The 72,089-nt window shown below is 42.7% G+C and overlaps 2 protein-coding genes across 6 annotated transcripts in view; one reads left to right on the top strand and one right to left on the bottom strand.

Annotated features, from left to right (window-relative positions):
• Window positions 1-833, top strand: part of LOC135544592 (toll-like receptor 8) — a 15,593-nt gene extending 14,760 nt beyond the window's left edge. The window contains exon 2 of the mRNA XM_064972327.1: window positions 1-833. This exon is cut by the window's left edge and continues 2,765 nt beyond it. Coding sequence (XP_064828399.1) covers window positions 1-329 — 329 coding nt within the window. The 3' untranslated portion in view covers window positions 330-833.
• Window positions 834-11,592: 10,759 nt separating this feature from the next.
• LOC135544591 (multiple C2 and transmembrane domain-containing protein 1-like) lies at window positions 11,593-67,594 on the bottom strand. Of its 5 annotated transcripts, none has more exons than XM_064972322.1 (21): window positions 66,910-67,594; window positions 31,615-31,726; window positions 31,288-31,430; window positions 31,119-31,198; window positions 28,870-28,996; window positions 25,580-25,618; window positions 22,927-23,091; window positions 22,728-22,858; window positions 22,225-22,411; window positions 21,819-21,912; window positions 21,616-21,718; window positions 17,263-17,365; window positions 16,995-17,096; window positions 16,813-16,887; window positions 16,622-16,741; window positions 16,423-16,533; window positions 13,209-13,262; window positions 12,953-13,062; window positions 12,735-12,844; window positions 12,450-12,547; window positions 11,593-12,080 (listed from the first exon to the last, which is right to left on the bottom strand). In XM_064972322.1, exons 1-21 carry the CDS (start codon window positions 67,426-67,428, stop codon window positions 12,009-12,011), a joined length of 2,655 nt encoding a protein of 884 aa, XP_064828394.1. In that variant the 5' UTR covers window positions 67,429-67,594; the 3' UTR covers window positions 11,593-12,008. The 5 variants fall into 5 exon arrangements, with proteins under 5 accessions (XP_064828394.1, XP_064828395.1, XP_064828398.1 ...); XM_064972323.1 differs by having other exon boundaries at window positions 22,927-23,088; XM_064972326.1 differs by lacking the exon at window positions 66,910-67,594 and adding an exon at window positions 31,964-32,091.
• Between the last annotated feature and the right edge of the window lie 4,495 nt (window positions 67,595-72,089).

Here is a 72,089-nt window from a genome sequence, read left to right as displayed (position 1 = left end):
TGCGACAGAGCAGGAAAACGGTGTTTGTGCTGACAGAGGGCTTCCTGTCGCGTGGTGTGGTTAAAATGGCCGCCCTGCTGGTGCAGCAGCGGCTGGTGGAGGAGGGTGTGGATGCCATGGTGTTGCTGCTGCTGCAGCCCCAGGTTCTGCGACGCTCACGCATCCTCCACCTGCGCAGACGGCTCTGCAGGCGCAGTGTTCTGGAGTGGCCAGCAACTGCCTGTCCGGCTGCCCAGCGCTGGTTCTGGCACAACCTGAAGAAAGCCATACGGAAAGATCAGCGAGCCACACACGCATCACTACACGGCACATACTTCACTGGGCGGTGAACTCAAGGACATGAAAGCTACTGACCAAAAACAGGAAACTGATCAAAAACATGGCTGAGTTTACTTACCCTCAGCTTAAAGGTCTCCAATTCCAACTCTGCAGTGTTCTAGAATCAGTTCCTAGAGACATGACTGTGTAGTTCCCCTTCACACACACACACGCGCACACACACACGCACACACGCACACACCCACACAATATAGCCTATTGTAGCGGCTGCATGGTTTTCCGTACAATCCATAATATAATATTAGGCCTTGATTTCTGTTTTTCTTGTGAAGGATTATAATTATCAATGGTCACATTAGCTTCTCTGTGAAAATGCCTGCCTCATCTACAGTACAATATAGTAAATCATGTGACTCTGTTTACTGTTGATGTACGTGACCTCATCTATACCTGGTAAGAAAACAGTATTATGATCCTATTTTGGCTACATTCAGATGTTTTTGACAGGTGTAAACCAGTCTACCGATACGTTAATAAACTTAGTTACAATGGTTTCCTATGTGAGGACAATCTTACTGATCTCAACCACTGGGTGGCAGAGTAACTCCCGATTCATGTGTTCAGGACTGGCATGATGTACACACCACTAGTTCCATATCAGTGGCTTCTCCTACAGTATCACCTGACTATGGAAGGCAGTGTTCTCCATCCCTGGTCCTAGAGACCCACAGGGTGTGCAGGCTTGAGCGACTCATACTTTGCAAAGTATATCAATATCAGAATGATTTATTATCACCAAAAGAAAAGACCTGTGCCATTCACTTTGAACTGGACTGTGTTTACAATCGCGGTACTGAGTAGATCCGCTTGTTTTGAGAGCTGTATGTAGCCACGGGTGCTCATATGTTCATATCCTTTGCTAGATAGTGAGTTATTAAGCCAGTTATAGATCATTTGTTGTCAGCAATGGGGGAGGGATTATTTCCTACAAGATCACAAAACGTGTACATTTCTAGACATAAAGACAGGCTTGAATAAGCTAAGTAGCCAATAGGCAGAGGATAGCATCATTTGTCTGATTCTCTGTGATAATGACATGGGAATAATAACGCCATTTATTTTTTAAAGTGGTTTCTTGCATCAAACAACACAACAACATTTTCTGAACAACTCCTTGTATGAAGGATTTAAAAAACAAAACGTGTCTGGACCAAAGAAACAGAAGTTCTACAAGACGACTCACTGCTCTCTGTACGTTAAAACAAACCTGCAGAAATGCAGACTAGGGCCAAGATGGCGCCGACAGACATTTCAGCTCTGCTTCTAACTCCTAAGCAACTTTGCAATAATGTTTGTATTTTCTTTGTGTGTTATACAAGCATTTTGCTACACCCGCAATAACATCTGCTATATGTGTATGTGACCAATATTTTGGGGATTTGATTTGACAAGCATACACAGTACACACGTATATGATCTTTGATATAAATACATACTCTTTGTTATACACATACAGAAGACACATACATTTGTATATATCTCTGTAGAAATCTTTATTTAAAAACCTTGTTATTATAACTGGCAACATAGTCCTGGAGGCTAGTGTGTGTCCCTGTGCTGATCTTGTACAGGTGTCCAGGTATCCAGGTATCTAGTCGGAGGAAAGAACACACGTCTCCAGAAGGGAATCTTTCTATTTTAACAATCCAGACCCTGTTATGTTATACCATCACCTACTATAGGTCTATGGCCACTGACAGTGCCTTGTGTCAATTTACAATGGTTGACTAAATCAGCCAGTGGTTCCCAATTCTCTCCTCAGCTGTTCCAGAGGTAATTCACTTGATTTATTTGCCAATCAACAAAATAACACTGTGGAATTTTAACAATATAATATGACTGACAAGAATAAATAAAAAAACCTGAGAAATGTTCTTTATAGAACCATTCTCTGAAAAGGTTATATAAAGATCCATAAAAAAGTACTATATAACCCCAAAAAAGGTTGAACCATAGCGGAACCCTTTTTGGTGCTGTATAGAACCTTTTTAAATGGTTCTTTATACAATAGAACCTTAGGAAAGGTTTCTTTATAGCACCATACAGGTTCCGTTTAGAACCTTATGAGCATGGTTCTTTATTGAACCTTAAAAAAGGGTTCTATATAGCACCAAAATGGGTTCCGCTGTGTTTACAACCCAAGAACCCCTATCTGGTACTATTTAGAACACATTTTTGTTGTGTGTATAACTAGGTTTCCATTCAATTGGCAACATATTTTCATGTGAATATAAAAAAAGACACGAGATCTTCAGTTTCTTGGCAATTTCTCGCATTTCAGAACAAGAGAAGACTGAAAAGACTTTCAGAAGAAAGTTCTTTGTTTCTGGCCATTTTGAGCCTGTAATCGAACCCACAAATGCTGATGCTCCAGATACACAACTCTAAAGAAGACCAGCTTTTAAGAACAACAGTTTTCAGCTGTGCGAACATAATTGCAGAAATGTTTTCTAATGATCAATTATCCTTTTAAAATGCTAAACTTGGATTAGCGAACACAACGTGCCATTGGAAAACAGTACTGATGGTTGCTTATAATGGGCCTCTGTACGCCTATGTAGATATTCCATAAAAAATCTGCCATTTCCGGCTACAATAGTCATTTACAACATTAACAAGGACATTTCTAAGTGACCCCAAACTTTTGAATGATAGTGTACATATGAGATGAATAATGTAGTATATGCAAACATTATTAAAGTGGCATTATTTAAAGTGACTAGTGATCCATTTATTAAAGTAGCCAATGATTTGAGTCAGTGTGTTTGCAGCAGCCTTTTTGAGTTAGTGATTGCTTTTTAACAGTCTGATGGCCTTGAGATAGAAGCTGTTTTTCAGTTTCTCTGTCCCAGCATTGATGCACCTGTACTGACCTCACCTTCTGGATGGTAGCCAGGTGAACAGGCAGTGGCTCGGGTGGTTGTTGTCTTTGATGATATTAGTTTGCCCCTGGTGATATGTTGTGCAGACCGCACCACCCTCGGGAGAGCCTTGCGTTTGAGGGCAGTGCAGTTGCCGTACCAGGCAGTGATACAGCCCGACAGGATGCTCTCAATTGTGCATCTGCAAAAGTTTGTCAGGGTTTTAGGTGACAAGCCACATTTCTTCAGCCACCTGAGGTTGAAGAGGCGCTGCTGCGCCTTCTTCACTACACTGTCTGAGTGGGTGAACTATTTCAGTTTCTCTGTGATGTGTATGCTGAGAAACTTTCCACCTTCTCCCCTACTGTCCCGTCGATGTGGATAGGGGGGTGCTCCCTCTACTGTTTACTGCAGTCCACGATCATCTCCTTTGTTTTGTTGACATTGGGTGAGAGGTTGTTTTCCTGACACCACACTCCAAGTGCTCTCACCTCCTCCCTGTAGGCCGTCTCGTTGTTATTGGTAATCAAGCACACTACTGTTGTGTCTTCTGAAAACTTAATGATTTTAATTTTATTTTTAATTTTATTTTACTAGGCAAGTCAGTTAAGAACAAATTCTTATTTTCAATGACGGCCTAGGAACAGTGGGTTAATAACTGCCTGTTCAGGGGCAGAATGACAGATTCGTACCTTGTCAGCTCGGGGATTCGAACTTGCAACCTTTCGGTTACTAGTCCAACGCTCTAACCACTAGGCTACCCTGCCGCCTCTGAACAGGCAGTTGGAGGCGTGCATGGCCACACAGTCATGGGTGAACAGGGAGTACAGTGGGGCCCCAGTGTTGAGGATCAGCGACGTGGAGATGTTGTTTCCTACATTCACCACCTGGGGGGCGGCCCATCAGGAAGTTCAGGACCCAGTTGCACAGGGCGGGGTTGAGACCCAGGGCCTCAAGCTTAATGATGAGCTTGGAGGGTACTATGATGTTGAATGCTGAGCTGTAGTCAATGAACAGCATTCTTACATAGGTATTCCTCTTGTCCAGATAGGATAGAGCAGTGTGCAGTGTAATGGAGATTGCATCGTCTGTGGACCTGTTGGGACGGTATGCAAACTGAAGTGGGTCTAGGGTGGCAGGTAAGGTGGAGGTCATATGATCCTTTTCTCAAAGCACTTCATGATGACAGAAGTGAATGCTACGGGGAGATAGTCATTTAGTTCAGTTATCTTTTCCTTCTTGGGTACAGGAACAATGGTGGCCATCTTGAAGCATGTAGGGACGGCAGACTGGAATAGAGAGCGAATGAATATATCCGTAAAGACACCAGCTGGTCTGCGCATGCTCTGAGGACGCGGCTAGGGATGCTGTCTGGACCAGTAGCCTTGTGAGGGTTAACACGTTTAAATGTGTTACTCACGTCGGCCACGGAAAAGGTGAGGGGGGCCCGTAGTCATTGGTAGCGGGCCACGTCAGTGACACTGTATTATCCTCAAAGTGGGCAAATAAGGTGTTTAGTTTGTCTGGAAGCAAGACGTCGGTGTCTGTGACTTGGCTGGTTGTCTTTTGTAATCCATAATTGCCTGTTGACCCTGCCACATAGGTCTTATGTCTGAGCCGTTGAATTGCGACTCCACTTTGTCCCTATACCGACATTTTGCTTGTTTGATTGCCTTGCGGAGGAAATAACTACACTGTTTATATTCGGCCATATTCCCAGTCATCTTTCCGTGGTTAAATGCGGGGGTTCGCGCTTTCAGTTTTGCGCGAATGTCGCCATCTATCCACAGTTTCTGGTTAGGGAAGGTTTTAATAGTCACAGTGGGTACAACATCTCCAATGCACTTCCTTATAAACTCACTCACCGAGTTTGCGTATACATCAATGTTATTCTCTGAGGCTGCCGTAACATTTCCCAGTCCACGTGATCAAAACAATCTTGAAGCGCAGATTCCGATTGGTCAGACCAGCGTTGAATGGTTCTAGTCTTGGGTACATCCCGTTTGAGTTTCTGCCTATAGGATGGTAGGAGCAAAATGGAGTCGTGATCAGATTTGCCGAAGGGAGGGCAGGAAAGGGCCTTGTATGCATTGCGGAAGTTAGAGTAGCAGTGATCCAGTGTATTGCCTGCGCAAGTCCTGCAATTAATATGCTGATAAAATTGTTTTGTTCTCAAATTTGCTTTGTTAAAATCCCCAGCTACAAAAAAATGAAGCCTCAGGATATTGAATTTATTATGGATTTATTATGGATAAATGAATAAACAATATCCCCATTTTAAATAGAATTGTATCGAGGTAAACTTATACTTACACTGTTTTATAAGTGATTGACAATATGAGTTCATAAGAAGGGATTGTGTGACAGGACAAGGAGTAATAAAAAGTTAATGAACACCATTCCAACTAGGCAGAAACAAATGGGTTGGGGACTGTGTAAACACATAAGGTCGTTAGCCTATGGTTGACCCAACTGAAACTTAGCTCTGGGGTTTTTAGATAAGGCAGTGAGTGCATTCCTAGGTTTGCTGTTAATTATAACTGTCAGTTCAGTGGTGATCGATAATGTTGAGGGGTCAAAAGTTATCTGGGAGTGTGTTAGTAAGTTAGAATGAACTTTTCACCTTACTTTGTCCCGGTCGAGAGGAGGGGATTCTGTTAAAGCAGTGAAATGACGTCATGATCTGTATATAAACTGCTGCGCGTGATTAAGTGGCAGCGCGCTCCGAGAATAAATTCTATTACCTATTATTGAAAGACTGGTCTGCGTCTATTTTATGCAAACAAGAAATCTTACAAATTCTCATAAAATAGATTAAGGGCTTTCAATTGATGAAAGCACATTGGCATAATTAAATTATACTAACAGATATATGGTTTCCAGTTTACATAGAGTCCAGTGAAGTTCCTTGAGGGCCGTTGTGGTATCTGCTTGCGGGGGGATATACACAGCTGTGACAAACACTGACGAGAATTATTTTGGGAGAAAATATGGTCTGCATTTGATTGTAAGGAATTCTAGGTCAGGTGAACAGAAGGACTTGAGTTCTGTATGTTGTTATGATTACACCATGAGTCGTTAATCACGAAGCATACACCCCCATCCCTCTTCTTCCCAGAGAGGTGTATTTATGTCGGCGTGAAGCATGAAGAAACCTGGTGGCTGTACCAACTCTGACAACATATCCTGAGAGAGCCATACGTCCATGAAACAGAGAATGCTACAATCTCTGATGTCTCTCTGGAAGGCAACCCTTGCCCTAATTTCGTCCACCTTGTTGTCTAGAGACTGGACATTGGCGAGTAATATTAATATACTCGTAAGCGGTGGGTGGTGTGCACACCTTCGAAGCCTGACCAGGAGGCCGCTCCGTCTACCTCTTCTGCGGCAACGTTTTTTGGGTCGGCCTCTGGGATTATATCCAATGTCCTGGGTGGTGGTCAGAACAAAGGATCGGCTTCGGGAAAGTTGTATTTCTGGTCGTATGTTGGTAAGTTGACGTCGCTCTGATATCCAATAGCTCCTTCTGGCTGTATGTAATAACACTTAACATTTTCTGGGCTAACAATGTAAGAAATGATACATAAAAAACTAAATACTGCAGTTTCCTAAGGACTCGTAGCGAGGCGACCATCTCTGTCGGTTGCCATCTTTCAATATTTGCGCATAAAAGGCGTTTCCATCGCCATTTCTTCAATAATTAACTTTACCCAACCCAAAAAGATCCCACCATGTCGAAAGAACACATGATCTCTCTGCATTTATAAAATTGTACCGAAACAACCTGTTTCCATCACAGCTGTTGTGATTTTTTTTTTTATACGATATGACTTTACTCACATAAAAACTGTAGATGTAAACGTGGTTTATGAAGCAGAGAGAACAGCACACACAGAGCCATATATTTAGATTACGTAGCGCCACCCCATTAGCAGGAAATCTTCCCACGATCCTTCCGCCTCTGAGCACACCCACAGTAAGACTCTCTATACAAATGATTTTTGCTCCAGTTACATGGTCTTTATATACTGTTTCAGGCAGACCATACAGAATTCCTTCAGCATCAGGCATTAACAGTCATAGCGGTACAACAATAATGTATGAACATGGTCTATGCAGACAGAGACAGAACATTAAACATTACAAATGTATTTCACATTCACCAACATTATCAGAGGATGATCTCATGATTTTGGCTTCAGCCAACCGAGCTCATGTTGTAAACCTGCTATAGCTCTAATGATTCTTTATTAAAACAAAGCATATACTTTTCCAGGTGTAAGTCTCTGTCCTCTTCATTTCATCAGGTACTTTTTGTGGACACCACCAACGTGTGCAGTGACCTCAGTCTATGGTAAACCTGTGGTCATAAACCTTTCACGGACGTGTTCTCCAATAAGAGCACACTGTCCGTTCACATTCAACCCATGATCAGCCAATGAATGTTTATAAACACACACATCACAGGTTAAACTCCTGATCAGGTAAAATCACATGAGAACCAGGACGAAACCTTTGATGGAGTTGATGTTAAAGAAAAAGACTATTCTTGGGATAAATGCAAATACATTGTCAACAAGCCTTTGTACTGACTTCGGGATGCGACACACACTCATGCAACACACACAATGACTATGCACTCCACATATCACATACATAAATGCCCTTTCTCACAGGTTCAGATTCATGCGAGACACTGACATTGTAAAATAACCTTTAGCATTCTAAGTTAGAATGCATTGACTCCCTAGATGATTCTGCTAGCAGTCCAAGTTCAGTCAAATCAAATCAAATTTTATTTGTCACATGCGCCGAATACAAGTGTAGACTTTACCGTGAAATGCTTACTTACAAGCCCTTAACCAACAGTGCAGTTCAAGAAGAAAATATTTACCAAGTAGACTAAAGTAAAAAGTAATAATAAAAGTAACACAATAACAAAAGCGAGTATATACAGGGGTCACCAGTACTGAGTCAGTGTCACGCCCTGGTCGAAGTATATTGTGTTTGTCTGCATTTATTTGGTCAGGCCAGGGTGTGACATGGGTTTTTGTGGTGTGTTTTGTCTTGGGGGTGTATAGCATAGTCTATGGCTGCCTGAGGCGGTTCTCAATCAGTCAGGTGATTATCGTTGTCTCTGATTGGGAACCATATTTAGGCAGCCATATTCTTTGAGTATTTCGTGGGTGATTGTTCCTGTCTCTGTGTTTGTTGTCACCAGATAGGCTGTATAGGTTTTCACGTTCCGTTTGTTGTTTTTTTGTATTGTTCGTTTTCATCTTCATTAAACATGTCTCAAGAATACCACGCTGCATTTTGGTCCGCTTCTCTTCCACCAGACGAAAGCCGTTACAGTCAGTGTGCAGGGGCTATTTGAGGTAATCTGTACATGTAGGTGGGGGGGAAGTGGCTATGGTCCTAGATTTGGTGCTCAAGTACTGCTTATCGTGCAGTAGCAGAGAAAACAAGTCTATAACTTGGGTGGCTGGAATCTGGGTGGGAAAGGTTTTGTCGTGCCCTCTTCACAACTGTCTTGGTATGGTTGGACTATGATAGTTTGCTGGTGATGTGGACACCAAGGAACTTGGGGCTGTAGTGGAGCCGTTCGAGAGTTCCAAGGATGTTAATGTGGGCCTGTTCGGCCCGCCTTTTCCTGTGGTCCACGATCAGCTCCTTGGTCTTGCTCACATTGAGGGAGACGTTGTTGTCCTGGCACCACACTGACAGTTCTCTGACCTCCTCCCTATATGCTGTCTCACCGTTGTCGGTGATCAGACCTACCACTGTTGTGTCGTCAGCAAACTTAATGATAGTGTTGGAGTCGTGTTTGGCCGCGCAGTCGTGGGAGAACAGGGAAAACAGGAGGGGACTAAGTACACACCCCTGAGGGGCTCCAGTGTTAAAGATCAGTGTGGTAGACGTGTTGTTGCCTACTCTTACCACCTGGGGGCGGCCTGTCAGCAAGTCCAGGATCCAGTTGCAGAGAGAGGTGTTTAGTCCTAGAGTCCTTAGCTTAGTGAAGAGCTTCGTGGGCACTATGGGTCTATGGTGTCCGGGAGGATGCTGTTGATGTGAGCTATGACCAGCCTTTCAAAGCACTTCATAGCTACCGACGTGCCACGGGGTGATAATTATTTAGGCAGTTTACTTTTGCTTCCTTGGGCACAGGGACTATGGTGGTCTGCTTGAATCATGTAGGTATTACAGATCGGTCAGGGAGAGGTTGAAAATGTCAGTGAAGACACTTGACAGTTGGTCCGCGCATGCTTTGAGTACACGTCCTGGTAATCCGTCTGGCCCAGCGGATTTGTGAATGTTGACCTGTTTAAAGGTTTTGTTCACATCGGCTACTGAACAGCTGGTGCTCTCGTGCATGATTCAGTGTTGCTTGCCTTGAGGCAAGCATAAAAGGTATTTAGCTCATCTAGTAGGCTCACCGGGCAGCTCGCATCTGGGTTTCTCTTTGTCGTCCGTAATAGTTTTCAAGCCCTGCCACACCTGACGAGCGTCTGAGCCGGTGTAGTAGGATTCAATCTTAATCCTGTATTGATGCTTTCCTTGTTTGATGGTTTGTCTTGAGGGCATAGCAGGATTTCTTATAAGTATCCAGATTAGTCTCCCGCTCCTTGAAAGCGGCAGCTCTAGCCTTTAGCTCGATTTTTTAAATGTACATATTTTTTTAAACCTTTGTTTAGCTAGGTAGTTCAGTTAAGACAAAGTTCTCATTTTCAATGACGACCTAGGAACAGTGGGTTAACTGCCTTGTTCTGGTGCAGAACGACAGATTTGTATCTTGTCAGCTTGGGGATTGGATCTTGCAACCTTTCGGTTACTAGTCCAACGCTCTAACCACTAGGCTACGCTGCCGCCTGATGCGGATGTTGCCTGTAATCCATGGCTACTGGTTGGGATATGTACATGCAGTCATCGATGCACTTATTGATGAAGCCGATGACTGAGGTGGTGTATTCCTCAATGCCATTGGATGATTCCTAGAACATATTCCAGTCTGTGCAAGCAAAACAGTCCTGTAGTGTAGCATCTGCGTCATCTGATCACTCCGTATTGAGCGAGTCACTAGTACTTCCTGCTTTAGTTTTTGTTTGTAAGCAGGAATCAGGAGGATATAATTATGGTTAGATTTGCCAAATGGAGGCCGGGGGAGAGCTTTGTATGCATCTCTATGTGTGGAGTAAAGGCGGTTTAGGATTGCACATGTGACATGCTGATAAAAATTGGGTAAAACTGATTTAAGTTTGCCTGCATTAAAGGCCCCGGCAACAAGAGGCGCCGCTTCTGGACAAGCATTTTCTTCTTTGCTTATGGCCTTAAAGAGTTGGTTGAGAGCGGTCTTAGTTCCAGGTTCATTTTGTGGTGGTAAATAGACGGCAACGAATAATACAGATGAGAACTCTCTTGGTAGATAGTGTGGTCTACAGCTTATTACAAGGTACTCTACCTCAGGCGAGCAATACCTCAAGACTTTAATATTAGACATTGCGCACCAGCTGTTATTGACAAAAAGACACACACCCCCACCCCTCGTTTTACCAGAGGTAGCGTCAATGTTCTGCCGGTGCATGGAAAATCCTGCTAGCTCTATATTGTCTGTATCTTCGTTCAGCCACATCTCTGTGAAACATAAGATGTTACAGTTTTTAATGTCCCGTTGGTAGGATAATCTTTATCGTAGGTCGCCAATTTTACTGTCAATTGATTGCACGTTAGCAAGAAGAATGGAAGGCAGTGGGAGTTTACTCGTTCGCCTCCGGGTTCTCAGAAGGATCCCCGATCTACGTCCCCTTTTCCGGCGTCTTTTCTTCAAGCAAAAGGCATGGATCTGGGCCTGTTCCAGTGAAAGCAGGATATCCTTCTCGTCGGACCTGTTAAAGGAAAAAGTTTCTTCCAGACTGAGGTGAGCAATCGCTTTTCTGATGTCCAGAAGTTATTTTCGGTCATAAGAGACGGTAGCAGTAACATGTACACAATAAGTTTAAAAAATAAGTTACAAAAAAATTACAAAATAGCACAATTGGTTGGGAGAATGTAAAACGTCAGCCATGTTCTTCGGGGTATTCAATGGCAGATGCTCATATAAAAAATGTGTCTGGACCAAAGAAACAGAAGAGCTTTACAAGAAGACTCACTGTTCTCTGTACGTTAAAAACAAACCTGCAGAAATTCAGACTAGGGCCAAGATGGCGCCAATAGCAACTTTGAAGTATTTCTTTCTGTTATACAAGCAGTTTGATACTCGCAAAAACATCTGCTAAATATGTGTATGTGATCAATATTTTTTTTGATTTGATTTGACAAACATACACAGTACATACGAATATGCTCTTTGATATAAATACATAATCTTCGTTATACACATACATATATTTGTATATATCTCTGTAGAAATCTTTATTAAAAACTATGTTTTTATAACTGGCAACATAGTCCTGGAGGCTAGTGTGTCCCTGTGCTGATCTTGTACAGGTGTCCAGGTATCCAGGTATCTAGTCGGAGGAAAGAACACGACTCCAGAAGGGAGTCTTTCCATTTTAAAAATTCAGTGTTTGGACCCGTTGTATAAAATGATATTGTGACCAAACAAAGAAAATGAGTAATAACACAATAACTAAAACATACAAAATAAAACTAGTACTAGTCTTAATCGTAATGATATAAAAAAATTCTATACTATTTGTTTTACAATGTTTACAGTTGCATACCCTATTTACAAAGTATGGGGGAGTTGAAAATCCCTCAGAGACAGAGTCCAGTGTGTGTGTGTGTGTGTGTGTGTGTGTGTGTTTGTGTCTAGCCAGGGTTGGTCTTCTTTCGTTTGCTGGGGCTCTGTCCTGGATCAAACTTCAGCTCCCGATACTGCATCTGTCAAATACACAGCCGGAGTTAAACACGCACACACACACACACACACACACAACTAACCTTGTGGGGATACACAATTCAAAATTGTATTTTCCCTAACCCTAAAACATAACCGTAACTCTAACCCTAGCTCCTAACTTTAAAACTAACCCTAATTCTAATCCTAGCCCTAACACTAACACTAATTCTAACCTTAACCCTAAACCTCCTAGAAATAGCATTTGACCTTGTGGGGACAAACAAAATGTCCCTAGTTTGTCAAATTGTTATTCGTTTACTATTCTTTTGGGGACTTCTGGTCCCTGTGTCCACACACACACACACACACACACACACACACACACACACACACACACACAGAGCACCTACCACTTGTACGTCTGAGGGGACTCTAGAGAGGAAGTCTAGCACCTCATTGTTTTCGATCAGGTACGGATTCCTGAGCTTCTTAGTAAACTTATTCACACCTGAGAAGAGTGGAGGGGAAGAAACCGGTCAGAAACAGGTTAGAGACGATGATAGGTATGTAATGGTCAGAACCCCAGGAGCTGACTAGCTACACGCCTCCTTGAGGCTAGCCTGCATCTTCAGTGTGGGGTCTCTAGACAGGAGACACACAAGGAGCATGGGACACACACACACACACAGACTCACCCCAGGCGAGCACAAGGTATCGCAGAGGGATGAGGTAGAGGAGGACTGTAGCCACACACAGAACAGATATGGCCAGCCAACTCAGGAAAGGCACTGTCCAGTTAAATGTACTGTAGAGAGAGAGAGAGAGAGACAGATGTTAGTGAAGACACACACACAAACTGTAGCTGTCGAAAGGCGATACACAAACACACACGCACACACACAGATTCACTCACTTCTTTATCCTCTCTCCATAGGAGGCCACGTCATCCAAGGCACTCTGTACACTGACACACACGTCCTGGAGGGCATACAGCTTATCCATGAAGCCCTTACGCTCCGAATCCTGACAGGATACGCACACGCATACAAATGTTACAGGGAAAGAAAAGGTTGCTCCTAACAACAAAATACAAAATCATGTAATTCATTTTTTACAATAATGTTTTTCCACCAGTTGCACACAAGGTTGAAGAGAAGGTCAAATGTTACCTTGTCATCTTTCTCTTCTTCCTCTTCCTCCCACTCGAACGTGGCTTCCCCTGCCTGTTGTAGGCCACATTGCCAGGACAGGGAGGAGAGAGACATTATACATACAGTGCCTTCGGAAAGAATTCAGACCCCTTGACTTTTTCCACATTTTCTTACGTTACATCCTTATTCTAAATTTGATTAAAAAACATTTTTCTCATCAATCTACACACAATACCCCATAATGACAAAGCAAAAACAGATTAGATTTTTTTGCAATTTATAAAAAATAAATAACATACAGTGCCTTGCGAAAGTATTCGGCCCCCTTGAACTTTGCGACCTTTACCCACATTTCAGGCTTCAAACATAAAGATATACAACTGTATTTTTTTGTGAAGAATCAACAACAAGTGGGACACAATCATGAAGTGGAACGACATTTATTGGATATTTCAAACTTTTTTAACAAATCAAAAACTGAAAAATTGGGCGTGCAAAATTATTCAGCCCCCTTAAGTTAATACTTTGTAGCGCCACCTTTTGCTGCGATTACAGCTGTAAGTCGCTTGGGGTATGTCTCTATCAGTTTTGCACATCGAGAGACAGAAATTTTTTCCCATTCTTCCTTGCAAAACAGCTCGAGCTCTGTGAGGTTGGATGGAGAGCATTTGTGAACAGCAGTTTTCAGTTCATTCCACAGATTCTCGATTGGATTCAGCTCTGGACTTTGACTTGGCCATTCTAACACCTGGATATGTTTATTTTTGAACCATTCCATTGTAGATTTTGCTTTATGTTTTGGATCATTGTCTTGTTGGAAGACAAATCTCCGTCCCAGTCTCAGGTCTTTTGCAGACTCCATCAGATTTTCTTCCAGAATGGTCCTGTATTTTGCTCCATCCATCTTCCCATCAATTTTAACCATCTTCCCTGTCCCTGCTGAAGAAAAGCAGGCCCAAACCATGATGCTGCCACCACCATGTTTGACAGTGGGTATGATGTGTTCAGGGTGATGAGCTGTGTTGCTTTTACGCCAAACATAACGTTTTGCATTGTTGCCAAAAAAGTTCAATTTTGGTTTCATCTGACCAGAGCACCTTCTTCCACATGTTTGGTGTGTCTCCTAGGTGGCTTGTGGCAAACTTTAAACAACACTTTTTATGGATATCTTTAAGAAATGGCTTTCTTCTTGACACTCTTCCATAAAGACCAGATTTGTGCAATATACGACTGATTGTTGTCCTATGGACAGAGTCTCCCACCTCAGCTGTAGATCTCTGCAGTTCATCCAGAGTGATCATGGGCCTCTTGGCTGCATCTCTGATCAGTCTTCTCCTTGTATGAGCTGAAAGTTTAGAGGGACGGCCAGGTCTTGGTAGATTTGCAGTGGTCTGATACTCCTTCCATTTCAATATTATCGCTTGCACAGTACTCCTTGGGATGTTTAAAGCTTGGGAAATCTTTTTGTATCCAAATCCGGCTTTAAACTTCTTCACAACAGTATCTCGGACCTGCCTGGTGTGTTCCTTGTTCTTCATGATGCTCTCTGCGCTTTTAACGGACCTCTGAGACTATCACAGTGCAGGTGCATTTATACGGAGACTTGATTACACACAGGTGGATTGTATTTATCATCATTAGTCATTTAGGTCAACATTGGATCATTCAGAGATCCTCACTGAACTTCTGGAGAGAGTTTGCTGCACTGAAAGTAAAGGGGCTGAATAATTTTGCACTTTTTCAGTTTTTGATTTGTTAAAAAAGTTTGAAATATCCAATAAATGTCGTTCCACTTCATGATTGTGTCCCACTTGTTGATTCTTCACAAAAAATAAAGATATAAAACTGTATGTTTGAAGCCTGAAATGTGGCAAAAGGTCGCAAAGTTCAAGGGGGCCGAATACTTTCGCAAGGCACTGTATCACAGTATTCAGACCCTTTACTAAGTACTTTGTTGAAACACCTTTGTCAGCGATTACATCATTGAGTCTTCTTGGGTATGACGCTACAAGCTTGGCACACCTGTATTTGGGGAGTTTCTCAAATTCTTCTCTGCAGATTCTTTCAAGGTCTGTCATGTTGGATTGGGAGCATTGTTGCCCAGCCTTTTTTCAAGTCTCACCAGAGATGTTCGTTCGGGTTTAAGTCCGGGCTCTGGCTGCGCCACTCAATGACATTTAGAGACTTGACACCTACGTTGTATTGGCTGTGTGCTTAGGTTTGTTGTCCTGTTGGAAGGTGAACCTTCGTCCCAGTCTGAGGTCCTGAGTGCTCAGGAGCAGGTTTTCATCAAGGATCTCTCTGTACTTTGCTCTGTTCATCTTTTTCTCAATCCTGACTAGTCTCCCAGTCCCTGCCACTGAAAAACATGCCCACAGCCTGATGCTGCCCCCACCATGCTTCACAGTAGGGATGGTGCCAGGTTTCCTCCAGACGTGACGCTTAGAATTCAGGCAAAAGAGTTCAATCTTGGTTTCATCAGAGAATTTTGTTTCTCATGGTCCGTGAGTCTTTAAGTGCCTTTTGGCAAACTCCAAGCGGGCTGTCATTTGCCTTTTACTGAGGAGTGGCTTCCATCTGGCCACTCTACCATAAAGGCCTAATTGGTGGATTGCGGCAGAGATGGTTGTCCTTCTGGAAGGTTCTCCCATCTCCACAGAGGAACTCTGGAGCTCTGTTAGAGTGACCATCGGGTTCTTGGTCACCTCCCTGGTTCTAAACTTCCTCCATTTAAGAATGATGGAGGCCACTGTGTTCTTGGGAACATTCAATGCTGCAGAAATTCCTTCCTTGGTTTTTGCTCTGACATGCACTGTCAGCTGTGGGACCTTATATAGACAGGTGTGTGCCGTTCCAAATAATGTCCAAACAATTGAATTTACCACAGGTGGACTCCAATCAAGTTGTAGAAACATCTCAAGGATGATCAATGGAAACAGGATGCACCTGAGCTCAATTTCGAGTCTCACATCAAAGGGTCTGAAAACATATGTAAATAAGGTATCTGTTTTTCATTTGCAAACATTTCTAAAAACCTGTTTTCGCTTTGTCATTATGGAATATTGTGTGTAGATTGAAGAGGATTTAATATATATATATATATATATAATCCATTTAATAAAAAGGCTGTAACGTAACAAAATGTGGAAAAAGTCAAGGGGTCTGAGTACTTTCTGAAGGCACTGTTGAGATAACATTATAGAAACACACTACACAGAACCACAGCACTCACCGTGTCTCCTGACTCCCTGCCTGCAGTGATGAAGTAATTCCACGTCAACAGCAGCAGCAGAGCTCCAGGCACCATATAGAGCTCAAAGTTCCACACTACTACCACAAAGAACTGAGAGAGAAAGGGAGAGATGATTACTTTAATTGGACGAGGCCCGTAGACCTTAATATCAAAGTGTGTGTGTGTGTGTGTTTCCTACCAGGAAGGCACTGATGCTCCTCTGAGGTGACTCCCACTCAAAGCAGCTGTTAATGAAGGTTCCAATGTTTATCACGAACAAGATGCACCTCTTCACTCGGTTAAAGTTCTGCTGGAGCAACTAGAACGAAAAACACACAGGGTCATCATCATCATCATCACCGGCTGTAAAACACACACTCGCACACTTACATGTTTAGACACTTTGGGTTCTTCCTCAATGTACTTCTGCTCTGGTGGAACTATCGTCCTCAAGCCTGCCTTCACCTGAGGACGACAGGAATCACAACCCCCAAAGGGAGTGGAAGAAACATGTCAGGTGAGAGGAAGCAAAGGATGGTTCAGGAAAGAGAAGGTGAATAGAGTAAACTCACAGTGCTGTAGATGACGTCAGACTCTAGGTAGATGAGTCCTTTAGTTGGTCCGGTCATCTCCTTATTCTTCAATACATAACCCTTCTGTTCTCCATTCTGGATCTGTGCGAGAGAGGAAGGGAGGGAGAGTGAAAGAGGGTAAGAGCAGGCTATGTGTCTTTCTTTGCATTCCTAAGAAGGATGTGTGCTGGAGTTGCGCAGCACTCACTCACTCACTCACTCACTCACTCACTCACTCACTCACTCACTCACTCACTCACTCACTCACATGTAACAGTGGGATGGCCACTTTGCCCAAGAAGTCAGCGCTCCTGTCTCGGTCTTCATCAAACACTGTCACCTCCAACACAGAGTGGATGTCCTTCACATTACTGAGAGGGAGGAGGTGGATTAGAGGAAGAGGAGGATGGGGAAGGAAGGAGGGAACAGAGTAGTGGGAAGGAGAGGGATAGGAAGGCAGGGAGGGAGGGAAACAGAAAGGAGGCTGTTACAGATAAAGGTCTTTATTGGGTTGGAGACTGAGGGGCAAAGTTGAAAGGAATAGAGAAAGGGATACAAAGAGGGTGGATATAAATTGATGAAAGAGAGGAGAGGCAGGTATTTAAAGATGGAAAGAAAGAGGAAGAGAGAGATGGATAGACTAAATATATAGAAGGAAAAAGGAGAGAGAGGGATATACTGTAAATAGATAGAAGGAAAAATGGAGAGAGAGGGATATACTATAAATAGATAGAGGGATATACTATAAATAGATAGAGGGATAGACTGTAAATAGAGACAGGGATATACTGTAAATAGATAGAGGGATAGACTGTAAATAGAGACAGGGATATACTGTAAATAGATAGAGGGATAGACTGTAAATAGAGAGAGGGATAGACTGTAAATAGATAGAGGGATATACTGTAAATAGATAGAGGGATATACTGTAAATAGATGGAGGGATAGACTGTAAATAGATGGAAGGAAAAAGGGAGAGATAGAGGGATATATTGTAAATAGATAGAGGGATAGACTGTAAATAGATAGAGGGATATACTGTAAATAGATAGAGGGATATACTGTAAATAGAGAGAGGGATATACTGTAAATAGATAGAGGGATAGACTGTAAATAGATGGAGGGATAGACTGTAAATAGATGGAGGGATATACTGTAAATAGATAGAGGGATATACTGTAAATAGATGGAGGGATAGACTGTAAATAGAGACAGGGATATACTGTAAATAGAGAGAGGGATATACTGTAAATAGAGAGAGGGATAGACTGTAAATAGATAGAGGGATATACTGTAAATAGATAGAGGGATATACTGTAAATAGATGGAGGGATAGACTGTAAATAGATGGAGGGATATACTGTAAATAGATGGAGGGATAGACTGTAAATAGAGAGAGGGATATACTGTAAATAGATGGAGGGATATACTGTAAATAGATAGAGGGATATACTGTAAATAGATGGAGGGATATACTGTAAATAGATAGAGGGATAGACTGTAAATAGAGAGAGGGATATACTGTAAATAGATGGAGGGATATACTGTAAATAGAGAGAGGGATATACTGTAAATAGATGGAGGGATAGACTGTAAATAGATGGAGGGATATACTGTAAATAGATGGAGGGATAGACTGTAAATAGATGGAGGGATATACTGTAAATAGATAGAGGGATATACTGTAAATAGATGGAGGGATATACTGTAAATAGATAGAGGGATAGACTGTAAATAGATAGAGGGATATACTGTAAATAGATGGAGGGATATACTGTAAATAGATGGAGGGATAGACTGTAAATAGATAGAGGGATAGACTGTAAATAGATAGAGGGATATACTGTAAATAGATAGAGGGATATACTGTAAATAGATGGAGGGATAGACTGTAAATAGATGGAGGGATATACTGTAAATAGATGGAGGGATATACTGTAAATAGATGGAGGGATATACTGTAAATAGATGGAGGGATAGACTGTAAATAGATAGAGGGATATACTGTAAATAGATGGAGGGATATACTGTAAATAGATGGAGGGATAGACTGTAAATAGATGGAGGGATATACTGTAAATAGATGGAGGGATAGACTGTAAATAGATAGAGGGATAGACTGTAAATAGATAGAGGGATATACTGTAAATAGATGGAGGGATATACTGTAAATAGATGGAGGGATAGACTGTAAATAGATGGAGGGATATACTGTAAATAGATGGAGGGATAGACTGTAAATAGATAGAGGGATAGACTGTAAATAGAGACAGGGATATACTGTAAATAGAGAGAGGGATATACTGTAAATAGAGAGAGGGATAGACTGTAAATAGATAGAGGGATATACTGTAAATAGATAGAGGGATATACTGTAAATAGATGGAGGGATAGACTGTAAATAGATGGAAGGAAAAAGGGAGAGATAGAGGGATATATTGTAAATAGATAGAGGGATAGACTGTAAATAGAGAGAGGGATATACTGTAAATAGATAGAGGGATAGACTGTAAATAGATGGAGGGATATACTGTAAATAGATGGAGGGATAGACTGTAAATAGATGGAGGGATAGACTGTAAATAGATGGAGGGATATATTGTAAATAGAGAGAGGGATAGACTGTAAATAGATGGAGGGATATACTGTAAATAGATGGAGGGATAGACTGTAAATAGATGGAGGGATATACTGTAAATAGATGGAGGGATAGACTGTAAATAGATAGAGGGATAGACTGTAAATAGATGGAGGGATATACTGTAAATAGATGGAGGGATAGACTGTAAATAGATGGAGGGATATACTGTAAATAGATGGAGGGATAGACTGTAAATAGATGGAGGGATAGACTGTAAATAGATGGAGGGATATACTGTAAATAGATAGAGGGATATACTGTAAATAGATAGAGGGATATACTGTAAATAGATAGAGGGATATATTGTAAATAGATGGAAGGAAAAAGGGAGAGATAGAGGGATATATTGTAAATAGATAGAGGGATATACTGTAAATAGATAGAGGGATATACTGTAAATAGAGAGAGGGATATACTGTAAATAGATAGAAGGAAAAAGGGAGAGATAGAAGGATATATTGTAAATAGATAGAGGGATATACTGTAAATAGATAGAGGGATATACTGTAAATAGATGGAGGGATAGACTGTAAATAGATGGAGGGATATACTGTAAATAGATAGAGGGATATACTGTAAATAGATAGAGGGATATACTGTAAATAGATAGAGGGATATACTGTAAATAGATAGAGGGATATATTGTAAATAGATAGAGGGATATACTGTAAATAGATGGAGGGATATACTGTAAATAGATAGAGGGATATACTGTAAATAGAGAGAGGGATATACTGTAAATAGATGGAGGGATATACTGTAAATAGATGGAGGGATAGACTGTAAATAGAGAGAGGGATATACTGTAAATAGATGGAGGGATATACTGTAAATAGATAGAGGGATATACTGTAAATAGATGGAGGGATATACTGTAAATAGATGGAGGGATAGACTGTAAATAGAGAGAGGGATATACTGTAAATAGATAGAGGGATATACTGTAAATAGATAGAGGGATATACTGTAAATAGATGGAGGGATAGACTGTAAATAGAGAGATATACTGTAAATAGATGGAGGGATATACTGTAAATAGATAGAGGGATATACTGTAAATAGATGGAGGGATATACTGTAAATAGATGGAGGGATAGACTGTAAATAGAGAGAGGGATATACTGTAAATAGATAGAGGGATATACTGTAAATAGATAGAGGGATATACTGTAAATAGATGGAGGGATATACTGTAAATAGAGAGAGGGATATACTGTAAATAGATGGAGGGATATACTGTAAATAGATGGAGGGATAGACTGTAAATAGATGGAGGGATATACTGTAAATAGATGGAGGGATATACTGTAAATAGAGAGAGGGATATACTGTAAATAGATGGAGGGATATACTGTAAATAGATGGAGGGATAGACTGTAAATAGAGAGAGGGATATACTGTAAATAGATAGAGGGATATACTGTAAATAGATAGAGGGATATACTGTAAATAGAGAGAGGGATATACTGTAAATAGAGAGAGGGATATACTGTAAATAGATGGAGGGATATACTGTAAATAGATGGAGGGATAGACTGTAAATAGAGAGAGGGATATACTGTAAATAGATAGAGGGATAGACTGTAAATAGATGGAGGGATATACTGTAAATAGATAGAGGGATAGACTGTAAATAGATAGAGGGATATACTGTAAATAGATAGAGGGATATACTGTAAATAGATGGAAGGAAAAAGGGAGAGATAGAGGGATATATTGTAAATAGATAGAGGGATAGACTGTAAATAGATAGAGGGATAGACTGTAAATAGATAGAGGGATATACTGTAAATAGAGAGAGGGATATACTGTAAATAGATAGAGGGATATACTGTAAATAGATAGAGGGATATACTGTAAATAGATGGAAGGAAAAAGGGAGAGATAGAGGGATATATTGTAAATAGATGGAAGGAAAAAGGGAGAGATAGAGGGATATATTGTAAATAGATGGAGGTATAGAAAGAAGTCGACACTTACAAGGTGAAGACTTTGTTCCATTCCGGGTTGAGGTTCTTGTAGATGGTGTGTGTTTGTAACCGGTCGTTATTCAGCTCCAAAACACAGAAAGGATCACTCTTACCTACACAGAGACGCAGGCAGTTATACTAAAACCACATGCACACACACACATCCACACACACACACACACACATATACACACATATACACACACACCTTACCTGTGACGTCGGCAGCCATGAGGCCCTCAGCTCTCATCACCTTGACCTGAACTATCCCCACATCTTTCAGGTTAGACAGGGGCCGGAACATGCCCTGGGAGAGAGGGAGAGAAAGCGAAAGACAGAATATTAATTCCTACCAGCGTTTTGGAGAGAGAGTGGTTTGAGTGTATGAGCATTGTGTGAGATCTGTCCTACTGCTCCACCCTCTGGTCAAAAAGAGGTACTACACGGATCCAGTGGTCAGAGAAAGAGACTTACGACCACAACACCACCATATCCCTTAGCGACCTGTAAACTTAACCAAATCCTCTTTTTGAACAGATGTCTTCCTTGAGTTTTCAGGTTGCCAAACATAATGGTGAATAGACTAAGTTGTACTCCCTTTTACTACAATGTTACTCACATATCGGCCCATGATCTCCCTGCGTTCGATGGGGTCGTCGAGCGGGGTGAGTGACAGGTCGGCGATGGAGACGTGTGAGGAGGCTGTCAGAGTGAGCAGCAGCACCACCGAGCCCCGGGACTCCTCCAACGCCAGCTCCAACCGATGGGTGTGTTCCTTAGCAAGGGTGGACAAGTCTAATGTACAGCTGAAAGAGTCACACACACAGAGTTACATACACACACACACATACTCAGTGGGGACGACATGCAGCTAGAAAACACACACACACATACAGAGTTATATACACACATACAGAGTTATATACACACACACACACATACACAAACACACACACAGAGTTAAATACACGCACACACAGAGTTATATACACACACATAGAAAGTGAAATACACCCCCCCATTAAATACACACACACAGTTAAATACACACACACTCAGTGGGGACGACATGTAGCTAGAAAACACCTACACCGACACACACACACACACAAACAGACTCACCGTCCTATGAAGTCATCCCTGCGTCCTGTATCTTTGTCCCAGACTGCAATTTCCAGCACTCCTCCTGTCTCTTCATACAGGTGCAGATCAAACTGCTCTCTCCACTGGGGACACAGCGTCTTAGGCATGGTCTACGGGGAGAAAGAGAGACACTGATGACCTGTGCGTGCGCGTGCATGTGTGTATGCCGCGTCTGTACCTTGCTCCTGTACTTCTGGTTTCCCAGTCTGAACTTTGCATAGGGGTCACTGAGGCCGTTGGGGTCCATGGGGCAAAGGTCACGACCTTCGATCAGAGAGATGCTGACGATGCCTCTCCACAGCTGGTGCTTACGGTGCAGCTCTGCCAAACGCACGGACTGCTGCTGCAGAGACAAAACCCAGAGGGACAGAAAGAGAGAAAGAGAGATAGAGAGAGGGAAAGGAAGAAAGAAAGAACGTCCGTTACATAGATTTTACATTTTGAATCACTTCTGGTGCTAAAAGCAGGAGCACCAACATCATGTCGACCCCGGTGCCAAAATATGGGAGAGGATGACAACCACAACAAACAGCGCTACATCACCTGCACCAGCTGTTAGACAGACTGTCTGCTCAGAGACACATTATCGATTGTACTATAACTCACAACGTGACACCATTGATAAAGCAAAGTCAGTGCTGAAAGGGGAACCCGAGTGCCCGCCTCCGCTGACGCATCAGCTTTGGATTGCACCAATTAGACGTGAGTAACAATCACGCCTCACTTCTTTGGCGGTCTATTTAAGGTGAGCGCCTCTGATTCTCTAGTATGCCTGTTCTTATTTTGCTCCCAACCCCAAGCCTCCACCTGTTCTGCTTCCCTGCTGGGGGATTGGTGGAGCTCACTGCTTGCAGTGAGGTCTGCACAACGCATCACCGGGGGCAAACTACCTGCCCTCCAGGACACCTACACCACCCGATGTTACAGGAAGGCCATAAAGATCATCAAGGACATCAACCACCCGAGCCACTGCCTGTTCACCCCGCTATCATCCAGAAGGCGAGGTCAGTACAGGTGCATCAAAGCTGGGACCGAGAGACTGAAAAACAGCTTCTATCTCAAGGCCATCAGACTGTTAAACAGCCACCACTAACATTGAGTGACTGCTGCCAACACACTGACACTGACTCAACTCCAGCCACTTTAATAATGGGAATTGATGGGAAATTATGTAAATATATCACTAGCCACTTTAAACAATGCTACCTTATATAATGTTACTTACCCTACATTATTCTTCTCATATGCATACGTATATACTGTACTCTATATCATCGACTGCATCCTTATGTAATACATGTATCACTAGCCACTTTAACTATGCCACTTTGTTTACATACTCATCTCATATGTCTATACTGTACTCGATACCATCTACTGTATCTTGCCTATGCTGCTCTGTACCATCACTCATTCATATATCCTTATGTACATATACTTTATCCCCTTACACTGTGTATAAGACAGTAGTTTAGGAATTGTTAGTTAGATTACTTGTTGGTTATTACTGCATTGTCGGAACTAGAAGCACAAGCATTTCGCTACACTCGCATTAACATCTGCTAACCATCTGTATGTGACAAATAAAATTTGATTGATTGATTGATTGATTGATCATTGTATATATCGATGCTTTGCTTGGGCAGTGAGCTGCCCTGAAGGAGCAGAGCCCATATCGCCAAGACTTGCATTATTCGTTCTTTAATATATGGCGAAACATATTTCGACATGGTGTTTCCTTGCTGAACAATTGTGTTTAGAATTAGGGTTTTAATTATCTTTAAGATCCAGAGCTTATCTCTGTGATTAAAATGGGACAGTGTTCTTTCTGGTGTGGCAGTAAGACTGACCCTGCAGGAGAAAAAAATAAACTGCCTAGACCAGCATATGCTGGTGACTAGAGCTGGTTTTGCTGGTGACCAGCCTTTGTTGTGTTTTGGACACTTTTTGGACACTAGCTGGTGTGCTAGTGTCCATCTTATGCTGGTATTTTTTATTGATTTTAATTTGACCTTTATTTAACAAGGCAAGTTAGTTAAGAACAAATTCTTATTTTCAATGACGGCCTAGGAACAATGGGTTAACTGCCTTGTTCAGGGGCAGTATGCTGGTGACCATGCTGGTAAACCAGCATAACCAATTAGACCATGCCGTTCAGACCTGTTTGACCAGCTACTGTAGACCAGGGATGGGCAAATATTTGTCTTTTTTTGGAGCTCAGTCGGCGTCTCAAATTACCGTCAAGAGTTATAATCGTAAAATACACAAGGTGCAATTTCGAAATTTGGTTGAGAGTCTGCAGGTTTAAAAAAAAAATCTTACTATGTCAGCCACTGGCAGTCATTCAATTAGCTCATATCAGCTGCCAGTTTTTGATTTATAAATTAGTCTAGCCAGCTATCAAACTTGTAGTAATCATGGTCAGATTACCGACCAGGGGGCCCCCATTGATTTTGTTCTCACTCAGATATCATATTCAAAACTGCAAACTTTTCTCTTCAACCTATGGCAGAAATGTGTAGAATTACAGGGACTGAGCTGTAAAACTGCACATTTCACTCCGCCGCATTGCTGAATGAGTAGAGGGCCAACAACTTCCAGAAGGCAAAGGGCCAAATCTGACAGTATAATGTGGGTATGGATGTGAGTACGCAGACCTGCCAGTCACTGCGGCCCCTCATGATGCCGTTCAGTGGAGGGGGATGAGGGGATAGAGCACAGCAACACCAACACAACACAGCACTGGGATGGATGCGGCTGCTACACACACACACACACACACACTGGGTATGGCTAGAGATAGGAGCTGATGCTATTTGTCATAGTTTTACCTTACTGGATCGCCTCCAGGTCCGTTTGAGCAGCATGGTCTAGAAATAAGACACATTATTTCAAAGAGCACTCCATTCAACATAGACTCCCATCTCCGCAGCACTCCACCAATCAGGCCTTTATGGTAGAGTGGCCAGACAGAAGCCACTCCTAAGTAAAAGGCACATAACAACCAGCTTAGAGTTTACCAAAAGGCACCTATAGGACTCAGACCATGAGAAACCAGATTATCTGGTCTGATGAAACCTAGATTGAACTTTTTGGCCTGAATGCCAAGAGTTAAGGCTGTAATGTAACAAAATGTGGAAAAAGTCAAGGGGTCTAAACACATTGAGGGCACTGTATGTAGAGTAGTTGGAATAAGTGGATATACTTTATACGCAAACCATCAACTACAGGGCCCAGCCATCAACTACAGGGCCCAGCCATCAACTACAGGGCCCAGCCATCAACTACAGGGCCAAGCCATCAACTACAGGGCCAAGCCATCAACTACAGGGCCAAGCCATCAACTACAGGGCCAAGCCATCAACTACAGGGCCAAGCCATCAACTACAGGGCCAACCCATCAACTACAGGGCCAAACCATCAACTACAGGGCCAAGCCATCAACTACAGGGCCAAGCCATCAACTACAGGGCCAAACCATCAACTACAGGGCCAAGCCATCAACTACAGGGCCAAGCCATCAACTACAGGGCCAAGCCATCAACTACAGGGCCAAGCCATCAACTACAGGGCCAAGCCATCAACTACAGGGCCAAGCCATCAACTACAGGGCCAAACCATCAACTACAGGGCCAAACCATCAACTACAGGGCCAAACCATCAGCTACAGGGCCAACCCATCAACTACAGGGCCAACCCATCAACTACAGGGCCAACCCATCAACTACAGGGCCAAACCATCAACTACAGGGCCAAACCATCAACTACAGGGCCAACCCATCAACTACAGGGCCAACCCATCAACTACAGGGCCAAACCATCAACTACAGGGCCTAACCATCAACTACAGGGCCTAACCATCAACTACAGGGCCAAACCATGAACTACAGGGCCTAACAATCAACTACAGGGCCAAACCATCAACTACAGGGCCAAACCATCAACTACAGGGCCAAACAATCAACTACAGGGCCAAACCATGAACTACAGGGCCTAACAATCAACTACAGGGCCAAACCATCAACTACAGGGCCAAACCATTAAGTCTACAGACCTCTTGCACTGTTTTCACATTTTGCTGCTTTGATGTTACATCTAAAATGGGATTAAATTAGATTTTTTTAACCAACAAATCTATGTAACCTATTCCACATTTTCAAAGTGAATTTTTTTGAAAAAATGTCTTCCAAATGTCTAAAAACCTGTGATGAACAAAGATGTCCTGATTGCAAATTGCAGTGTATTCGAAGGTCTTCTAAAGTTGGTAATTTCCACTTTAAAATGTCAGACTTGATTTTACCCTAACTAAAAATGTATCAACTCATAAAAATTGTCCAATAATTATAATCCACATAATTATTCACAGTTCCTGTTGCTGCAGGATTATTTTTCTGCTGTGAGAAACTGGTCAAATAAGATGTATTTGCCATTTTGTATTGCAGTATTACTTAATGGCCTTGTGGCAACCAGGCCAGTAATGAGGAGTGAATGTGATGTTGTTGATCCTCTCTATTTCCAAGTGTTGTTGTGGCAGCATCATGTTATGGGAATGCTTGTCACTGGCAGGGAATGGGGAGTTTGTCAGCATCAAAATAAATATGAAAGGAGCCAAAGCCAAGAGGTTAAAGGTTTGTGGAAAACCTGCCGTAGTCTTCTGAAAACCTAACCCTGGGAAAGAGTTTTATTTTTCAGCGGGACAAATACACAAATTGTATAGCCAAAGACCCACCAGAATGGCTTTCCAAGAGGTGGTGTCTCAGTCCTGACTTAAATCTGCTTGAAAATCAGAGACAAGGTTTGAATATTGCTGTCCATCAATGATTCCCAAACTATTTTTACTGAGCTGGAGCAATTTGGTCAAAATCAATGGATATGTGTTGCCCTAAAAGTTGGGCAAGTTTGGTAGAATCTTATTCAAAATGATTCACAGCCAAATTTTTTATTCATTTGGAAAATCTTCTATGATTTTTCTTTCAGTAGATGGTGTAAATTGGTGGGGGAAAAAACGGATTTAATACCCCTTTTAGATTTGATTTCAAGGTAGCAACATGTGAAGACTGCAAGGGGTGTGTAGAGTATCACAGTATTGATAAGAGACACTTCACTGGTTCTGATCAGTAGCCCCGCCCCCTCTCTCTATCTCCACCCCCTTTTTCTCTTTCCCTGCCCCACAATGTCTCCCAGAGTGGAAGAGGGTCATACTTGAAAGGCCAACCTGTGTACACTGTAAAAAATAGAAGAAAGAGAAGTTGTTTCCACATACAATTGTGAGGCAACCAGTTGCTATAGGATTGTGAATTTGCTCAACAGGAATTTCAGAAAAATCACAATCCTATTGCAACTGGTTGCCTTGTTCGTTGAAGCAACTTTTTTTCTTCTTCTTTGCCGTTCGTGTAGCCGTCGGGTCCAAGTCTAATTAACCCAGCAGATCATGCATAATACATTTGACAGGATTAATTTTACATCCTGGCACCGCAGATGCCTCGTCCCCCTCCGATGTGGAACACAAAATAACGGAACAGGACAGAGTATTCCAAATTCACGCTTCCAGTTCCACACTGCTCCAGATACAGACGCAAAAAAAAAAAAATACGGTCTAAGATGCTGCTGTAATTAAGGCTTTAATTAAAACTAATCAAGGGGTAAGAACCCAATAAATTCCCATGATGGATATTAAATCTGTGTGAAAGAGTGTCAGGGAGATGGAGAGAGGGCATGCAGGAATATTAAGCCAGGCTACATCAGGCTAAAAGAGACTAATTGGAGTTGGCAGGTATGGAATATGCTACAGGAGGCTAACTACTCACTTTGTTCACATAAGGCTTCCAACGATGCTCCTTTACCACCTCATTTGTCTGTTGGACGCAAACAGTTCACAGACTCAGCACCACTAGACCCTCAATACACTATAGCTACTGGCTGCCTTACATTTCCTCAGAGCTAAACGTGTTCAGTGCTGGGCTGGAACAGAAACCTGCACCGCCCTGTAGTTTTTCCGGGACTGCAGTGATCTGGTTCCCTTACCGTGCATCTCGTCAAAAATGAAACGTGTTAGTGCCAGGCTGGAGCAAAACCCTCTCCTATAGTGATAACTGTTGTCAGTGGGTGGTGTAACACTTACAGTGGCATCTCTGTGCGGCTCCTCTATGGAGCCGTCTTTAGGCCTTAAGGTGACGGTCAGCTCCAGTGTTCCCAGGTCTACATCAGGGTAGTGAGGGTCCTGCAGTGTTAGATTAACTGGTATTGCCCTGCACAGGAATAGATCACATTCAATTTGTGTGTGTCTGAGTGTGTGTGTGTCTGTGTAACGCTCATCGTTGCATGAAGAAGGATCGGACCAAAGCGCAGCGTGGTAAGTGTTCATGATTTTTTGGTCATACCCTGACCAAACCAGTGGGACTTCGGCCGCAAAACCTGAACCTATAGGGGAGGGTCTGGGTGGGCATCTATCCGCGTGGCAGCTCTGGTGCGGGACGTAGACCCCGCTCCACCTCTAGTTTGGCCCACTTTGGTGGCGCCTCTAGTGCGAGGACCTCGCTGCGGGCCCCCGGACTGGGCACCCTCGCTGCGGGCCCCCGGACTGGGCACCCTCGCTGCGGGCCCCCGGACTGGACACCCTCGTTGCGGGCCCCCGGACTGGACACCCTCGTTGCGGGCCCCCGGACTGGACACCCTCGTTGCGGGCTCCGGACTGGACACCCACGCTGGAGGCTCCGGACTGGAGGGCGTCGCTGGAGGCTCCGGACTGGAGGGCGTCGCTGGAGGCTCCGGACTGGAGGGCGTCGCTGGAGGCTCCGGACTGGTGGGCGTCGCTGGAGGCTCCGGACTGGAGGGCGTCGCTGGAGGTTCCGGACTGGAGGGCGTCGCTGGAGGTTCCGGACTGGAGGGCGTCGCTGGAGGGCGTCGCTGGAGGCTCCGGACTGGAGAGCGTCGCTGGAGGCTCCGGACTGGAGGGCGTCGCTGGAGGCTCCGGAGCCTCCAGTCCGGAGCCTCCAGCATCGCCCTCCAGTCTGGGGCCCGCAACGAGGGTGCCCACTCCGGTGAATGCCCACTTTAGTCCGGAACCTCCAGAGTGCAGGCACAGGTCGAACCGGGCTGTGGGGGGGGCTGGAGATCTAGTGTTTGACACTTGCACCTCTCCATTTGGCTGAATGCCCACTTTAGCCCAGGACGGGCGGGGTGCAGGCATAGGATGCACTGAGCAGTCATAGCGCACCGGAGACACAGTGCGCAGAGCCGGCGCAGGATACCCTGGGCCGAAACGGCGCACCGGAGAACAAGCCTGCTGAGCTGCCACAATCTGCCATGGCACTCTAGCGTGGCACTTGCGGAGGGCTGGCATATAGCGCACCGGGCTATGAGCACGCACTGGAGACACTGTGCACTTTACCGCATAACATGGTGCCTGACCAGTATCACGTTCCTTCCCTCAGGTCTTTAGCCTGACTCCGCCAATCTCCCTGCTTTTGGGGGGCTTTTGCCTCTCGTGCTTCGCTGACTTGCCTCATATCGCCGCCTCTCAGCTTTAGCTGCCCCCAGTTCCTCTTTCGGACGGCGATATTCCCCAGCCTGCCCCCAGGGTCCTCTCCCGTCCAGGATTACCTCCCAAGTCCACGAATCCTGAACCCTCTGCTCCTCCATACCACGCTGCTTGGTCCGTTTGTGGTGGGTAGTTCTGTAACGCTCATCGTTGCATGAAGAAGGATTGGACCAAAGCGCAGCGTGGTAAGTGTTCATGATTTTTATTAAAACTGAACACTAGAACAAAAATAAAAAAGCGAGAAACGACAACGAACAGTTCCATCAGGTGCAGAAAACACTAAACAGAAAATAACTACCCACAAAACACAGGGGGGAAAAGGCTATTTAAGTATGGTTCCCAATCAGAGACAACGATAGACAGCTGTCCCTGATTGAGAACCATACCCGGCCAAAACAAAGAAATGCAAAACATAGAAAAATGAACATAGAATGCCCACCCAAATCACACCCTGACCAAACCAAAATAGAGACATAAAAAGCACTCTAAGGTCAGGGCGTGACAATCGGAGTGTGTGGATGTCTGTGTGACACCAGGTCTCAGGTAGGGTCCGGTTCGACTGGAGGAACAGAACAGAGGACGTCAGAGGAAAACAGGTTGCAAAACCCGGGAGCCACAATAGCTGATGACGTAATGCGGTCATGTGGTTTCGTGTGGCTTAAGGTTGTGAGTTCGTCATATACACAGACTGAAAATGCATGCACTCGCTGTACTGTAAGTCGCTTTGGAGAAAAGCTTCTGTCTGACAGGTGATCTGCATACTGTATGCACAGTATATGCCAAAACAGTCCACAAACAGGTGATATACAGATGCCATAGGCCTACAGTACCGCTGTTGCTCCAGGGACTCCAGGTAGAGGTAAGCTGAACCCATGAAGTCATCCTGAAGGCCGAAGTCATAGTCAAACACCTGCAGGGAAAACACACACCATCTGTGTTAGAGTGTGTGTCTAAGAGCGTGTGTGTGTGTGTGTGTGTGCGCGCGTGCATGTTCGTTACCTTGACATAGAGAGGTTCCTGCAGACTGTCCACCAGTAGTTTAGTCCCCTCGTCCCAGACAGGGTTAAGGTTCTTGTGGATGGTCTTACTGCGAAACACCTCCTTCCCGCACAGCTTAAACTTCACATATGGATCACTGGTACCTAAGAGGGTGGAGAGAGAGAGAGGGTGGAGTGAGAGAGAGGGTGGAGTGAGAGAGAGGGAGAGAGAGAAAAAAGTGAGACAGACTTTTCATGATTTAGTTTTTTTTTTTTTACAAAAGTCCAACCCTGTACTTCCCAACCCCCTAAAGATAGATGGACAGATATACTGTATATGACTTGGTACCTCCTCTGTCCCGTATGGCCAGGTTGTGTCCTCTCTTCAGCACTATGTCCAGCTGGTACATCTCTGAGCTGGGCAGAGCTCTGTCCGAGTTAACCCCCGAGGCACCCATAACCTGGGGAGAAAGAAGAGACAGATGTTTAAAAATACAGACAGACAGACAGACAGACAGACAGACAGACAGACAGACAGACAGACAGACAGACAAAGCTGACATCCAGAAAACATGTTGGTCAAAACACAGCATCGGAACGAGGAATCCAACTTCCTGCACCAGAGATGCTTTCAGCCTTACAGCTCCTACAGGAGCGAAGCTTTCACCAGCAAACACAGTGGAGAGCATAATATTCACCATAAAAGCGACCGTAAAGCTTAGTCCCGTTCCTCTGCTGTGGACGTGTGTGTCGGCAGGGCACACACGTTTCCAGTGAGCAGACGGCTATCAGTGTGGGTCTCATGTACCAAGAGAAAACCAATGAAACAGCACATCTACAGGGACACCACTAACAGGATGTTGCATGAGAACGACTTCCTGAGCTGAGTGTGAGCTTCTTATCTACAATACATATCCATTCCGGTGTCAGGGGCAGCTGATATATTGTCCCCACTTACACCCAAAAAACGAATCTGGTGATCAGGACATAGACCAAGCCCAGGGATAAACACCAACCCTACAGTATTGCATCCCAGATCACATAGTGATTACAGTGTACACACACTGCCAGTGCCGGCTTTGTCTCCCGAGTTTGGTTCCGTGGATTATACATAGCTGTACCTTATAATTACACTGTGGTTACCATAGTAATTCTCTCCCGCTCTCTCTCTCTCTCTTTCTCCCTCCAGGCGCACTCAAACACACAGACACACTTAAATCAATGGCGGTCAGCAACCCAGCAACTTAAAATGAAGTGCTCTGTAACACCTAAGCGAGTGGCAACTGAGCTGGCACCAACGCGAAGGAGGCGAAAGCTGAACTTTGCTGGATGTTTTCGAAAGATGACATGATGTGTTGTAACACCACTTAATCAAGTGTTGAGTAACACCTTCCCAGGGCCTGGGAGACAATACCGGAAGAGGTTGAAAACACTATTTTGGCGGATCGAGTTTGGTTCAGTGCAGAAGTTCTCTGTTGGTGTTGTTTCCCTGTCTAAATCTTCTAAACACTATCTGGTGTTTCAGCGTTAGAACAGCTCTTCTGCAGTATGTTAAAAATGGATTGATGTTCAGCATCTGATCGGTTGCCCGTTTTGGTAGGCTTGTTGAGCACAGGGCTCAACCCACCAACAGTAACTAAAGGTTTTTACAACAAGCACTATATTTGCCTCTTCCGTCAAAAGGCAGAAATGTGGGAATGGGAAGTCTCACCATCGAACATCATTTTTGATTTATGGTTTTGATATCAATTCATCATGATCCATTACGCCTCCTGGCACAACAAGCTGCTTAATACTCATATAGAAGTTTACTTTTCATCCTTCAAACGTGCATTCTGTGAAATAATCATAAAGTCTAAAACATTTGAATTACCCATAATCCTCAAAAAAAGAAAGAAAAAAGAGCCACGTGACAAGATGTTTGATTCAAACCAAATCAGTTCAATCACAAAATGTTCTCTCTTTGGTTTGTTGCCCTCATAAAAGTTAATTATATTTTGAGCAACATGTTTAAGTTGGATTGATTCTTACATTGAAACGACTTGCATTCATTTTCTATGAAGTATTTGTGTTTTTGTTTGTTGTTGTTGTCAATTGAAATTGAAACGACTTGCATTCATTTTCTATGAAGTATTTGTGTTTTTGTTTGTTGTTGTTGTCAATTGAAATTCAGCCCAGAATAATGTTTCACGGTGTGGCTGTGTGGTTGAGTGTGTGGAAATTCTAATCAATTCCAAAGAAATGCACCATCTTACTGCCCCAGGGGTTCAATTTCCGCTTTCCGCCTGTCCCACTTTCACTCCTTCTCTGTCTCCTCCTGTTTCTATTCCGTCTAAATAAAGCATTGAAAAAGGTGGAACTCCACAAAAATATTCTCCACAGGGTGTTATCTTTCATCAACATTTAGGCTATAACTCATTTGCATGTAACCATTTGATTGTATGAGAGACAGTCTGCCCCCCCCAAAAAAAAAAAAAAAAGCCCAACTGAAAAAAACATTTTTATGCTGCCTTTTACATGCATTGACCCCCCACCCCCCCAACGTTCTCCTAAAAAACAATATTCAGATTGAATAACCACTTTGGGCGTTCCAGAGTACTATTCTGTTCTAAAACGTTCTTTCTCTCATAACACTGACATTGGTGTTTACATCCAAACACCAGATCTCCGGTTAGGGTGCATTACATTTCATGGTTTCATTACACAATCATGGTGTTTTGAGTCTTTCCATCAGATATCTGCCATCTCATGATATCAACAACAGACCATCACTCAGACACAACCTCTCTGTGCACACGATCAATAATAGTGATCTGTACTAACAATCAATCAGAGTGATGTGATTAGTCTCGCTATGGCTGGGAGAAGGGGGGGGGGGGTAGTCGATAGACTACGAAACAGGAGAGAGGTATTGGCCAAACAACGACAAGACACTTGACTGGCCTGGTACAATTGAGCCAATGGAAAAATGTCAAACGTTAAAACCAATTGTATTATGCGTCTGTATGCCTGCCTATTAGGATGTGGCCCCGAGTAGTGCATTATGTACAGTGAATGGATAAGGTTTGATTCTGGACTAAGCCATATGTCTAACCAACCAGGCTGTGGCCCTGAGTAGTGCATTATGTACAGTGAATGGATAAGGTCTGATTCTGGACTAAGCCATATGTCTAAACAACCAGGCTGTGCGAGTGTGAACAGTGTGATACAAGCGAAAACTGAATCTCTGATCATTGCTCAATTTAACCAACCTATTAAAAACACACACACCCTAAATCAGCTACAATCCCAACTACTACAAGCCCCAATAGAAACTACAATACATAATAAACCCATGTCACACCCTTTGAACATTTACTAAGCATTTGATTGTATGAGAGACAGTCTGCCCCCCAAAAAAAACAACATATTTTTATGCTGCCTTTTACATGCATTGACCCCCCACCCCCCAACGTTCTCCTAAAAACAATATTCAGATTGAAGCTGCCTGCAGCCATCACTCAGACACAACCTCTCTGTGCACACAATCAATAGGTGATCAATAATAGTGATCTGTACTAACAATCAATCAGAGTGATGTGATTAGTCTCGCTATGGCTGGGACGATCTCCACAGGCCTTTGGTACTAAAGGAGATGAGCACTGCTGGGCTTATAATACACACTGATCAGGTACAATCCTATCAGCAGGCACTGACATACATGCAGTACAGGGTATTTCAGAAGAGAGACTGTGTCTGTGTGTTGGTTATTTAGTGAGACAAGCAGCCAGTATAGGCTATCTCCGTGACATGACAACAGACATGTTTCAACTGGCTAAATGTACCGTGAGCTCAACTTTGTGACCAAATGGAGAGAAAAAAAATTCAGAGGGGGGTTTAAGTGTACAAAAGCAATCAAAGAATTAGTCTCTCTCTCTCTCTCATATATATATATTATATATATATATATATATATCTATATATTGAGAGTTTCAATATATATATATATATCATTAAAAAAGTTTCAAGGGCACTTATCATCATTAAGTAACATAATAGATGCAAAGCATTGAATATTTAAAATCATGCACTCCCCCCCAAAATGTTTTACTTTGCCCCTGAATTTAACAGTAGGGTACTCCCACATAATTTGAAGGAATGTGCCTATCTGATTTAGGCGACACAGTGCACAGTAAAACGCATCCTTGGTGCATCGTAAAACGCTTCCTCGGTGTTAAATACAGTCTGTGAACAAACTTCAAACGAATTGATGGTTCAGATTACAGGATGCCAAGGTTTTTGCCAAATTCTGTTCCAGTTAAAAGGTTGTTCAAATTCAATTAGATCTGTGAACCATATGTTTTAATGGCTAGCTCAGGATATGAATTTACCAAAGGTTGTTAATATATAGTATTATAGAGATCAATCCGTTCAGGAGCCCACATAATTAATTTTTAAATGTCATCATTGGATGGTTCGGTAGTTGTGTTTCCCAAGGGACCCCACAGGCCAGAGTCGCTGACCTAAATTGTAAATTATAGGGGGAAAAGGAGTTTCCTGAGAACGTGTATGTATCTTTCGAATCTTGGAATGTTCTCAAACCATTACAGCCCATGAGGGTACGGATTCCACATTTGGCCCATTGGTGGGATGCAAAAGGACGCCCTCCAGATCGCAAGGTATTATTGTGAAATTCTGCAGCATGGGCATGCAATTTTCATTCCCAGTTATATAGTATTAAAAAAAATTAGACCAAATACAAATAGTGTGAGCATTAATACTACCAAAGTGTAGTTGACATTGTTTAAGGGACATATCAGTGAAGACCACCTCTTCCAGGGCAATCGGAGACACCATATTTCTCTCTATACTCAGCTAGGGGACAAAAGAATGCTAGTGCCTGGAAATACAATTTAAAAAGTTTGGTACGGATAGTCCAACATCTTTCCCTCTTTGTACATTTATCCGTGATCATATACCTTGCCATATACATTTTGAAACCACACTATGAAACGTATCCCAATAACCAGTAGGGGGAGACAAGGGAAGTACTGAACTACAGAAATTCAGCCGCGGCAATATAGTCATTTTGACAATTGATATTCTGCCTGTTAAAGCAACTGGGATATTATTGTATCTACTGAGGTTAGATTGAATTGATTTAAAATCAAATCAAATTTTATTTGTCACATGCGCGGAATACCACAGTTGAAATTACAGTGAAATGCTTACTTACAAGCCCTTAATTAACCAACAATGCAGTTTTAATAAACAACCTAAAAAAAGTAAGAGATAACAACAAATAAGTAAAGGGTAAATAACAACGTGGAGGCTATATACAGGGGGTACTGGTAAAGAGTCAACGTGGAGGCTATATACAGGGGGTACTGGTACAGAGTCAACAGCGGGGCTATATACAGGGGGTACTGGTACAGAGTCAACAGCGGGGCTATATACAGGGGGTACTGGTACAGAGTCAACGTGGAGGCTATATACAGGGGGTACTGGTACAGAGTCAACAGCGGGGCTATATACAGGGGGTACTGGTACAGAGTCAACGTGGAGGCTATATACAGGGGGTACTGGTACAGAGTCAACGTGGAGGCTATATACAGGGGGTACTGGTACAGAGTCAACGTGGAGGCTATATACAGGGGGTACTGGTACAGAGTCAACAGCGGGGCCATATACAGGGGGTACTGGTACAGAGTCAACGTGGAGGCTATATACAGGGGGTACTGGTACAGAGTCAACGTGGAGGCTATATACAGGGGGTACTGGTACAGAGTCAACGTGGAGGCTATATACAGGGGGTACTGATACAGAGTCAACGTGGAGGCTATATACAGGGGGTACTGGTACAGAGTCAACGTGGAGGCTATATACAGGGGGTACTGGTACAGAGTCAACGTGGAGGCTATATACAGGGGGTACTGGTACAGAGTCAACGTGGAGGCTATATACAGGGGGTACTGGTACAGAGTCAACGTGGAGGCTATATACAGGGGGTACTGGTACAGAGTCAACGTGGAGGCTATATACAGGGGGTACTGGTACAGAGTCAACGTGGAGGCTATATACAGGGGGTACTGGTACAGAGTCAACGTGGAGGCTATATACAGGGGGTACTGGTAAAGAGTCAATGTGCGGGGGCACCAGTGTCAAGGTAATTGAGGTAGTATGTACATGTGCATGTAGGTACTCATGTACATATTACCTTGTATGCAAATAGCCTAGAAGGCCATTTGATTAGATGTTCAGGAGTCTTATGTCTTGGGGTAGAATCCTTTTTAGGGCGTTCCTTGATATAGAGATCCTGGACGGCAGGAAGCTTGTCCTTGGTGATGTCCTGGGCGGTACGCACTACCGTCTGTAGTGCCTTGCGATCGGAGGCCGAGCAGTTGCCATACCAGGCAGTGATGCAACCAGTCAGGATGCTCACGATGGTGCAGCTGTAAAACCTTTTGAGGATCTGAGCACCCATGCCAAATCTTTTCAGTCTCCTGAGGGGGAATAGGTTTTGTTGTGCCATCTTGTGTCTTGGTGTCCTTGGACCATGTTAGTTTGTTGGTGATGTGGACACCAAGGAACTTGAAGCTCTCAACCTCCTTGACTACAGCCCTGTCGATGAGAATGAGGGAGCACGCTGTCCTCCTTTCCCTGTTGTCCACAATCATCTTCTTTGTCTTCATCACGTTGAGGGAGAGGTTGTTGTCCTTCCACCACACGGTCAGGTCTCTGACATCCTCCCTATAGGCTGTCTTCATCGTTGTCGGTTATCAGGCCTACCACTGTTGTGTCATCGGCAAACTTAATAGTGTTGGAGTCGTGCCTGACCATGCTTTCATGGGTGAACAGGGAGTACTGGAGGGGACTGAGCACGCACCCCTGAGGGGCACCCGTTTTGAGGATCAGAGTGGTGGATGTGTTGTTACCTACCCTTATCACATGGGGGCGGCCCGTCAAGAAGTCCAGAATCCAGTTACAGAGGGAAGTGTTTAGTCCCAGAGTCCTTAGCTTAGTGATGAGCTTTGAGGGCACTATGGTGTTGAACGCTGAGCTGTAAGTCAATGAATAGCATTCTCACATAGGTGTTCCTTTTGTACAGGTGTGAAAGGGCAGTGTGGAGAGCAACAGAGATTGCATCATCTGTGGATTTGTTGGTGCGGTATGCAAATTGGAGTGTGTCTAGAGTTTCTGTGTTGTGGTGAGCCATAACCAACCTTTCAAAGCATTTTATGGCCACAGACGTGAGTGCTACGGGTCATTTAGGCAGGTTACCTTAGTGTTCTTGGACACAGGGACTATGGTGCCCAATGATGGGCCTGGTTGGATTTCTGCAGTATCTCCCTACCATCCGACTCATTGAAGAAAAAATCTTTGTCTAATCTGAGGTGAGCGCTCGCAGTTCTATTCAGTCATAGGAGATGGTAGAAGCAACATTATGTACAAAACAAGTTACGGATAACGCAAAAAACGAACAAAATAGCATGGTTGGTTAAGAGCCGATAAGACGGCGGCCCTCCCCTCCTTACAATCTTACAATTTGAGCGTTAAAGCGTTAAAGTTTCCGGCAATGCTTTTATCTAAGGAAGCAAATATATTGACTCCCAAATATTTAAAATGGGAAACAGCAACATAGGAGTTCTGAGCAATAACTAGGTCATATAGCAACCTGTTTTTGGAACAACAGAACACAGCCTTGAAGGAAGAATTAATTCTAGCGAGTTCCTCTTGATTAGCGTTGTTGTGTTGCACTTCAAACAAACTACAGTACAACGCATTTGGTTCAGACGGGTTGGTTGGAGCATGTTGCTGGCAATTTCCACCTTCAGAATTGAGGGTTTGGTTTCTGTACGGGCCACATATTACTGTACATTGATTAAAAACATATACTGATAATGTAAATTACCATATTCAGCATATGTTACAGAGCACAGTCACAGAATAATATAATCACTTTGAAGTGCAGTATACCTTTCAATTAAACATATGTTAGAGTGTCGAGTGACACAGAAACCATGCTTGCATAGCGATAATCCTCAAACATGAGAAGAATTACATATCTCCTTCATCCCAGCACAGACATGTGATGAAACCAGTTAGGAAACCGAGGAGACATGTGTACCAACATGATTCATTCACTTTGATGTTACTGTGATTTCTCCCTGACCTAGACAGCTGTCAGATCAAGTCATCTCCTGAGAGTGTGAGTCACCCACTGAGTCACACACACACACACACACACGTCTCATGATGACAAGACAGGTATCCACTAGAGAACCTATCCAGCCAGCAGAAGGACTGTGTGCAGGATAGAGCAATACTGTAAGCCACAATTTAGTAGAGCCACCAACAGTGACACATTCAAACAACGAAACCCTTGAAAACCATAGCATGGGGAAGCCAGGGTTAGGTGGCATGGGGAAACAGGGGGTAGGAGGCAAGGAGGCAGCAGCTAAAGCTCACCGATAGCAGTCATCCGCATATTGAGGTCAGATGATGTGACTCGTCCCGTAACCCTTGAAACGCCAATTCCAAACCCTCATTCATGAAGTGAGAGAGAGAGAGGAGGAGAGAGAGATGGTTGTGGAGACTGGGAGGGAATGAGAGATAAAAGGAGAACGGAGGGGAGAGTGGGAGAAACTGTCACAGGAGGAAAGAGGGAAAGAGAGAGAAAAAGAGGGGACTGCCAAAGGCACCACTTAGGGATGACAAGCTCCACTCATCCAGAAAACAGCCACCGCCTCTCCTAAATTCATCCTCACATCCGCTCAGTCCCTGACCTCATCTGAGACACAGACACATACTGCCCCCTCAGACAGACAGGGCCAGACTCACTCTCTGCACCAGCATAGCCTGTGTCCTCTGAGAGAGAGCCAAGATAGATGGAGGGCGTTAGAGGCAGAAACAGAACAAGAGGGAGAAAGTGATAGAAAGGCATTTAATGACAGTAAAGACGGGAGAGCTCAGAGGACTAGGGGAAAATATACTAATCTGAATGAAGGGATGACAAAGAGGTAGGAGTAGAAGGAGGAGAAAGAGTGGGAGGGAGAGGAGAAGTGAAGTCTTAGCTTCTGGCTATAATCCCTGGAGCGGATACCTCTTGATTGACAGGTGCTAAGCCAGTTATGTAGCCGCTGAGGCGGTCCGACAGCTCTCGGTTGTTCAGTCATGTGTACGCTGCAGTTGGAACCAACCAATGACAGGAGTCAAGCCAGGAACCAATCAAACAACAACAGAAGACATAATCCGTCTGGCCCTGCGGCCTTGTGAATGTTGACCTGTTGAAAGGTCTTACTCACATCGGCTGCGGAGAGAGTGATCAAATACACTTTATGACACTGTCATGAAGCATTATGACCATCAGAATCATATAAGCCAGACAGGCCTATCACGTACATGCCCTGATGTCAGTCATCAGTCACAAAAGAGGGTGTCTTGTCCTGCTCCTGAAATCTGCATTCATTCCAGTCATCAGCAACAGAGCATTGGTGTAGGTGCATGTCTGAGATCAATGTGTGCACAGTTACAATGATAATTTAACATGGTCCATGTTATATAAAAATGTCCTATAACATAAACGCACTCTTGACTGGTAGGCTATGGTGTTACGGAATGTTTTGCCTTGTGTGGTAGGTTTTGACACTCTTATGTAGGTGTCAATGAATAAAATAACTGCCGTGGTAGGTTTTGTGGGTTTTGACACTCTTATGTAGGTGTCATTAAATATAATAACTACCGTGGTAGGTTTTGTGGGTTTTGACACTCTTATGTAGGTGTCATTAAATATAATAACTACCGTGGTAGGTTTTGTGGGTTTTGACACTCTTATGTAGGCGTCATTCTATAAAATAACTACCGTGGTAGGTTTTGACACTCTTATGTAGGTGTCATTAACTATAATAACTACCGTGGTAGGTTTTGACACTCTTATGTAGGTGTCATTCAATATAATAACTACCGTGGTAGGTTTTGACACTCTTATGTAGGTGTCATTAAATATAATAACTACTGTGGTGGGTTTTGTGGGTTTTGACACTCTTATGTAGGTGTTAGCAAGTCGGAAATGTCAGAGTTTCCTAGTTCCGACTTGTACACGAACACGGAATATGCATTTTCTGTTTGAGATGCTGTAGCCGCAGCAGCTCCCCCTATGTCTGACAGATTTTCCGCTCAAAGGCTCTGTAACTGTATGCTGTACGCGTGTGATACATAAGATACATAACAAATATACTGTACACACGCACCAATTGAATTCCACTAAACTATGCACATTTTTATCGACCAACTACCTACAAACAGAAAACTATGCTATTTGCCTACCAACCCTCCTTCTAACTACAAACAGACAACCATGCTATTTGTCTACCAACCCACTGCCTACACAGGAACAGAAAACCATGTAGCCCACACTCATTATGCAAATAGTACTGACACGCACACACACGGAAACGGATTGAGCTCATACAGCAACAGCAGGAAGTGCTGACTGTAACTGTGTCAGCATTTACACCCAATGTGTTGTCCAGCACACACACACTTCGGTCAACATACTAACCGTTTTCATCTTTGAAAAGGCTGCCTCTCCATCTACTGCCCTTTTGGTAGACATTCTTAAGTGCACTCTTGTTTACTGTGCATGTCGATCTGAATTCCAAGATAAGCATTGATTAGACTGTGGGCTTAAAACACACACACGCGCAAGCTCGCGCACACACACATTTATTAAAGTCTCACACAGATCAATACGATGGTAATAGGGTTCTACAGAATACAAAACAGTATTATTTACTTCACATTATTTACAATAAATTAAACTACAGCTCAAAGATGGATTTACGCTTCAACAAACAGGCTCCATTGTAAATGATTAGACAGCAGTGTTTTCTTCAGTGATTTTATACTGTGTTAGGTGACATTAAGACATTAGGGCAATTCCATGGTAACAGAATGAAGCAGAGACTCAGATTGTTCCCTTTCAAAGTGATGCCAGAGGCTAGTCGAATGTCGACCTCTTCATTGAGACAATGCTGGACCGTCAATCCATGGGCAAGTCAGTGGCACATTTTAATTTGCGCAGAAATAAAAAATGAAAGAAAATAAATCTTGCAAATTCATCACGTTACGATGTGAAATATGCTTTTAGAAGTCTTGTCTTTGTTTGAATGCTTATCGGTAATGCAGTCTTTGGTGTGCTTTGCTTGTCAATGCACAAGCAGCGTTTTACCCACTCATATCGATATATGTTCATTAAGTCATACAAAAGTGTTTGTATTGTGGGATGTTTAAAATGCATTCCGTCATTCCTAAACGCGTAATGTTATATACACAATAGGAACACCTGCTTTTTTCATGAAATAGACTGACCAGGTGAATCCAGGTGAAAGCTATGATCCCTTATTGATGTTACTTGTTAAATCCACTTCAATCAATGTAGATGAAGGGGAGGATTTTTATACACATGGATTGTATGTGTGCCATTCAGAGGGTGAAGGAGCAAGACAAAAGATTTAAGTGCCTTTGAACGGGGTATGGTAGTAGGTGCCAGGTGCACCAGTTTGAGTGTGTCAAGAACTGCAACGATGTTGGGTTTTTCATGCTCAGCAGTTCCCGTGTGTATCAAGAATGGTCCACCACCCAAAGGACATCCAGCCAACTTGACACAATTGTGGGAAGTTTAGGAGTCAACATGGGACAGCATCCCTGTGGAACACTTTCGACACCTGTTCTGAGGGCAAAAAGGTGTGCAACTCAATATTAGGAAGGTGTTCCTAATGTTTTGTACACTCAGTGTATTTTAACATTGGTATTTCTTTTACACACAAAAAAATGTTTCATTAATAAAATAGCTGTCTTCATCAAATGAAGGGCAGGGAATGTGATTTCATTGGTCCTCACCTAGTACCTCAGTCATATAATTCAGGGAAACTGGAGTTAAGTGGAATTAGTCGTGAGTTTGCCAGCCTGGAACAGTTTAGTTCTGAAGAATTCATTGCTATAGAAATTTAGCTGGCTAAATATGAGCCACTTTCGTATTCCAAATTTAACTCAGAGTTGATTAAAGTTACCTTGCTAACTCCTCAAACCTGCTTTGCTTACGAGCAAACGCTCAAACAGGAAGTAAGTCGCTCTGGATAAGAGCGTCTGCCAAATGACTTAAATGTAAATGTAAATACCAGTGACGTGCTCAATAAAGAAGTGGTCTGTTGAAGATGGGGGCTAAGCTAAAAGACGGTCTCGCTAGCACAGGCTGGAACATGTTCCAGGATTCATCCGATGAAGAGCTATAACTCCCGCTTTCAAAATGCGGGACACTAATCCGGACGCTTACAAGAAATCCCGTTATGACGTACGATGAGCCATCAAACAGGCAAAGCATCAAATGAGGACTAAGATTGAAATCCTACTATACTCATCGGATATGGCAGGACTTGCAAACTATCATAGATTACAAGGGGAAAGCCAGCTGCGAGCTGCCGAGTGATGCAAACTTACCAGACAAGCTAAATGCCTTCTATGCTCGCTTCGGGGCAAGCAACACTGAACCATGCATGAGAGCACCAGCTGTTCCGGATGACTGTGTGATCACGTTCTCCATCACTGATGTGAGTAAGACCTTTAAACATGTTAACATTCACAAGGCCGCAGGGCCAGATGGATTACCAGGATGTGTACTCAGAGCACGCCCTGACCAGTTGGCAAGTGTCTTCACTGACATTTTTATCCTCTCCCTGTCTGAGTTTGTAATACCAACATGTTTCAAGCACCATAGTCACTGTGCCCAAGAACACTAAGGTAACCTGCCTAAACGACTACGACCCGTAGTACTCACGTCTGTAACCATGAAGGGCTTTGAAAGGCTGGTCATGGCTCACATCAATACCATTATCCCAGAAACCCTAGACCCACACTAATTTGCATTCCGTCCCACCAGATTCACAGATGATTCAATCTCTATTGCACTCCACACTGCCCTTTCATACCTGGACAAAAGGAACATCTATGTGAGAATGTTGTTCATTGACTACAGCTCAGCGTTCAATACCAAGAGTGTGCAAAGCTGTCATCAAGGCGAAGGGTGGCTACTTTGAAGAATTGTTTAACAATTTTTTGGTTACTACATAATTCCATATGTGCTATTTCATAGTTTTGATGTCTTCACTATTACTCTACAATGTAGAAAATAGTACAAATAAAGAAAAACCCAGAGTAGATGTGCCCAAACTTTTGATTGGTACTGTATATACATGTTTTTTTAAACAAACAGCTGACAGAAGACAGGATGGCCGAGCATTTGTACGGTTGAGTCTGTTTCTTTGGTAACATGGACTCTTAATAATTAGGGCTGTGATGATACCAGTATCGCATAATTTTTTCTATGGCAAAAATGAAAACACAAACCGGGACAAACTCTTTGGTCCTTTTAAAACCTGCTGTATGTAAAATATTGTATGCTATAGCTTGGAAAATAAATAAATGTGACTCTGGATGACAACATAATTATTTTTGTTTCCAACATTAGGGCTGCTTTCCTAAAGAAGTTAAATCCGTTTTAAGTTTTGTTTCCTTGCCACGATACTAACAAGTATCACGATACTGGTATTGTTCTGGCCCTATTAACACTGTGTTGAAACTTTGTTGCTCCTTGCTGAAATAAACACGTCTTCGGTTGCCTAGGCAAGGGCCCCACAATGCAACAGAAGCACACATAGAAATAGAATGAATAGAACAGGCTTGGAACCTGTAACCCTGGCAATTTGACGTGTAAACTCATGGCTGACTAGAATTGCGATGCAATAATGTCCATTGTAGAATGTTAATTAAAATGATGTTAACTGATGTGGCTCATGCAATGTATTTTTTTATTTTTTTAATAAATGAGGTAAAATGGCCAATCAAGCTCAACTAAAACTATGGAAATGCAATGAAATTCCCATGGGGGAAAGTTCCCGAATCTCCTCATTGCCTCCCAGCAAAATTAGCCTACAATTAAAAATGAGCCTACAATCAATTTGTTGAAGCACCTTTGGCAGCGATTATTGCCTCGAGTCTTCTTAGGTATGACACTACAAGTTTGGCACACATGTATTTGGGGAGTTTCTCCCATTCTTCTCTGCAGATCCTGTCAAGATCTGTCATGTTGAATGGGGAGGGTCACTGCACAGCTATTTTCAGGTCTCTCCAGAGATGTTTCGATCGGGTTCATGTCCGGGCTCTGGTTGGGCCATTCAAGGACATTCAGAGACTTGTCCCGAAGCCACTCCTGCGTCATCTTGGCTGTTTGCATAGGGTCATTGTCCCAATGAACCTTCACCCCAGTCTGAGGTCCTGAGTGCTCTGGAGCAGTTTTTCATCCAGAATCTCTCTATACTTTGCTCCATTCATCTTTCCCTCAAATCTGACTAGTCACCCAGTCCCTGCCACTGAAAAACACCCCCACACCCTGATGCTGCCTCCACCATGCTTCACAGTAGGGATGGTGCCAGGTTTCCTCCAGACGTGACGCCAGGCATTCAGGCTAAAGAGTTAAATATTGATTTTATCAGACAAGAGAAACTTGTTTTTCATGATGTGAGAGTCTTTTGGTGCCTTTTGGCAAACTCCAAGCGGGCTCCCATGTGCCTTCTACTGAGGAATGGCTTCTGTCTGGCCACTCTAACATAAAGGCCTGATTGATGGAGTGCTGCAGAGATGGTTGTCCTTCTGTAAGGTTCTCCCATCTCCATAGAGGAACTCTGGAGCTCTGTCAGAGTGACCATCGGATTCTTGGTCACCTTCCTGACCATGGCTCTTCTCCCCGATTGCTCAGTTTGGCCCGGCGGCCAGTCTTGGTGGTTCCAAACTGCTTCCATATAAAAATGATGGAGGCCACTGTGTTTTTGGGGACGTTCAATGCTGCAGACATTTTGTGTTACCCTTCCCCAAATATGTGCCTCGACACAATCCTGACTCTCATAGCAAAGGGTGTGAATACTTATGTAAATTAGGCATTTCTGTTATTGTTTTTTTAAATAAATTTGCTAAAATTACATCAAACTTGTTTTCGCTTTGTCATTATGGACTATTGTGTGTAGATTGATGAGGAAAATGTGCAATTGAATCTATTTTAGAGTAAACATGTAACGTATCAACGTGGGAAAAGTAAAGGGGTCTGATTATTTTCAAATGCATTGTACTTTGGCAGAGGAGATATAATTTATTTAATGTGTGTGTAGTAGAACAACAATACAGATACACAATGTTTGATTTTGGTCACAAATCGCGTGCCATGATTTCTTCTACAAGTTAGCAGGTTTTCATAATTAAAAGCAGAACACAGAACAGCCATGTGGGTTGTTTTGGTCCGTGTACCTGCCTCACTTGCTTACTCCGCACGTCAATAGGGAGTAGTTTGGTTCGAGGGCCTGTCATGCCAAATAGTGTCCCCCTCTGCGTCACAATGGGATTCGATGAGTTCTAGCTTCTGTCGCTAGGGCTGTTCCTAGGGCTGTTGCTAGGGCTGTTGCCAGGGCTGGTGCTAGAATTTGCAACCTTCTGACTGGATTATGTAATGAACCAAAGCGCTTGTTGCTATGCTGGTTGCTTGGCTCTATTTTACCTCGTAGCTGTCGCGAAGGAAAGAGGATGCGGACAGTTCTAGTTCACCGCATAAATGCTCGCTCAGTCTGCAAAATTATGACCTCACAATTTCTCTCCAAGGTCGATAATTTTGACGGAAAGAGACTGGAAAGAGAACACTTTCTTTACCTTGTACTTGTCTTTATATAAGTAAATATTGTTAGATAGGAATAAATAATTGAAGCTGATTTTAGATTGACGTTGCTTGCTACCGTACTTATAGACCTCAGCCTGCCTAGTCAGCTAGCCAGCTACAGTAGCTGCCAGACAGTTTTATTTAGCTAACGCTAGCTAGCCAGCTACAGTAGCTGCCAGACAGTTTTATTTAGCTAACGCTAGCTAGCCAGCTACAGTAGCTGCCAGACAGTTTTATTTAGCTAACGCTAGCTAGCCAGCTACAGTAGCTGCCAGACAGTTTTATTTAGCTAACGCTAGCTAGCAAGCTACTGTAACTGTTAACGCGGCTTTCTGTTTGTATGTGGCTTGCACTTCAGTGGCATACCTCGAGGAGATTTGCTTTTAACTTTCCAACCAGGCGAAGTACTATGAAAACACCACTGATCTCGAAAAGAAGCGCAACATTCAGAGAAATTCACAATAACGTTGAGCAGTTAACTTATATTAGATAATTGTACGGATTTAGCTACATACAATCATTTTTAAACAACCATTTTCCATCTAACGTTAGCTAGTTGCTAGCTATACATATAGTTCAGTGAAGGCTGCTGAGGAGAGGATGGCTCATAATGTCTGGAATGGAGTAAATGGAATGGTATCAAACAGGTGGTTTCCATGTGGTTGATAACTACCATTCAGTTGACTCCATTCCAGACATTATTATGAGCCGTCCTCCCCACAGCAGCCTCCACTGATATAGTTATATGTCTGTCATATTGAGGTGTCTAGCTACAGTATCAGTTAAACCTAATCAATCAAATTGATAGGTGTAAGCAATTATGGTAATTCCAGACAATCATGTGTACCTAAGGGGGAAGGATGGCCAGCCAGGCAGGAGGGTGATTTTTACTAAGGAGGAGAAGGAGGCCGTGCTGACCGAGATGCATGCTGGCTATTTTGGAGTGAAGCACGATTGCCAAAATCAACCTACGCTTCTTCTGACGGGGAATTGTAAAGGAGGTGGACAGCTGGGCAAGTGAAATAACCTTTTGTTTATCAGTCACATTCTATTATATCTGAAATGTTTATGATTTCAATGAGTGTCATATCAGAGAGCACACAAGTTTCCAATTTGTCCCTTTTTGCAGCTCAGTACCCTATCTAGCAAGCCAGAAGTTTGAGAGGCCAAAGATTGTGGCACCAGAGTTGAAGCCCATCAACGTTGTTTCATCAAGGCACATGATTTAAAAAAATAATAATATTTCACCTTTATTTAACCAGGTATGCTAGTTGAGAACAAGTTCTTAATTGCAACTGCGACCTGGCCAAGATAAAGCAAAGCAGTTCGACACATACAACAACACAGAGTTACACATGGAGTAAAACAAACATAGTCAATAATACAGTAGAAAAGTCTATATACAGTGAGTGCAAATGAGGTACGATAAGAGAGGTAAGGCAATAAATAGGCCATGGTGGCAAAGTAATTACAATATAGCAATTAAACACTGGAATGGTAGAATGTGCAGAAGATGAATGTGCAAGTAGAGATACTGGGGTGCAAAGGAGCAAGATAAATAAATCAATACAGAATGGGGATGAGGTTCATTCCAGTCATTGGCAGCAGAGAACTGGCTTTGGGGTGATCAGTGAGATATACCTGCTGGAGTGCATGCTACACGTGTGTGCTGCTATGGTGACCAGTGAGCTGAGATAAGGCGGGGCTTTATCTAGCAGAGACTTGTAGATGACATGGAGCCAGTGGGTTTGGCGTCGAGTATGAAGCGAGAGCCAACCAACGAGAGCGTACAGGTCGCAGTGGTGGGTAGTATATGGGGCTTTGGTGACAAAACGGATGGCACTGTGATAGACTGCATCCAATTTGTTGAGTAGAGTGTTGGAGGCTATTTTGTAAATGACATCGCCGAAGTCAAGGATCAGCAGGATAGTCAGTTTTACGAGGGTAAGTTTGGCAGCATGAGTGAAGGAGGCTTTGTTGCGAAATAGGAAGCCGATTCTAGATTTAATTTAGGATTGGAGATGTTTAATGTGAGTCTGGAAGGAGAGTTTACAGTCTAACCAGACACCTAGGTATTTGTAGTTATCCACATATTCTAAGTCAGAACTGTCCAGAGTAGTGATGCTGGTAAGTGATCGGTAAGTGTCCCAATTCAAATTTTGCACTGATAAGTTGTTTTGTAATGGTTGCTTTATTTGAACACAGCAGAGTTCAATATTATAGAATGTGTGTGTGTGTGTGTGTGTGAGAATCCTTACAAATATTAAAATCTGCATACTGTATGTGTTACGGATACAGTTATCCTGTGTGTGTGTGTATCCTGTGTGTGTGTTTCTTTTCTCTCCTTCTCCCCTCACAGGTGAAAATCATCACTCCCCAATCAGTCAACAACCAATCATCAATCAGAAGACACACCTCCTCCAATTTCCTGACCTATCACAGTTCCTTCCCCATGGTTTAAAAACCCCATTTGTTTGTTCTGGAGCAGCTCAGCTCAGCGTAGCTCAGCTCAGCTCAATCTCTCTGTAAATGCCATGTCTGTAGGTCTCTGTGTTTCACTCTCGCTTTGTGTCGTAACCTCTCTTTTGTTTAAGCACCTCATAGCACTTTGTCATCACCTGTGAGTATTGTTTTTGGTTATGGTGTTTGTGTTTGATTGCTGGTGGAAAAGGGGAAACCAAGACAAGTCGCCCATGGGCATACACTACCCGTAGGTGAACTTTGTTAAATACACTAGTTAGAACTGGGCGGACCACCCACTGTATTTTTGGTTAGTTAGTTAGCTGTTGTTAAAGTAGGCTAGTCTAGCTTAGGGGTGTTTTTGAATACTTATTGTTTCTTTCCTTGGGTCCAGCTCAGCCCCTTTTCCTGCTCCCCCCATTACCGTGTGTTTATAAATAAACCTAGAGTTTGACAGTAGATTTCAGTTGTCGTGCTTATTTCGTTCACACTTTTCCTTTGTCACAATAATAATTTGCATGAGTTATGTTACGAGTCTCATTACCATCCCCCCTAGACTGTCGGGCCAAAAGGGATTCGTAACATAAGTGGGGGCTCGTCCGGGATATGTCATAACTGACACCCATGCCGCTCATGTAGATTGTTGTAGTGGTATAGTTCAGTGTTGAGCGTCATAGCTGAAGTAGCATTAGTGTTTGCTTTTTCCTTTGGCACTTGTGAAGTAGTGTAAAATGACTACTTTTGATTTGAAATCTTTTTTGGATAACCCTTCGTGGGAGGTTTTTGACAAATGTCGTAGAGTTGATTTAATGACCTTGGCTGACCATTATTCAGTATCGATTCCGCAGAGTTTAGTTAAGGCGGAGGTGAAACGGATAGTATTAAATGTATTGTTGGAAGAGCAGGTGCTTGTGTTACCGCTGCCTGAGCCTACTACCCCTGTAGCGGATGTTGCTGCTCCTGTAAGACCATTGGTGTCTGATAATGAGGGAGAGGCTAAAACACCAGCCACATTGTCCCATTTTGATCCACTCTCCCCACTGTCAAATGGTGATGCCAGGAGGGATGTCTGTTTAGCACAGTTCCAACTGGAGGTGGAAGAGAGAGCCCAAATTAGGCGAGACTCTCCAGTTGGAGATGTGTAAAATAGAGGCAGAAAAAGAACGAGAACAACGGCATTTAGAGATGTGTAAAATTGAGGCAGACAGAGAACAAAGGCAGTTGGAGTTCAAAATGCGCCAGATGGAACTTGAGGCAGAGACAGCGAGGCTAGCCTCCGGTCCTACTGTGCCTGTTTGTGAGCCGTCCTCACCTGCTGTGTCCTCAAACACGTTTGACATTAGTAGGCAGATTGCCTTAGTACCTTTGTTCAGAGAGTCAGAGGTTGACTCCTATTTTTGTGTATTTGAGCGTATAGCCGTAGCATTGAAATGGCCTGAAGAGGTTTGGTGCCTATTACTTCAGTGTAAATTAACTGGTAAAGCCCAAGAGGTTTTGTCAGCGCTACCTCTGGAGGACAGTTTGAATTATGAAGTGGTCAAAGCTACTGTTCTTCGTGCCTATGAGCTTGTGCCTGAGGCATACCGACAGAGATTTAGGTCTCATAGAAAGTCTTCTAGTAAGACTTATGTGGAATTTGCTAGAGACAAGGGAAATCTGTTTGATAAATGGCATGCTGCTAGTAAGGTAACTGATTTCAACTCTCTCCGGGAGTTAATCTTGTTGGAAGAGTTTAAAAATTGCTTACCCGAACGCATTGTAGTTTACCTAAACGAACAGAAAGTATCCACCCTGGCAGAAGCGTCTGTGTTGGCAGACGAGTTTGTGTTGACGCACAAGAGTGTGTTTTCGGCTCAAACTGAGAGTAGAGCCACTGAGTTTCCTACCTTTAGTCCTAGTCGGCCAGCAGTAGTATGTCAAGCACGCCAGAAGAATGAGCGTCCATGTTTCTATTGTCATAAAGTAGGACATATGATTAATGATTGCTTCCTGCTTAAACGCAAACAAGGGATGTCTCTTCGTGCCAAGCCACCAACAGGTGTTGCTCTAATTCGTACGGTTGTGAGGTCTGCAACAAAACAGGTGCCTCAGGGTAACTGTAGTTTGAAAGTCTCAGTCCCCGACCGCAGTTATGAACCATTCATTTTCGAGGGGTTTGTGTCCCTAACGAATGACGAAGCGTCTCAGCGTCCGGTTAAAATCCTTAGAGATACTGGTGCGGCGCAGTCGTTTATATTGTCTGATGTGTTGCCCTTATCTGATGATACATACTGTGGTTCCAGTGTGTTAGTGCAGGGTATTGAAATGGGTTTTGTCCCAGTGCCATTGCATTTTGTGAAAGTACACTCTGAGTTAATCAGTGGAATATTCAGAGTGGGGGTACGCCCTATGTTGCCAGTGAAAGGTGTGACCTTCATAATGGGTAACGATATTGCCGGAGGAAAGGTGGTACCCGTATTGGAAGTATTGGATAAAAGTGACCACTCTCTCTCGAATGAGCTGGCACAGAATTATCCACATGTGTTCCCCGCTTGTGCTGTCACTCGTGCTCAGGCACGACAAGAGGGTGATGAGAGAGATTTGTCGAACACTGTTCTGTTCAAAGAGGTTGGCCATGGACAGGTGCGCCCTGTTAATGCCAAGGTCTTGGCTATAACTGCATTCCCTGCACCTACCACCAGACGAGAGCTACGCCGCTTTTTAGGGATGGTTGGCTACTACCGTAGCTTCTGTAAAAATTTCTCTGCGGTAGTTGCTCCATTGACCGATTTGCTTAGTCCGGCTAGATCATTTGAGTGGTCCCCTGATTGTAAGAGAGCTTTTGAATCAGCGAAAGCACTCTTATGTAGTACACCTGTACTTGCTGCTCCTGATTTTGAACAACCGTTCAAACTTGAGGTAGATGCTAGTGCCAGAGGTGCTGGTGCTGTTCTACTGCAGCAGGACAAGAGTGGAGTGGATCATCCCGTTTGTTATTTTTCACGTAAATTTAATAAATGTCAAACAAACTATGCGACAATAGAACAAGAAGCTCTTGCTTTGTTGTTGGCTCTGCAATACTTTGAAGTATATATTGGTTCCAGTGCCCTACCCGTGATTGTATATACTGACCATAACCCCTTAGTTTTTCTCCACCGAATGTACAACCAGAACCAGCGCCTTATGCGTTGGGCGCTGATTGTACAAAATTATAATTTGGAGATCCGCCACAAAAAGGGTTCTGATAATGTGTTGGCAGATGCTTTGTCTCGTGTGTGAAAATGATTTCTGCATGTTTTGCAAGGTTGTTGCTTTGTTGGGAGTATTAATTGAAATACTGTAGTCGCAACCCCTAGGGTTGCTCTTTTAAGGGTGGGAGTGTTACGGATACAGTTATCCTGTGTGTGTGTGTATCCTGTGTGTGTTTCTTTTCTCTCCTTCTCCCCTCACAGGTGAAAATCATCACTCCCCAATCAGTCAACAACCAATCATCAATCAGAAGACACACCTCCTCCAATTTCCTGACCTATCACAGTTCCTTCCCCATGGTTTAAAAACCCCATTTGTTTGTTCTGGAGCAGCTCAGCTCAGCGCAGCTCAGCTCAGCTCAATCTCTCTGTAAATGCCATGTCTGTAGGTCTCTGTGTTTCACTCTCGCTTTGTGTCGTAACCTCTCTTTTGTTTAAGCACCTCATAGCACTTTGTCATCACCTGTGAGTATTGTTTTTGGTTATGGTGTTTGTGTTTGATTGCTGGTGGAAAAGGGGGAAACCAAGACAAGTCGCCCATGGGCATACACTACCCGTAGGTGAACTTTGTTAAATACACTAGTTAGAACTGGGCGGACCACCCACTGTATTTTTGGTTAGTTAGTTAGCTGTTGTTAAAGTAGGCTAGTCTAGCTTAGGGGTGTTTTTGAATACTTATTGTTTCTTTCCTTGGGTCCAGCTCAGCCCCTTTTCCTGCTCCCCCCATTACCGTGTGTTTATAAATAAACCTAGAGTTTGACAGTAGATTTCAGTTGTCGTGCTTATTTCGTTCACACTTTTCCTTTGTCACAATAATAATTTGCATGAGTTATGTTACGAGTCTCATTACCATCCCCCCTAGACTGTCGGGCCAAAAGGGATTCGTAACAGTATGACACAGATATGGGTAAGAATAAAGAAATCTTCTCTCTAACACTTAACATTTTAGGGGTGGACCTCATCAGACCCTTCACGAAATCCAGGAATGGCAACAACTGGTGTCTGACGGCAACCAATCTCTTTACCAAGTGGGTGGAGGGCAAGGAAATACCCATTAAGGTCAGTAAAGGAGGAGTACGTGCTTAACTCTAAATTCCCTTCTGTAACCCATTAAAAAGGGTGCTTGGACCAAGTGCTATGACATCTGGTCAAATTACTTGGTTTGGAAGAAGGACGAAAGGAGGGCGAGACCTGGGAAACCTCACTGTTATTTCACCATCTGTTAAAGTGAATATAAAAAAATTGCAGACAATAAAATAACCTGAAGCCAGTTTAAGTTTCCCTGACACTGATATTTCTCCCTTTGTCTATCTAGGGTTACCTCGGTGGAAGCCAACAATCTTCTACAGTTGGAGCAGTTGGACGGTCGACCACTGAACACCCTGACGCTCTACACTTCAGCGAAGCCCAATAGACAAAGTATGTTAACCTTTGGTTGACATTTGAGAAAGCAAGAAATTGTCGTTATGCTTATAAAAATGTACCTCTTCAATTTACCTCTCCAAATGACGTTAGGACCATCGACTGTCCGAGCCCCCCAGGAGGTATCCCATCAACCAGAACAAGTGAGTTCGGATCAGTCTGATTCTCTGTGCTCTGAGTCAGAGGAGGACCAGCTTGAGGTAGGCTATGCCTTCCAAAAGTGCTGAAAAGTACATATCTACCATTTATAACACTGCACTAATCCATTGGTTTTTCTCACAGTAAAGTGTAACCTGTGTGTTTGCTTGTTTACATCTCTGTCTCCTATCCTGTTCCCTTTAACTCTGCTCCTGTTCTCCAGGACCTAGGGGTTCTGCCCAACACCCAGATGTTACATCATCTACAGCTACTGTTGTCATGTTGTCAAAATCTGCTAAGAAAGTTTTTTGCTCTATCATACTGGGCACATAATATGTGAAATACACAGATTAAGTAAAAGCACTAGCACTGCAAACACAGAACAAGCAGTTCCTGGACTTTGGAGTCTCCCTCTTCAAGTCCCCATTCTGAGACAGGCTGGCTATTGAGAACAAGTGACAGGCAGATCCTCCCACACACACATCAACCATCTCCTCTATATTCCACACACCAGAATTCAGTATTTTAGTCTATGAGTGCACACAAAAAATCTGTGAAAATAAATGAATGACAACTGTTCCAAAAACGATCAACATTTATGTTTTCCACTCTGAAATATTGCCATGTTGGTTTTCACATTTGTTTCACAAGGTTTTCATTATTGTAACTTGTAAGGTATCCTTTGATGGTATTTATTTGTTCCACATTATTCATTGTTGTATCCTATGACCTACAATAGATACATATATACTCAACCACAAAGGTGTGCTAACAAGCTTCTTTTTTATTTTATTTTTTTAAATCATAACAGAGGACTACTGAAATGATGTTATTTCAGTGTAGACAAGGGAAGGGCAGGTGAAAATAAAACTGTGACAGCCAGACAAGCCAGTGTATGAATCAAACCGATTTGCATATGGATGGAGTGGAAATTAGCTGACTGTGATCTGTAATATTAGTAACTTTAACGTGTCAAGCAGATTACACTTTTTCTTCTACATTTACGAAACGCAGCCATGTTTAAGACATGGATTCCATGTTGTAGTGTTAACAAGGTACCAAAAAGTAGTTTGAAGTAATGTTTTAATTCCATTAGCTAAACAAAACTAGTTTAAACAGCAAAATTGCGGCGGAAATCAGCCTTGTTTACATAGCGATGTTGAAAAGAACGTAATTAAGGCTGTAATGATCTCCAAAATTCTAATAATTAGGTCATCACACCGTTGATATAGCTACGGACGCTTATAGTTTATCGAATCCTATTGTGACGCAGAGGTGGACACTATTTGGCTGGGGGACATTATTTGGCATGACAGGCCTCTTACACACATGCGTGCAAACACACACACACACACACACACACACACACACTATGCAGACACACACACACACTATGCAGACACATGCAAACACACACACACACACATATAAAATTAAACGTCCCTTTTTCGGGACCCTGTCCTTCAAAGATAATTTGAATAATCCAAATAACTTCACAGATCTTCATTGTAAAGGGTTTAAATACTGTTTCCCATGCTTGTTTCCATGAACCATAAACAATTAATGAACATGCATCTGTGGAACGGTCGTTAAGACACTAACAGCTGTAAGACGGTAGGCAATTAAGGTCACAGTTACGAAAACTTAGGACACTAAAGAGTCCTTTTTGCTGACTCTGAAAAACACCAAAAGAATGATACCCAGGATCCCTGCTCATCTCCTTGAATGTGCTACAAGGAGGCATGAGGACTGCAGATGGGGCCAGGGTAATAAATTGCAATGTCTGTACTGTGAGAAGCCTAAGACAGCGCTACAGGGAGACAGGATGGACAGGATATCGTTCTTGCAGTGGCAGACCACGTGTAACAACACCTGCACAGGATTGGTACATCTGAACATCACACCTGCGGAACAGGTACAGGATGGCAACAACAACTGCCCGAGTTACACCAGGAAAGTACAATCCCTCCATCAGTGCTCAGACTGTCCGCAATAGGCTGAGAGAGGCTGGACTGAGGGCTTGTAGGCCTGTTGTAATGCAGGTCCTCACCAGACATCACCGGCAACAACGTCGCCTATGGGTACAAACCCACCGTCGCTGGTCCAGACAGGACTGGCAAAAAAGTGCTCTTCTCTGACGAGTCGCGGTCTTGTCTCACCATGGGTGATGGTCGCATTCGTGTTTATCGTTGAATGAATGAGCGTTCCACCGAGGCCTGTACTCTGGAGCGGGATATTTTTGTAGGTGGAGGGTCCGTCATGGTCTGGGGTGGTGAGACACAGCATCATCGGACTGAGCTTGTTGTCATTGCAGGCAATCTCAACGCTGATCTTTACTGGGAAGAAATCCTCCTCCCTCATGTGGTACCCTTCCTGCAGGCTCATCCTGACATGACCCTCCAGCATGACAATGCCACCAGCCATACTGCTCATTCGGTGTGTGATTTCCTGCAAGACAGGAAGGTCAGTGTTCTGCCATTGCCAGCGAAGAGCCCGGATCTCAATCCCATTGAGCAATTCTGGGACCTGTTGGATCGGAGGGTGAGGGCTAGGGCCATTCCCCCCAGAAATGTCCAGGAACTTGCAGGTGCCTTGGTGGAAGAGTGGGGTAACATCTCACAGCAAGAACTGGCAAATCTGGTGCAATCCATGAGGAGATGCACTGCAGTACTTAATGCAGCTGGTGGCCACACCAGATACTGACTGTTACTTTTGATTTTGACCCCCCCTTTGTTCAGGGACACATTATTCCACTTCTGTTAGTCACATGTCTGTGGAACTTGTTCAGTTTATGTCTCAGTTGTTGAATCTTATGTTCATATAAATGTTGACACTAAGTTTGCTTAAAATAAACGTGGTTGACAGTGAGAGGATGTTTCTTTTTTTGCTGAGTTTATGTGCAAACATATGTGTGGAGCACAGGTTAGCTGCTTGTTCGCCTGCACCCGCCTGCAATTGCTAAGAACCCAACCTCAACTATCAGGTTTATGATTCTGATAAAGATAGCACCTCTACAGACAGTAACTGCGCGTTCCCATTCTCTCAAGACGCTGAAAGAAAGAAATCATATTTATCCACCCCTGTTTTATCCACCCTAAACCCACCCGCTCCGCGGCTATAACCGCAGGGACCGCGGGTTATGAGTCAACCCACGCATCACTAGGGGACACGCACGCACACACGCACGGACGTAAAAAGCAATCTTAACCTCAGATCAGTGTCTTGGGTCATGTTCCTCCTACTGCAAGGAAACAGTTTGGAACATAAACACATAGTCTCTGTCCCAAATGGCACCCTATTCCCAAAATAGGGCACTACTTTTGACCAGAGCCCTATTGGCAGCCAAAGACTCCCTGTTGTAACATGATGACACCTGCTGAGGAATCCACCCCTATTTCCCTATTTTCCCTTTTCCAAGTATTATGAAAGGTTGGCCCCTGTGCAGGCTCAGACAGGTAATCTGCCGGAAAATGTCCCTGTGGTACAGGAATTTTTAACGCTCTCTGTCATCCTCACTCCGAAACACACACTCCTTTTCTCCATAAATACTCCCCGTCTCTCTCTATTACTCGTTCTGTCTCTCTCTACCTGATCTCTCTCTCTCTCTCCATAATCCCTCTCTCCTTCCCTCCCTCTCTCCGGTACGATGCAAAACTTGTCTAGAATATAATACAAATGTAGGATTGTATATCTAGATCAGGAATTCCGACAGCCTGTAGTGTTCGGATGTAATGGATATGGCTCAGTCTGCAAAAACACATTTGGTCAAATTAGACTCCCTTTGTCCCTCTCATCATAAACCTTCTCTCTCTCTCTCTCTCTCTATCATAACTCTCTCTCTCCCTTTCTCATTCTGTTCCTCTATCCATAAACTCTCTCCTTCTCCTGCTGCTCTCTGTCTCTCCCTTCGATCGCAGTACATTCTGGCAAACAGTCGTGCATTTCTGTAATGGATACTAAAACACAATCACACTTGGGAAATCAAGCTGGTGGTTCTGCACAAGGCAAAGGAAATTGGAAAAAGCCACTGGGCACAAACTGGTTGAATCAACGTTGTTTCAAGGTAATTTGTCAACGTTGTGCGATGTGAAATCTATGAGGAAAATACATTGGATTTGAAAAAAAGTTATCAACATAAACTGTTGTTTTGAGGGTGAAATTCCAACCACAGGATTATATCATCATAGTTACCAAAGACAAACCTTGAAATAATTATATTGAATTTGCACATAGAACAAAGTCAGATCTTCAATGTTATATCCACTATCTGGAAAAAAATATATAGGATGGGCAGCACCTCCTACTGGAGAATTGATCTATCTACAGCTACCCTTTCAGTTCCAGGGTTTTATTTACCCTGCTTAGCGATGATATTTGTCACTGACTACCAATGTGCTATCGTGAGAATGATTGTTGAGAGATGTCCACTAAAAAACTAAATAGATTCACTGTTGCTATCAAAGTTAGCTATCAAAGTTATTCCGCTCATATATCATCAATGATGCTATTAAGGCAGATATAGCGTTTGCAAATCAACAGCTATCGTTTCAATTCAACCCAGGAATCAACCAAATAAGACAACACGTAGGCCTAGGGCTTACGAATTGTGTCTGGTTGTCAACGCAACCAAATATCAACATTTGAAGGAGATGTATATCATCTGATTGGATAGTTCCATCTGTGCCACTGATTTAGTCTGGCTTTAATTCCAGTTTGTCTACAAAATGAATCATTTATATGTTACACCTCTGTCTCAACCTAAAATCTACGTTAAATAATAGGACATTATTTAAAGTACATTTTATGTTTGATTTGATTTAGTCCTATTCTCTTAAATGCGATTTTTGGTTGAGATGGAGACGTGAATCCAACATAACAATTACTAATTTGAAGACAAACTGAATACTGTAATTAAAACCAGACTAAGTCGGTGGCACAGATGGAACCATCCAAGCAGAATATAAATCTCCTTTAAAAGTTGATATGTGTCTGAGTTGACAACCAAACACAATTCAATGTCACTTTAGAAATTACAATAAATAGCTTATAAACTTGTCGGCAAGGTAACAAATTATGTTTTGGATTCACGTTTCCAACTACAGCAGTGGTCACTATTTCAACCACATTTGCGATCGAATGGTCGATCACCAAGGCATTCCTAGTCAATCACCAAACATTTCTGTAAAAAAAACAACGATACATGAAAAAAATATATATATATTTTCGAGTTGTTGGCAGTAGGTGCACTTCAGCAGCCCTCGCGACGGAAAGGCAAAGTGTTTCCATTTTAAACCATTTCATATGTTTGAAGGGAAAACTCTGCCTATGCGGCAGGCCCAGAGAGCAAATTCCAAATCCTGCAAACAAACAATCACCTGCCTCATTTTATCACCAAATTAAAACACACGTTTAAAAAGTGTGTCCAGTACTTCAGTCAAACTTCCCATTAATTTGATGAGAATTGACATTCCAACCTGTCTCTTCTACAGTCACGTTGCACTTGTGAAAATATATATAAGCTATCATATCACGACCCCATGTGAAAGTGGGGTCACAAGAGAAAATGTACACTTGGTTCATAGAACGATAGCCGCTAGATGCAGTTGTAATAAACAGAGCGGATTCTGTTATCTTCCTACAAATGTGGCCCTACCTTTTGAACGGTTTAGGCTCCTAAATAGAATGAACCCATCACTGAAAGGAAAAACTCAAGAACACGTACGTACAGTTGAAGTCGGACGTTTACATACACTTAGGTTGGAGTCATTAAAACTTGTTGTTCAACCACTCCACAAATTTCTTGTTAAAGTTTTGGCTAGTCGGTAAGGACATTTACTTTGTGCATGACACAAGTAATTTTTCCAACAATTGTTTACCGACAGATTATTTCACTTATAATTCACTGTATCATAATTCCTGTGGGTCAGAAGTTTACATACACTAAGTTGACTGTGCCTTTAAACAGCTTGGAAAATTCCAGAAAATGATGTCATGGCTTTAGAAGCTTCTGATAGGCTAATTGACATAATTTGAATCAATTGGAGGTGTACCTGTGGATGTATTTCAAGGCCTACCTTCAAACGCAGTGCCTCTTTGCTTGACATCATGGGAAAATCAAAAGAAATCAGCCAAGACCTCAGAAAAAAAATTGTAGACCTCCACAAGTCTGGTTCATCCTTGGGAGCAATTTCCAAATGGTACCACGTTCATCTGTACAAACAACAGTACGCAAGTATAAACACCATGGGAAGCTTGCAGCCATCATACCGCTCAGGAACGAGAAGTATTCTGTCTCCTAGAGATGAACGTACTTTGGTGAGAAAAGTGCAAATCAATCCTGGAACAACAGCAAAGGACCTTGTGAAGATGCTGGAGAAAACGGGTACAAAAGTATCTATATCCACAGTAAAAAAGAGTCCTATATCGACATAATCTGAAAGGCCGCTCAGCAAGGAAGAAGCCACTGCTCAAAAACTGCCATCAAAAAGCCAGACGACGGGTGGCAACTGCACATGGGGACAAAGATTGCACTTTTTGGAGAAGTGTCCTCTGGTCTGATGAAACAAAGATGGAACTGTTTGGCCATAATGACCATCGTTATGTGTGGAGGAAAAAGGGGGCGGCTTGCAAGACGAAGAACACCATCCCAACCATGAAGCACGAGGGTGGCAGCATCATGTTGTGGGGGTGCTTTGCTGCAGGAAGGACTGGTGCACTTCACAAAATAGATGACATTATGAGGAGGGGTAATTATGTGGATATTGAAACAACATCTCAAGACATCAGTCAGGAAGTTAAAGCTTGGTTGCAAATGGGTCTTCCAAGGCACAACGACCCCAAGCATACTTCCAAAGTTGTTGCAAAATGGCTTAAGGACAACAAAGTCAAGGTATTGGAGTGGCCATCACAAAGCCCTGACCTCAATCCTGAAGAATTTTTGGGGGCAGAACTGAAAAGCATGTGTGAGCAAGGAGGCCTTACAAACCTGACTCAGTTACACCAGCTCTGTCAGGAGGAATGGGCCAAAATTCACCCAACTTATTGTGGGAAGCTTGTGGAAGGCTACCCAAAACATTTGACCCAAGTTAAACAATTTAAAGGCAATGCTAACAAATACTAACTGAGGGTATGTAAACTTCTGTCCCATTGGAAATGTGATGAAAGAAATAAAAGCTGAAATAAATCATTTCTCTCTACTATTATTCTGACATTTTACATTCTTAAAATAAAGTGGTGATCCTAACTGTCCTAAAACAGGGACTTTTTACTAGCATTAAATGTCTGAGTTGAAATGTATTTGGCTAAGGTGTATGTAAACTTCCGACTTCAACTGTATGTACTGTTTCACTCTACTATGCCCACAAGCCAGGGTTGACAATGGGTGGACAAGACCAGACACTAAATCAGACTGGGGGGAAAAGATTCAATGATCATCATCCTACAATTTGTAAGTCGCTCTGGATAAGAGCGTCTGCTAAATGACTTAAATGTAAATGTAAATGTACACAGAAGTATCATACAAAATGATTGCCTCATGATCTTCTGAACTTCCCTATGCCTTTCTGATGCATTTCAGTCACTGAAATACTGTCAAAAACACTGTCAGACTGATTTTCAATAGAATGTCATAGCCCAAATTTAAAAAAGATAACATTGGCAGTTAATTACACGATTACCTGGTGGGGTGGCAAAAAATGTTTGATATCAAAAATGGGTCGCTGGCCAAAAAGGTTTGGGAACGCCTGTGGTGGCCTGTGATGTTAAACCGTCATTGTTGAGATCTGACGTTCTGCACAGCGCACCACGAGACGTAGGCCAATGTCAAATCACATTTGTCAAATCCTTATAGGCTAAATTCCAGCTAAACTTGGAGGACAGTTCGAACTAGGCCTATTTACATAAAGCATGCTTCTAACAAAGCGATACAAGTCAGTAAATAGCAGTATTAGACTGAAAGTGTTCTAAGTGCTCTTTAATTAGCGTGGGGGGGGGGGGGTATTCATATAGCCTACACTGTCCCACAAAATCATATCAACTGTAATGTAACATGTAATCTCAACTGCAATCTAAGTCATTTGGTTCTGCTACTAGATGAAGCGGTGACGACACGTTAATGTGTCGTATAAATAAACCAAAAATCTGACATTGTTTTCCCATTGAAATTTGGTAGTGCTTTTACATGGTTGCAAGCATAAAGATAACACATTGGAAATTCAACTAACTTTTGGGTCTCTTTTTGAGTGGGTGTATATAGGTTGTAATCTCGTTGATCAACGTCTTAACCAAATATTAATGATTAACCAAATGATCCACGTTGAAATGACGTGGTGTGCCCAGTGGGTAGTGTCAAATAGTCTGACTCTCACTGTGTCACCTTGGCAGACTTTTTATCAGAGGTTTTCAGAGTTTTTCAAAAGGTTGAACGTACATATCGTGAGGACCGTAAGAAAATCAATATGTAAATTGATAGATAAGAAAAGCCACGTGTGAAACATGAAACGTAACAGTTAAATTAGATCTGTAAACGAACAAACCCTATGTTAGGATTATGAATTCTATGAATTCTTACTTTATGTCTCCATTTACTCAGTTACAGGTGGCTTCTTTTATACGTACAAACTTTGGCATCTGCGAAAGGACATAGCTAGTCGAAGTTAGCTAGTCAATCAAGCAACTCTAGCCCAGACGTTAGAGTTGCTTTGAAGCTTCCGGTTTCATTTCCAAAATAAAGTCTCGAGCTTGTTTTAAGAACTGCATTCGATAACGACATTCGGCGTAACGATAACTGCATTCGATAACGACATTCGGCGTAACGATAATTGCATTCGATAACGACATTCGGCGTAACGATAACTGCATTCGATAACGACATTCGACGTAACGATAACTGCATTCGATAACGACATTCGGCGTAACGATAACTGCATTCGATAACGACATTCAGCGTAACGATAACTGCATTTGATAACGACATTCGGCGTAACGATAACTGCATTTGATAACGACATTCGGCGTAACGATAACTGCATTCGATAACGACATTCGGCGTAACGATAACTGCATTCGATAACGACATTCGGCGTAACGATAACTGCATTCGATAATGACATTCGGCGTAACGATAACTGCATTCGATACCAGTAGATTATGTAGTATCGGCTTGGGGCTTCAGCAGATGACTTGTGTGGGAATGATACTATAAAGACACAGAAGAGCCTTGTCTATAATAACCGCCTGAGCAGAAAAACATAGAAAGTAAATGTGATTTATGCCCGGCCTATTCCACTATCTAAGTATGCCATGCTGTTGTGTTATTTAATGGTCATATCTTGTATAGCCGTGTGGGGCTACTGTGGTGATCATGTAACCTAATGAATCACACTCCTCCCAGGATTTGGGAGCACGGACTGTAGGTCTTATATTAGGCATTTTGACTGCTGGATTTGCTAATTCCACTCTGTATGGAGGCTTGTTATAGCCATTCGCGTTGCACAACCCAATCACGCAGAGGCTATATCCATATCAATAAATGAGACAAAACAAAATATTGATTTAAGCCTTGGCTATAACCTGTCCTGAGGGAAATAGCCAAGGGGTCCCAAATGGTCAAGACTATCTATAGCCTATTCTTATTGCCAGATCTGTTTTTCCCTATCAGCCACTGCATGTGCTTGGTCAACTATTTTGTTTAAAATGTATTTAGAGGCTATACTTAGAGGCCTGTGAGCTAGGTTCTCTCTTTAATTGGAGGCCTATAATAAAAAGTGTTGTAATGGAGGGAATAGCCTATATGGAGACTACCTAATGTCAGACTTAGCCTACGTTTAACATCTACCTCGTTCGTTTCAAAGTTTATATGTTCTGAATTTTAAAAATCATATTAACCCTGTCTACAAGATTTTGAGTGATGAAATACATATCTAAATATTCTATATTAAAACATTTTGAGTGGCCAAGAGCGTTCATCCATAATTCAGATTCCCCAAACATGCAGTATTATTCTATGTTTCATTATACCTGGTAGATACTACTGGTTATGATTCATTATTCCTGGTAGATACTACTGGTTATGATTCATTATTCCTGGTAGATACTACTGGTTATGATTCATTATTCCTGGTAGATACTACTGGTTATGATTCATTATACCTGGTAGATACTACTGGTTATGATTCATTATTCCTGGTAGATACTACTGGTTATGATTCATTATTCCTGGTAGATACTACTGGTTATGATTCATTATTCCTGGTAGATACTACTGGTTATGATTCATTATACCTGGTAGATACTACTGGTTATGATTCATTATTCCTGGTAGATACTACTGGTTATGATTCATTATACCTGGTAGATACTACTGGTTATGATTCATTATTCCTGGTAGATACTACTGGTTATGATTCATTATTCCTGGTAGATACTACTGGTTATGATTCATTATTCCTGGTAGATACTACTGGTTATGATTCATTATACCTGGTAGATACTACTGGTTATGATTCATTATTCCTGGTAGATACTACTGGTTATGATTCATTATTCCTGGTAGATACTACTGGTTATGATTCATTATACCTGGTAGATACTACTGGTTATGATTCATTATTCCTGGTAGATACTACTGGTTATGATTCATTATTCCTGGTAGATACTACTGGTTATGATTAATTATTCCTGGTAGATACTACTGGTTATGATTCATTATACCTGGTAGATACTACTGGTTATGATTCATTATTCCTGGTAGATACTACTGGTTATGATTCATTATACCTGGTAGATACTACTGGTTATGATTCATTATTCCTGGTAGATACTACTGGTTATGATTCATTATTCCTGGTAGATACTACTGGTTATGATTCATTATACCTGGTAGATACTACTGGTTATGATTCATTATTCCTGGTAGATACTACTGGTTATAATTCATTATTCCTGGTAGATACTACTGGTTATGATTCATTGTTCCTGGTAGATACTACTGGTTATGATTCATTATTCCTGGTAGATACTACTGGTTATGATTCATTATTCCTGGTAGATACTACTGGTTATGATTCATTATTCCTGGTAGATACTACTGGTTATGATTCATTATTCCTGGTAGATACTACTGGTTATGATTCATTATTCCTGGTAGATACTACTGGTTATGATTCATTATTCCTGGTAGATACTACTGGTTATGATTCATTATTCCTGGTAGATACTACTGGTTATGATTCATTATTCCTGGTAGATACTACTGGTTATGATTCATTATTCCTGGTAGATACTACTGGTTATGATTGCAGACAGAGCCAAGAGAATGGGATGGTGCAATATTGAATGAGTCATATTTTGATAAGGTGCATGCATGGGGATGTCCACATCACCCAGAGATATGCCCATGCTGTGGAGATATACCTATTGGACTGAAACTTCACTGTTGTAGGCATAATACAGCTAGTGGTACAGCTGTATCCATTCCATTAGCGACCTAAATGTGAAGTCAACTCAACTGAGTATTAGAGAATGGAGACTTTTAACTTGAAAATGCGCAGGATACCTCTTTCCGGTTTCCCTGACTTCCGTTTTTTATACTGTGCTATGCTTGTTCGCGTAGCACTCCGCACAGGCTGTTTGGTGTAGGTTGTTTTTGTTGGTAAGATGAAACGGCCAAAACTCTGAAAGGGATTATTGTACGTCAGAATTGCAACACAAGATTAGTTCAAGCCTACATTTTTTGGAACCATAATCGTAAAATGGTGTTTGTATGTTCACAGATGAAATTTCACGTTTACGTTTCATGTTTCACACATGGCTGTTCTTGCGATCCTAACGATGAGCACGTTCAACCGTTTGGCAGCTATCTGGCTCCATACTCTTAGATCATGCATTTCTCTTACTCCCCTCCCCACACAGCAAACACACACATTATCCTTTTCAGAAACACTATGGTATTACATTGTCTTATCTCAGACCCATTTGGGCACCAATTTGTTGTCTCTCAGAGGAAAGGAGATCTTTAACTAACTATATATACACTTATATTACCCCCTCCCTTCCCAAAACCCTGGGATTGTGTTTTTCTTGTTTGATGAAATATCATCTGTCTTGTCATTGTGTAAAGACACACAACTGTAACCTGTAGTCAACAGGTCTGGTCAGGCTGCAGCTGCAAACACACATCATGCATGCACGCTCACACAAACACACACACACACACACACGCACACACACAACTAAAAGGTGAACCATATGACCATCAGATCAACCTGTCCTGCAGGTATTGTTATGCAATGGTTGTTTACTTACCCAAATGACCTGTTAAACAAATTAAACTGTTCACATTTGTTTGGTCGAGCATCCCAGGGTACTGTTGTCTTTGGTTGTTAGCTAAAGGTAACTTCCTTTGATGATGCGGGTGCTGTTTTACACCAGCATAGTGGTTTATTTTAGCAATAGAAATGATGGTTAACCTAGAACCCTAAATAAAGGCTACAAAAGAGCTACAATATATTGTGGTACAGTACACGTCGGAATAGCCTGTAGCTCCAATATTGCTACTATAGCCCACATATCTATAGGCTCCATGTACATGCTGCAAAGATATTACTCATGTAGGGCTAATAGAGATAGGCTATAGCGGTATCTTTGTTTCATTGATCCTTACCTGCAGGTCAGCTTTATCCAGCTGTGCCTCCTTCTCTCCTACATCGCTGTCACTACCACTCGCTGAAGGGTCCGCAACCAGCCTCTCCAGGCACGAGGACCCCAGCGAGGAGCTCTTGTGGTGGGATTGCACCAGCTGTACTAGCGTGGGCTTCGGGATTCCCGAGTCGCCAACGACTCTCTGTGTGTCGGGCTGCATCGGCTCTTCGCCCGCCTGTCTGGAGCTGTGGCTGGTGCTCGGGTCCACTTTGCCGCAGAGGGGCGACTCCTGCAAGTCCAAACCCACCGGTTCAGAGAATAGGTCGGGCTGTGAGGAGGAGATCACCCGATCCAAAACAGGGTGTTTTTTCTTCTTCCGAAACATCCACAATGATCCCTTCTCCCTTTTCTCATCTGGGTTTCTGGCGCTGAGTTTGGGGCTAAGGATGGGTTTGGCTCTCGCTTGAAATTGTTTCCACATTGTGTTTTGCTGGGACGAGGACGAGGAGGCTTCATCGTCGTTCTCTTCACTTCTCTCCATTCTCTCCTGCTCGTTCTCTCTCTGTGTGGTGCGCTGCTGCTTTCGAAACGATAAGTGTCACAGCATGATGGACTGACAAGGCGCACTGGAGACCAGCAGCTATTGCGCATTACGCAGTTTCTCCTTTGAAGACACCGCAACGTTGCTTCGATGAACACTGTAGGGTAGACCAATGGAGTGAGTGATAGTAGCCTAATTGCTTTACGCGGAAGTACGATGATTTGCCGTGAATGGTAGGCTACTCTGCAAAGGGGGTGTTTGCATTTTGCCCAGATGTTTCAAAACAAGCGTATTCAACAGCCCGCAGGGTGCCAAAAGATTCCTGTCTGTACACCAGGTAGACTACAAACTAATAGGCCTGTGCATTATGCACGATCAAATTAATATTACATAATGTGAGTAGCCTACTATCAGAATAGACATGCTGTTAATGTATACCAAGCTGGTTAAATAGACCTATTTCATCCAGGGGTGTAGGCATGGGTGGGGCTGGTTGGGCCCAAAAACCCTTAAATATAAATCATTGCAAGCAGTGCACTCGGTTAGTCAGATTTGACTAAATATAACAGAACAGATGACATGGAATGACATTCACTCTCACTGGATGGTTTGCCAACAAATAATGAACTGAAAGCCACACACCCAATAAACCATGGATATGACCGCATTGAGGCATATGTCACTGTGCTTCTGCCTATTTCATTTGTTCATTTAGAAAATAAGAGAGTTCATAGTACAGTGCCTTTATCAAGGTCAACACACCTATATTTGACCTTTAATTAACATTAAAAATGCATACTTTTCTCTCAGTTATCACGTTTCAGGTAATGCCAAAATGCAGACTGTGTTGAAGTAACAATGTTTATCACAGCAACAGGGGCAGGTCAAGACAGGCAGAGGTCGATAATCCAGAGTAGTGGGGCAAAGCAGAATCTGAGACAAAACGTTGGTTGACTTGACAAACAAGACGAACTGGCAACAGACAAACAGGGAACACAGGTATAAGTACCCAGGGGATAATGGGGTAGATGAGCGACACCTGGAGGGGAATGGAGACAAGCACAAGGATGCAATGAGCATTAAAACTGCACATGTATCTCTCTGCCCATGGTAAAATATGTAGAATTGCAGGAAATGTGCTTTAAAACCGTAACATTTTCTCTCTGTCAGGACCCGGTTACGAACCTGGGTCTCCGGAGTGAGAAACAGTCACTTAACCAACTGAGCCACGAATAGTCAGCAGAACCCAGAAGATGAGGCAGACACAGCAGTACTTAAGACGGTGTATTTAATAAAGTAAAAAAAGGAGAAGTCCTTCAATACAAAAAATGCCAAATCCAAAAGGTGGTAGGAATAGCACAAAAAAGCCTCAAGAGATACTCAAGAACAAAAACAGAATTCCACAAGAGCATCCACCGGAATCGACAAGAATACACAGAACACTAGGGCTGGGTGCTAACATACAAACACAGAGCACAGAACTGAGGGAAACTAAGGGTTTAAATACAATCGGGGAAAACGAGGCACAGGTGCAAATAATAATGGGGAACAAGGGAAAAAACATAAGGTCAAAAAGCACAATGGGGGCATCTAGTGACCAAAACCCGGAACAACCCTGGCCAAATCCTGACACTCTCAGCATCATGGCAAAAAGTGTAAAAATAGTATGAGATTAGCTATAAAACTGCACATTTTTCTCTTTGCCCCCCGGCAAAAACTGTAAAATATCTGGAAGTTATTCGCTTTCCCTCTCCCAAGTTTCTGCAGGCCCACCCACCAACAAATTCTTGGCTATGCCACTGATTTATGCAACCATTGCCCCTGACCACCTTTAACAGATAGGCCTTATCTGAAGTCCCTCCATATAATGTACACTGAGTGTACAAAACATTAGGAACACCTGCTCTTTCATGACATAGACTGACCAGGTGAATCCAGATGAAAGCTATGATCCCTTAATGATATCACTTTTTAAATTCACTTCAATCAGTGTAGATGAAGGGGATGAGACAAGGAATACTTTTTTGCCTTGAGACAATTAAGACATGGATTGTGTATGTGTGCCATTCAAACTATGAATGGGCAAGACAACATTTTTAAGTGCCTTTGAACAGCGTATGGTAGTAGGTGCCAGGTGCACTGGTCTGAGAGTGTCATCAACTGTTGCACTGTTTTTTAAAGCTAGACTTCTCCTTAATGCAACCGCTGTGTCAAACTTTACGGAAAAAGCATAATCTGAGTACAGCGCTCAGCCCAATCCAGCCAAAGAAATATCCGCCATGTTCGAGTCAACAGGAGTTGGAAATAACATTATAAATATTCACTTACCTTTGATGATTTTCATCAGAATGCACTCCCAGGAATCCCAGTTCGGCAATAAATTACTGATTTGTTCCATAAAGTTCCATAAAGTCCATCATTTATGTCCAAATAGCCACTTGTTGTTAGCGTGCTGCACTACGTCCAGACAAAAACTCGAAAGGTTCCGTTACAGGTTGTAGAAACAAGTCAAATGTTGTATGCAATCAATCTTTAGGATGTTTTTAACATAAATCATCAATAAGGTTCCAACCGGAGAATTCCATTGTCTGTAGAAAAGCACTGGAACGAGAGCTAACTCTGTCGGGACCGCACGTCACGAGCCTGAGACACTCTGCCAGACCCATGACTCATTCAGCCCCCATTCCCCCCTCCTTTATTGCAGAAGCCTGAAATATGTTTCTAAAGACGGATGACATCTAGTGGAAGCCTTGGGAAGTGCAACTTGACCCCATAGACACTGTGTATTTGGTAGGCCAAGCTTTGAAAAACTACAAACCTCAGATTTCCCACTTCCTGGTTGGATTTGTCTCAGGTTTTCACCTGCCATATGAGTTCTGTTATACTCACAGACATCATTCAAACAGTTTTAGAGTGTTTTCTATCCAATACCAATAATAATATGCATATATTAGCATCTGGGACAGAGTAGGAGGCAGTTCACTCTGGGCACGCTATTCATCCAAAAGTGAAAATGCTGCCCCCTATCCCAAAAAGCTAAACAGTTTCCCGTGTGTATCAAAAATGGTCCACCACCCAAAGGACTTCCAGTCAACTTTACACTATGGGACGCATTGGAGTCAACATGGGCCAGCAACGCTTTCGACACCTTGTGAGGCTGTTCTAAGTGCAAAAGGGGGTGCTGTATATCAGGCTATATAATTATATCTAATGTATTTTAAATGTGACAGATTACAGAAAATGGGAGGAATGGCCATACCGCATGTATGTAAAATTGAATTTCATAGCATCCACTTTAAATATTTCTGTTCCCAATAAATGTTTGCTTCTGGTTGCAAAATGCTACTCCTCGTTTAAGTAAGGAGAAGCAAAAGAGAGAGATAAAGCTAGCTATATTTCGTAGTATATATATATATACATACAGTGGGGAGAACAAGTATTTGATACACTGCCGATTTTGCAGGTTTTCCTGCTTACAAAGCATGTAGAGGTCTGTAATTTTTTATCATAGGTACACTTCAACTGTGAGAGACGGAATCTAATACAAAAATCCAGAAAATCACATTTGTATGATTTTTAAGTAATTAATTTGCATTTTATTGCATGACATAAGTATCTGATACATCAGAAAAGCAGAACTTAATATTTGGTACAGAAACCTTTGTTTGCAATTACAGAGATCATATGTTTCCTGTAGTTCTTGACCAGGTTTGCACACACTTCAGCAGGGATTTTGGCCCACTCCTTCATACAGGCTTTTCCAGATCCTTCAGGTTTCGGGGCTGTCGCTCGGCAATACGGACTTTCAGCTACCCCCAAAGATTTTCTATTGGGTTCAGGTCTGGAGTATTCCAAAGTAACATCTGACAAAAATATCTAAAGAGACTGAAGCATCAAACTTTGTGGAAATTAATATTTGTGTCATTCTCAAAACTGTTGGCCACGACTGTACAGTTGAAGTTGGAAGTTTACATACACTTAGGTTGGAGTCATTAAAACTCATTTTTCAACCACTCCACAAGTTTCTTGTTAGCAAACTACAGTTTTGGCTAGTCGGATAAGACATCTACTTTGTGCATGACAAGTCATTTTTCCAACAATTGTTTACAGACAGATTATTTAACTTCTAACTCACTGTATCACAATTCCAGTGGGTCAGAAGTTTACATACACTAAGTTGACTATGCCTTTAAACATCATGGAAAATTCCCCAAAATTAAGTCATGGCTTTAGAAGCTTCTGATAGGCTAATTGACATAATTTGAGTCAAATGGAGGTGTACCTGTGGATGTATTTCAAGGCCTACCTTCAAACTCAGTGCCTCTTGGCTTGACATCATGGGAAAATCAAAAGAAATCAGCCAAGACTTCAAACAAAAATTGTAGACCTCCACAAGTCTGGTTCATCCTTGGGAGCAATTTCCAAACACCTGAATGTACCATGTTCATCTGTACAAACAATAGTACGCAAGTATAAACACCATGGGACCACGCAGCCGTCACACCGCTCTGGAAGGAGATGCATTCTGTCTCCTAGAGATGAACGTACTTTGGTGAGAAAAGTGCAAATCAATCCCAGAACAACAGCGAAGGACCTTATGAAGATACTGTTGGAACCAGTACAAAAGTATCTATATCCACAGTAAAACGAGTCCTACATGA

Source organism: Oncorhynchus masou, chromosome 8, assembly GCF_036934945.1.
Source record: "Oncorhynchus masou masou isolate Uvic2021 chromosome 8, UVic_Omas_1.1, whole genome shotgun sequence".
Taxonomy (NCBI): Eukaryota; Metazoa; Chordata; class Actinopteri; order Salmoniformes; family Salmonidae; genus Oncorhynchus; species Oncorhynchus masou.
The sequence above is the reverse complement of the archived record's forward strand: the minus strand, read 5'-3'. Positions and strand labels throughout refer to the sequence as shown.

What these genes read in the sequence shown, in the direction of transcription:
- LOC135544591 (XM_064972322.1), bottom strand. Translation starts at nt 67,428, where the DNA reads ATGGAGAGAAGTGAAGAGAACGACGATGAAGCCTCCTCGTCCTCGTCC. An exon ending in GAGTCCCTGGAGCAACAGCG is followed by an intron (nt 28,997 to 31,118) that starts GTACTGTAGGCC and finishes ATTCCTGTGCAG; the next exon opens with GGCAATACCAGTTAATCTAA. An exon ending in GCAGGGAGTCAGGAGACACG is followed by an intron (nt 13,263 to 16,422) that starts GTGAGTGCTGTG and finishes GGCCTACAACAG; the next exon opens with GCAGGGGAAGCCACGTTCGA.